This window comes from Raphanus sativus, chromosome 9 (assembly GCF_000801105.2).
Source record: "Raphanus sativus cultivar WK10039 chromosome 9, ASM80110v3, whole genome shotgun sequence".
NCBI lineage: Eukaryota > Viridiplantae > Streptophyta > Magnoliopsida > Brassicales > Brassicaceae > Raphanus > Raphanus sativus.
The window spans coordinates 14616432-14669423 of record NC_079519.1 but is presented as its reverse complement, the minus strand read 5'-3'; the positions used below and the strand labels follow the sequence as shown (position 1 = coordinate 14669423).

At 45.1% G+C, this 52992-nt stretch overlaps 2 protein-coding genes across 2 annotated transcripts; one reads left to right on the top strand and one right to left on the bottom strand.

Moving 5' to 3' along the window:
- The first annotated feature begins 12733 nt into the window (after nucleotides 1–12733).
- Nucleotides 12734–15345, top strand: LOC108824827 (uncharacterized). Its single transcript, XM_056994792.1, has 4 exons — nucleotides 12734–12773; nucleotides 12876–13010; nucleotides 13120–14054; nucleotides 14143–15345. The coding sequence occupies exons 1-4, from the start codon at nucleotides 12734–12736 to the stop codon at nucleotides 15343–15345; spliced, it is 2313 nt and encodes a 770-aa protein (XP_056850772.1).
- A 3387-nt stretch (nucleotides 15346–18732) lies between these two features.
- On the bottom strand, nucleotides 18733–20022 carry LOC108824829 (uncharacterized). Its single transcript, XM_018598207.1, has one exon. The coding sequence runs from the start codon at nucleotides 20020–20022 to the stop codon at nucleotides 18733–18735; it is 1290 nt and encodes a 429-aa protein (XP_018453709.1).
- Nucleotides 20023–52992: the final 32970 nt, after the last annotated feature.

Genomic DNA, 52992 nt, shown 5'->3' with positions numbered 1-52992 from the left:
TTATTTTTTTTTTTTTTTTTTTTTTTTTTTTGTTCGAGAACTTACCTGGAACAATCGGCGAACAACCGCTGGAGTGCTCCCCTGGAGTGATCTCGAATTTTCTTGATTTTTCAACCTGCAAGTTAGTTCTAGAAAATAAAGACAAAAAGAAAACAATATTTACACTCACCAGTGGGTTTGCCTCCCACCAAGCGCTTGTTTTCTGTCACTAGCTTGACTTCAATGAGCCGATTAGGCTTGAGGGGGATCGCTTAAGGGTATCTCTACACCTTCAGCGATTGTTTGTCAGCAAGATATGGCTTGAGACGCTGACCATTGACAACAAATTCTCCTCCTCTTGTGTCCAGCAACACAACAGCTCCATAAGGGCGAACCTCCTGATGATGGTGAAAGGTCCAGACCATCTAGATTTAAGCTTTCCAGGGAACAGCTTAATCCGTGAATTGAAGAGTAAGACATGATCGTTCGGAGCAAAGCTTCTGCTGATGATCCGCTTGTCGTGGAACGCCTTGGTCTTTTCCTTGTAGATCTTAGAACTCTCTCTAGGCCAGATGCCTGATCTCCTCCAACTCGTGGATCTGAATGGTTCGCCTCTCCTTGGCGGGTTTGATGTCGAAGTTGAGTAGTTTGACAGCCCAAGCAGCCTTGTACTCTAGCTCAACAGTAGGTGGCACGCCTTGCCATAGACCAAATGATAGGGAGTGGTCCCTAGAGGGGTCTTGTAGGCTGTTCTGTACGCCCAGAGAGCATCGTCAAGCTTAAGGACCAATCCTTGCGGGTGGTGTTGACAGTTTTCTGCAGGATTTCTTGATCTCTCTGTTGGAAACTTCCACTTGACCACTTGTTTGAGGATGATAGGCGGTTGCAACCTTGTGTTTGACACCATTCTTGCTCAGCAACCCTTGGAACAACTTGTTGATAAAGTGAGTTCCACCATCGCTTATAACCACTCTAGGCACTCCAAATCTCGGAAAGATAATGGAGGTGAACATCTTGATTACAACTCGCGCATCATTGGTTGGCTAGCAATCGCTTCTACCCACTTGGAGACATAGTCCACAGCAACTAGGATGTACTCGTTCTTGTGAGAGACTGGGAATGGTCCCATGAAATCGATCCCCCAGCAATCGAACACTTCAACTTCCAAGATGTAGTTCTGGGGCATCTCATTTCGCTTGCTTATACTCCCCATCCTTTGGCATGAATTGCATCGAGATATGAAGCGTGAGCATCTCTGAACATAGTGGGCCACCAGAAACGGCTTGGAGGATCTTGGAAACAGTCTTGAAGGTGGCAAAGTGACCAGCATAAGAAAACCATGGCAGTGGTGAAGGATCCCTGGAATATCAGCCTCTGGAACACATCTCCTGAAGATCCCATCCTTGCCTTGCCGATAGAGATACGGCTCATCCCAGAAGTAGTGCCTCGCCTCCCTTAGAAATTTCCTCTTCTCATTCCCAGTGAACCTCAAAGGCTCTTTCTCAGCTGCCAAGAAGTTGGCAATCTCAGCAAACCATGGAAGGTTCGGGTACTCCTTCTGGATCACTGCAACGAATGCTCCTTCTACGCGGAACAGTCCTTGATGGAGGTGACGACTGCTCCATGTTGCGCAGACCAATCGCATTGACGTACTCCATCGGTTGTTCCACATCTAGAACTGTCTCATCTGACACTTTCATCCTGGAGAGATGATCTGCTACTCCATTATCAACCCCTTCTTGTCTCTTATCTCCAGATCAAACTCCTGGAGCAAAGAATCCATCTTAAGAGCCGCGGTTTAGCATCCTTCTTGTGAGTAGGTACTTGAGAGCCGCGTGGTCTGTGTGCACAATCACTTTTGATCCAACCAGATAGGATCTGAACTTCTCAAAAGCGAACACGATGGCAAGGAGCTCCTTCTCTGTGGTTGCGTATCGGCACTGAGCTTCATCTAAGGTTCTGCTTGCATAGTAGATCACGTGAAGCTTCTTGTCTTACGCTGTCCAAGGACTGCTCCCTTGCAAAATCACTTGCATCTGTCATGATCTCAAAAGGAAGATCCCAGTCTGGAGGTTGGACAACTGGTGCACTGACTAGGCTCCCTTGATCGTGTGGAATGCGGCTAAGCAGTCACTGTCAAAGGCAAACTGAGCTTCCTTGCAGAGCAGCCGAGTGAGTGGTCTCGCGATCTTAGAGAAGTCCTGGATGAACCTCCTATAGAAACCAGCGTGTGTCCCAAGAAACTCGTGATTCCTTCACTGAAGTTGGTGGTTGCAGGACTCATCATGACCTCGATCTTGGCTTTGTCCACCTCAATGCCTTTCTCTGATATCTTGTCCCAGAACAATCCCATCTCTTGACCATGAAGTGGCATTTTCCCAGTTCAGCACCAGAATGCTTCTCTCGCATCGCTTCAGCACCCTGCACAAATTTGACAAACAGACATGAAAGGAGCTTCCATAGACGCTGAAATCGTCCATGAAAACCTCCATTATGTCTTCGATCAGATCAGTAAAAATCGACATCATGCATCGCTGGAAAGTCGCTGGAGCATTGCACAAGCCGAAGGCATCCTCCTGTATGCATATGTTCCATAAGGGCATGTGAACGTCGTCTTCTCCTGATCATCTGTGTGATGGGAATCTGAAAGAAGCCTGAATAACCATCTAAAAAGCAGTAGTAAGGATGGTTAGCCAATCTCTCAAGCATTTGATCAATAAAAGGAAGTGGGAAGTGATCCTTACGAGTCGCAGCATTCAACTTACGAAAATCAATGCACATACGATGACCAGTAACTGTTCTAGTGGGGATCAATTCATTCTTTTCATTGGTTATCACCGTGATCCCACTTTCTTAGGTACTACATGCATAGGTATAACCCACTTACTATCAGAGATCGCATAGATCACACCTGCTTCTAGTAGTTTCATATATCTTTCTTAACAAATCTTTAGATTTGGGTTTAACCTCCTCTGATGTTCTACAGAAGTCATCGATTCATCTTCCAGGTGTATTCTATGCATGCACAGATCAGGTGAAATGCCAGGTATGTCAGCTAGAGAATAACCTAAAGCCTTACGATATTTTCTCAGCTCACACAAAAGCAGAGCAGTCTCTGCATTGTTCAGGTCAGCATTCACAACAACAGGATATGTGGAACTGGGTCCAGAATGCATACCTGAGCCCTTGGGAAGGGATTTGAGCTCTACTTTGGAGCTTTCAGCTCGCTCCATGAGTCATCGGTCTGAGTTGCCGAACAGTCAGGTTCTGAGGCGTGGTTGTTCCAGTCGTCGCTGTGCTGGTCTCGCTGTTCTCCCCCAGACTTAGATTCGCCACCATTCTCTCAATACTCCTAGCTGAATCCAGGAATTTGGCATAGGCATCAGCATCAACACTCTCTAGACTCTGCTCGGATTCAGCTCTGACTAAGGCAAGTTCAAGCGGATCCTCGGTAAGAATCTCCTCGATCATTCCCTCATGCGGCTCTAATGGATCACCTTCTTCTTGAACAGTGAAAGTCTGTCCATCCAGCATCGGTTTCTTGAGCATCTGATCCATCTCAAATTTCATCACAATATCTCCAAGGTGGAGATCAATCTTCCCTTGTCGGACATCAATGATAGCTCCAACAGTGCAGAGGAATGGTCTGCCTAGGATCAGGGGATCATTGGAGTCTTCTTCAACTTCCAGAACAACGAAATCGGCAGGAACAATGGTGTTTCCAACCAGGACTTGAAGATCTTCTAGGATCCCAACTGGAGACTTAACAGATCGATCAGCAAACACTAGGGACATCCTGGTAGGCTTGAAGTCCGAGTATCCAAGGCGCTTAGCTACAGTGTATGGCATGAGGTTTATGCTCAACCCTAGATCGACCAATGAGCATGAGAAAAGTGTTCTCCCAATCTGAACCGAGAGAACAAACTTTCCTGGATCACCCATCTTCTTGATCCTTCTGTTCTGGAGCACCGCGCTGCACTCCTTAGAGACAATCATGAACTCACTGTCATCAGATATCTTCCCAGAGATCAGTCCTTTGACAAAGCTACGCATGGATGGTATCATCTGGATCGCACTCATCAGGGGGAGCTTGACAGTTAGGTCTTCTAGCATCTTCCTGCACTTCATCTCTTCCTTATCCTTGCGTGTAGCCTTAGCTGGAACAGGGTAAGGAACTTTCGGTACATACTGACGAGCAGGAGAAGGTGCTGCAGTCGGTGGAACAACCCCAGCGGGTCGCTCTGCTTCAGTCGGAGCAGTCTCAGTAGGTTGTTCTGCATCATCCTCATCTGTGGGTACAGCTTTAGATGGCTGATCCAACTCCTTCTGCTTCCCTTTCTCAGCCTATGTGAATCTCCTGGGGTCTAGATCAGGCAGTTGCTTTCCACTCCTCAACCCTACTGCATTGCACTCCTTGGGGTTCTTGTCTGTTTTTCCAGGGAGAGTTCCTTGCTGTCTCTTCACATTCTCAGCAGTCTGAGCAATATGAATATCCATTTGTCTCATATAGCTTGAGACATTGTCATACTTCGCACTCAGGTCATTGAACATATGATTCATCCTGGTGTTGATGTCGTTTGTGACCTGGTTCAGTGCTTTCCCTGGATCTGCTGTCCTTGGAGCAGTTGGCTCATCATATTGGCGAGGCTCTTCATGTCATCATGCGGAGCAGTCTGAGTCGGTTGTGCAGCTTGCTGATTAACCGGCTGTTTCTAGCTGTGGAATGGGAATTCTGAGCTGGGTTGAGGACAAAGGTTCTTCCCTGATTGCCATAGGGCCTTTGGTATCCACTGTTCTGACCCTGGGTTCCTTGAGCTTTATCGTCTGGTTTAGGGGCGTTGAACAGGTGGGGATTGTTCCTCACGTTTGGGTTCGGGTGATAGTTCTTGAACTGCCATCCTTGCCCATTCACATAGCTCACTTCATGCTGATCCTCAACCGACTGACCTGCCTCTGATGTGCCTTCTGCGGTAGCTTTATCCTGAGGGGATTCTTCCATGATGAAGACCTGGTTCTGGTTACTCTTGATCAGCTGATCGACCTTAGCAGAGAGCTCATCAATCTTGCTGTTCTCGATGCTCTTCACCTTATGAGTGCGATCAGTCTCGCGGTTATTGTCAGCTGAGCTTGAGGCCATGTTCTCAATCAACTCGAATGCACCCTGAGTGGACTGAGTCATGAAATCTCCCTTACTGGCTGAATTCAAAGCGTTTCTGTACTCCCAGCCTACTCCATCGTAGAACACTCCCAGCAGATAGTCTTCCTCAAAACCGTGATGTGGGCACTCTCTGCGGTAGACATTGAATCGCTCCCAAGCATCGCAGAACGGCTCGTCCACCAACTGTTTGAAGGTCACGATTTTCTGTCTCAGAGCTGCCGTCTTTCGATTTCGTATAGAAGTGGCTTAAGAAGGCCTCTCGGACTTGTTCCCAAGTGGTAAGTGATCCTGTGGGTAGTGAATCAAGCCAGCGAGCAGCTTTCCCATCAAGAGAGAAAGGGAACAGAGTACACTTGATGTAATCGGGTGGTACTCCATTCGCTTTAGTGAAACCACACATCTTCTCAAAGTGCTCGATGTGGTCCATCGGTATCTCAGCAGGAAGTCCATTGAAGATCTTCCTTTGCACTAGACTTATCAAGGCTGGCTTGATCTCGAAGTCTTGCCTAGTGCACGGTGGAGGGGTTATGGCAGATCGCGTAGCAGGCAGATTACGCAGCAAGTTTCTCTGCCCGATCTGGACCACTTCCTCCTGTTGGTTCTGCTGGTTCGCAGCATTCAGAGCAGCTTGCTCGGCAGCAGCTTGCTGCGTTTGGATCGTTTGCTGCATCTGCTGCATTTGCTGTTGCATGAGTGCAATTGCAGCGGTGAGATCATCTGCATGATCACCCATGTTGGTGTTCGTTGATCTCGGTTGTTGACGGTTCTGTCGTTCCAATCTCGCTAGTTCTTCGTTAGTAAGCTGATGCAATGGTCCTTGTGCGTTGCTCCGAGTATGTCTACTGGTCATGCACCTGGATCATCAGCTGAAACAAGAAAATAAGACGAGTTAGATATCTTAGACTAGATATGAAACCGAAAATTAGAGGTAAAAAATCTGGTCCCCGTCGCAACGGCGCCAAAACTTGATACACTAAAAATGAATCCTTGCTACTGCCAAGTTAACAGTTGCAATTGTAGTATTTGAGATTCAATCCAGAGGACCAGTCTACACTCTAGTTCTATGAGTTCCGAAATCAAGCTAAGAAGAAGATAAATATTTGGGTTAAAGAAGTGACGTAGAGAACAAGTAAAAAGCACAGGTGATGAATTCAAATTAAAAGGAGTTAATCTAGGATGAATGCGAGAGATCTCAATCACGACCGAGCAGCTATTCAGGTTCGATGCAGTTCTATCTAGAACTCGGAGAACAGGCTAGAACAACACACTGTCGTGTAGTTGATCCTTTCACCGATCAGACCCAGCTCCTAAGATGTCGCTTGGTCTGAGATCTGATGGTGAACCTTAATGAATAACTCCGATCTGTTCACAATGCACCTTAACATCTACTTTCGTGTGGCTAAGGATGCAGTGCTCATTCATACAGGATCTAACAACCTATTACACTTTTGATGAACAGATTAACTTGGGATCAAACGCTAGATGATCAGTTTAACGCAGGCATGAAACAATGAATGAATGAAGATTTACTAATTGATAACCTATCTATGCTCAGTCGCGAATGCACTCTATCACCCTAGATCAACAGTCGACTACTCAATCATGATGCAGAGAAGAACAACAGATGAAACTGAAATACTCATGATCAGAATAAGAAGAAATAAACTAGGGTTCAGGTTGTTCTCTCGAGTGAGATGAGAGCCTTCTCCCTTACAAAAGCTTGAATCCAAAGTATGAAACTTGTCTCTTGCAAAAACTAGCGTAAGTCATAGAAAATAGAGAGATGGCGTTTTTATATGGAGGCGCCAATCAGAAGAAAAGAGATTAGGGCATCAGGGCTTTAATTCCCGAAATAGGAGTTTCCATATTCGTCTGGAACAATCTCCGGATCACTCCGTCTGCTTGTTCCACTTGCGATAGAACAGTCTCGGGACTGTTCTCTTGAGTGTTCTCCGCAGGAATGCTCCAAAAGAACTTCTTTTCCTCAGGCACCTTCTCTTCTTCCTTCTACCAACTCCAGACCTGTAAAAGGTCAAAAAGGACTAGACTGACACGAATCAGTGACTTGAAACAAATGAAAACATATATACAATGATGTTAAAAACACCATATATCACTCTGTTTAGTCTTTGTTAACCGTTTTAAGTTTCGAGTGATTTTATGGAAATCACCCCATTTTTTCGAAACTGGTTGAGAAGGATGGGGAGCTGGTCGGGACAGAGTCGAGACAAACCACATTCACAACGGGAGTTGCTCGGAAGAGTTGTTTGGAAGAAGTACGGTAATGGTATCGGTCTTCCGAATGAATTTCTATTCCACGTATAGTTAAGATGATTGGTGGTTTAGAATAACCGTAATCATTTTATACGATGAATTGCAATCCATTCGTTATCCAGAACTTCCGTGTTTTTTTCGTAAATGTCCCGATCGTTCTCATCGAATGAAATGGGGGTTTTAGATTCACGGTTTTAAGAATTTGCACTATGTGGCTTCGAGCGAGGATGCAGAGTACGTGATTGGACTAGTGTCGGGATGGTTTCACGAGGAATCAGCCGCACTCGTTGATCGACACGCAGCCGGGCGCCTAGGACCGTGACGTCGGTCTGGCCGTCCGGCGCCAGCGAGTGACAGCAAGCCGAGACGAGTCCCACTTGTTTTCGTCATAAAATCTCAACGGAAACTCTGATTGAGACGAAACGAAAAGCGTTTTGAAGAGGAATCAAAGAAGAGTACAAAGGAGGACTCCTTTGAGGCCAGACAGGTCGCTATAGCGAGTAAGGATGTGTCTCAGTCGCTATAGCGAGTGGAAGGGAGCCAAGACGAGTCCAACTTGTTTTCGTCGTAGAATCTCAACGGAAACTCTGATTGAGACGAAACGAAAAGCGTTTCGAAGAGGAATCAAAGGAGAACACAAAGGAGGACTCCTTTGAGGCCTGACAGGTCGCTATAGCGAGTGAGCATGTGTCTCGGTCGCAATAGCGAGTGGAAGGGAGCCAAGACAAGTCCAACTTGTTTTCGTCGTAAAATCTCAACGGAAACTCCGATTGAGACGAAACGAAAAGTGTTTCGAAGAGGATTCAAAGGAGAACACAGAGAGAACTCCTCTTGGGGCTGGGTCGCTATAGCGACCAAGCTTGGCTCGCTATAGCGACCGAACTTGTCTCGGTGCTCGGTCGCTAGCGACCGAGCTTGTTTTTGAGTTTAACTTTCTGCGAGTAACCTAGGGTTTTCCGCAATTATTGGGGGAGCGAGTTTTACTTTTCCGAAATGTTTTCGGAGAAATCGTCTTGGTCGAATCCTTATGCGCTGAGATTTCTCCAACTCGGTAATAAGAAGAATTTCACGGGGTTGGAAAGATTTTATCGTTGCCCTTTGTGTTTGGAGGGAAAATCACGAGCTCGATTTAGTGCTCTTCCTATGACGGAAGGTCATAACTAAGTTCGATTTTATTGAACACTACGGGGTTTCCGTAGTGCGGAGGGTTTTCTGAGTTGTCTTTCTCGACAGGGGATGTTTCGCAAGGGTTTTGTCTGGAAGGACGTTCCTGCGAAGTTCCAGGCCTATCGTGTGGGGTCGCGAACTCGAGTCTCCTGCCGCGGAGTTTTGTGGCTCCGCGAGGGAGGACTGCGCGGGACCTGACCGTTAGGGTTTGAACCTGTTTGGTAAGGGTTTCCACGAGTTTATCCTGCTCTTCCGACCTCTTTTCGTAGGCGGAAAGCAGCTTCTTGAACTCGTCGAGCGACATGGCGTTAGCAGGTGCGTTAGCCGCGGAAACATCCGCTGCTGGAGTGGTCAAGATGTCCTTGGGTGCTCCGTTTAGAGTAGTTTGCAAGTTCGCTGAATCGTCGTTAGTCATGTCTGGTTGAGCGTGAGCTGGTCGTGAGTAAGATTGATCCGTACCCCCCCCCTCCTTCTAGCGCGAAACTGTGGGAACCGAAATTCGCACCGTCAATATTTCGAATAAATAAGGAAACTAGGAAAACTCTAATTTCCCAGAGGTCCCGGATTTCTGAGAAACCACACGTCAAGCAATCAGAACACGACAATAGCGGAAAAATAAAATAAAAATCGTAAAAAAGAGCAAGAAGAATTTTATTCCGAATCTGCGTATGAGCGTAACAACAACAGGATAACGTGCTTCAGCTACGAGAGCTGTCGGCGAGATCCTAGTTCTAATACCCGAAGGTGGCTAAACCTAATTGAGTCGCAGCTCGAAAACAAAAACGGAAAGTTTCCAAAAATGCTCTAAGAGCTAGTTTGCTCTGGAAAAAGTGATGCATCTATGCCTCTCGCCTTGAAATCCTTATATACTCCCTCCAAGGTCGGTTTACGCTTCCCCCTTTTGCCCTTAAGCCGTCATAGTCGAAAAATGGAAATATTCCATTTTTTCGATCTTCATGATTATCTGCGGAAAATTTCCATTTATCCGCGGAAACTGATGCTTATCCTCCAAGCATAAACCGTCATAAGGTTTATAGGTTTTTAAGAAATCATAAGTGGGCGTCGAATCAAGTTTAGAACCCCCTTGGGCCGTGTTTTCGATTTGAGACGTTTTTACGATTTCTCCGATAAAGTTAAGTTTCCGGGATTTTATCGTAAACCGAACGGACGACTCCATTTAATCGAGAGATCAAGAAACGCATAGTCGTGAATTGCGGAGAACGGCTATACAGATAGTCGAGAATGCATAGTTTTACGTCGTATTGTTGTTTCGGAAGACTTCGGACGTTTCGGAGAATGATCGATATACGAACGCTCGATCGCTATAGCGACCGAGCGTGGTCTCGTGATCCGTTCGCTATAGCAACCGAGCTCTTGTTCATGACCCGATCGCCATTGCGATCGGGTTTGTGCCGTGGACTGAGATCCGTTGTCCAACCGTTCGAAACCATTGCGAAGCTACAATGCTCTTAGGATGTTTGTTCGCGGATGTTTGGACCTTTGATAACATTGTTCCGTTGATATAAGAAATCGTTACTTTCCTGAACCGTTGATTTCTTAATTCGTTGATTAAGAAATTGTTGATTTCTTAAGTCGTTGATTAAGAAATCTTTGATTACTTAAGTCGTTGATTAAGAAATCGTTGTTTTAAGAAATCGTTGATTTCTTAAATTGTTGATTAAGAAATCGTTGTTTTAAAGAATCGTTGTCTTAAAACAAGGTTTTAAGGAATCTGCCTTGGAACTTCAAAGAGGCCGTTCTCTCAAACCATGAGGACTCAGAAAACGATCAAGATATCAAATCGAAGCCCTCACCGAGACGTGTCTCTATAGCGACCAGTTCTCTAGCGACCGAGCTTCGTATGACCCCTTGGTTGTTCCGCGATTTCCAAGTCGTATCCTCGTGGTTTAACGATCTTTTGTTATCTCCGATGATCGTGTTTTAACGAGAACTTTTTTTTTTGTTTAGTCGCGGATACTTTTGCAAGGAGACGATTTTTAAGAAATCGTAGATTTAAGAAATCGTAGATTTAAGAAATCGTTGATTTTAAGAAATCGTTGATTTAAGAAATCGATTTAGGAAATCGTTGGTTTTCTTAAATTGTTGATTTAAGAACAAGATTTTCCCGCAAGTTTTTCGTATAAGTTTTTCGTATAAGTTTTCCTTTAAAACGTAGAAATTCTTAAGACGTATATTTTTATCGAATGTTTTGATACTAACTTCGTCGTCAACACGAACCATTGGAGCTTGTTTCGACGCTGCGGACAAATCTATTCAAGAATTTTATCGTAAAAATTAGTTTATGTAATTTTTACGGGAATTATCTTTTTCGAGGAATATTTTCGAAAGTTAATTTCGTTGTGACCTTTTTTGACCCCAACACATTGCATTTGTAACTCATACATTTTGACAAAGTGTAGCGAATAATAGGGTCACAGGTAATTTACCTATCCCTCGTTTCCACAATGTGTGATCATCCTTGAGATTTAGAATAATAGGATCGCAGGTAATTTACGTATCCCTCTGCCTCTCAAGAAATCATATCAATATTTTTTTTATAAACTTAGATCTTAAGATGCCGAAGAGAGAGAAGGAAGAGAACCAGAAACACACAGACTTTTTACCTTCCAGATTTGCAGGAGGATTCCGATCCCTTATATACCAAGCCCCAAGACAAGCAAATCAAGTCAGTATTAGGTTGGAGGTCAGCTTTGGTTCCTTCAAACAATTTCAGCAAGTGCAAACATAGTGGACAGGTTGATCCACTTTGGTATCTCTAGTATTTTCTGCAGTTAGTAAATCTAAGACTGGTCTAAAGAGTGGTTGGATGACAAGTAGTAAATCGAAATAGATCATCATCCCCTTCTTGACTCAATAAAAACTTTTTTGAAAACATTTTAGATAAGACTCATAAAGTATATAATCGTTAGTAATCCTCCCAGACTTAAATTACACTGTCCCAGTGTAAAACGGTTGGTGGTAGGGTGAAAATCATAAAGCAATAGCACAAAATTAACAAGTAAGAACGATATACCAGCTCGCTAATGTCGGTGACGATCGACACAATGAAGTGACAATTGATCGTTGTAGATGAGGCGCTGTCGAACGATATCGATATGGTCTCATCAGTCGATGGCTAGAGAAATAGTTTACCTGGATCTTCTTTTTTTTTTTTTCAAAACTCAAACACAAAATCAGTAGAACCTCCCCCAGACTTAAATAACATTATAATGGTGTTATCAAGTCGGAGATTGGTGAGAAATAAACCATAAGTACTCAATTTAACAAGTTAGAACGAAATACCTGACCGGAATAGATGTTGATCGATGTAAATGTGTTGTCATTGGTCGTGGCAGATTTAGTTATGTCGATCGATATCAACTTCTTCTCGTCGGTCGATATTATGGCAATCGTTTACTCGGGTCCTTATTCTAAATAGCTAATCTAAATTATAATATTAGTACGACCTCCCCTAGACTTAAACAATACTGTTACCAGTGTTATACATTCTAAGATTGGTGGAAGAATAAATCATAAGGACAATAATTAACAAGGAAAAACAGTATATCTAACTTTGATGTGAATATTTACCAACACAGTTAAGTGGCGATCGATACTCTTGATGCTCTATCGATCAACACAATTAAGTGGCCATCGATCGATGCTATTAATGCTCTGTCAACCAATGTTTGCAACCATCGGTCAATATTGGTATATTAATGCTTCTTCCATGAATCATCTCATGTAACCTAACATAGATAAAACATTAAAAGTCTAAAAGTTAGTAATAGATAACTAATAAAACGAATTAACTAATTTTTTTTTTATTTCAATGAACAGTGATCCTGCTACAGTAGCCTTGCTACAGTGATTCTACTACAGTAACTCTGCTACAGTGTCGATCGATTTGCTTGCTACAGTGTCGTGCGTACTGTTCATCTTTTTTTTTGAACCTGCAATAACTAAAAACAAAAATCAGTAGTATATAAAAATAAAACCAAATTTAAAACAAACATAACAGTGGGTTGCCTCCCACTCAGCGCTTATTTTTAATCATTAGCTTGACTTTTGGAGATATGATTTAGTTCGGATGAGAATGAGAACATCCAAGCAAGACGAACGATTGGCAGATATACTATTTTTACATTAGGGCGGATGAGTCGGCTTTCGAGGATCCTCCCGGTGACGACTATCGGTTCCTGTGGAACCCTGATATTGGTAGATTGCCCTGATTATCTTAGACGTGCCTTCAGGTTGCTAACCTTCTTCTTTTTCTTTGTGTTCGTTGTTTGTGCAGTTGACCATCCGACATCGGCCGCGTATCCAGAGGAATTTATTGCGAGCGCTCGTGAAGTTGCTTTGCTTCGTCAGGATAATTGGAATACGATTATTCAGGAAAGAATTCATCGGAGCGTCGACAGGATATTGAGAAGTAAATATTGCCCTCTTTCGTTCTTCTTCTTTCCTTTACCTTTTTTTTTTGTTTTCTAGGTTGTAGGGATTTGTTCCAACGAATAATCTCCCTTCATGTTTTCTCGTAGGAGATTGGGATTCTAGCATTCCCTCGGTTGGTGTCCCTGGTAAGAGGCGTCTGTCGCTTTTCACCCCGCGCGTACATAAGCTAATCAACAAAGCCAGGAAGATGAGGCCTCATCCGAATTTGAGCGAGCTGATAAGGGTTCAGCTGAATCTTCCGAGGGCCGATCCTCCGCGTCGTGTGTCGGCGCCTGTTGTTGAGAGTGCTCCGCCTGAAGTTCCGAGGGACGGATCCCCGGTTCATGTCGAAGATTCTCCGACTGAGGACCCTGCTGTAGAGGTTCAGCAAGTCGGAGCGGTCTCCGAGGATGCTCCGGTGATAACTCCGGATCCTTCAAAGAAGAAGGGAAAAAAGAGATCCCGACACGACTCTTCAGCTGAAGGGGATCAGGAGGACGGGCCTATCGATCGTCCGGAAACTGAGGGCCCTCCTAAGAAGAAAAAGAAAAAGGGGGCTAAAGCCGGCCAAGAACCGCTTCCACAGGAGAAGACCGGACCTCGGGAAGGCGAGGGAGATGATGGCGAGGAGGCGGTTGCTGAACCTTCGGAGGAGGCAGAAGAGGCGGTTGCTGAACCTACGGAGGAGGCAGAAGAGGCTTCTCCCGAGGCTCAGCTACAGCTGAATAGGAGAAAGAAGAAGACATGTCCTAGCGAGGGGAATGTCCGAAGTGAGGATCCACCGGCTCCAGCTTCTACGGTGGCTCCGGTTCAGCCATCCACTTCTAAGGCTCCAGCCGGACGAAGCTCCGTCCCGAGAAGAGGTCCTCCCGAGTTCCCGGATCAGGTGCGTTTCGAGTATGATGGGACGACCCCCCTTATCTATGCTCCGGACAAGTGCGCAGAGCTGGTGAGTCAGATAAACGGCGGCCCCCGGCCATTGCTCCTGAACGATCTCATTTTCAAGAAGGAGTATACTGATGCTGCTCAAGCCAAGCTTCGGGTAAAGGCTCATCTTTTCTTTTGGATTTAGCTGGAAGTGCAATTTTTTGTCATAGTGTTGATGGTGACTTTGATCTTTCGCTTTGCAGGGTGATGGGAGCATGAACTTCGTTGTGGAGTTGTACGATACCGAGCTCAAGGCGTCCCGTATCAAGCTGCGGCGCTCTGAGAAGCTGGTGGCGGCGAAGGATGCCTTCATCAGGAGGAAGAAATTTGAATGGACGGAGGAGACCGATAAGCTCAAAGTGAAGGCATCCCGTGCGATCTCTCGTCGGAAAGCCCAAAAGGAGAAGTTGGATGCCACTGAAGCTGCATTGGGCGCTGCTCAAGAGACCGTGGGAATCCTTGAGACTGATATTGCTCTGATGAAGGAGAGGGAAGAGGAGGCGGAGAAGGAACAGGCGAGAATCGTTGAGCAGCACGAGAAGAAGATCAAGCAGCAGGCGATGGAGATTGAGCGACTGAAGCGTTCTCGGGTCTTCGAGGTGATGCAAGAGAGGATTCGCGTTCAGACCGAGATGATCGCGAAATGCAACAGACGCTTCCGCAACATAATGGACCGGGAGAAGCGCCGCGGGCCTTTTGATGATGCGACTGCTATGTACAACCAGTCGTTTGGGACGAGATCTTGTCTCGAGGTTCTGTTGGAAGCTGGGCGCGACATTCCGCATGATACCATTGATATGTTCGCGGTTTGGGAGGAAGAGTACGATCAGAAGGCTAAGGAGCTCGACGTGGGAGAGATCCCGGAGGACGACCTCACTCTTTCTCCACTCGTATTGCCTTCTCCATATGTCGATGAGAGGGTGTTGCCTGGTCTCAACACCTTCGGTTCTAATGCAAGTCTGATCGATCCGGCTGATGGGGCTGCTCTCTCGGATTTGGTTGCTGAAGGTTCCGGAGAGCGGGGGCTCGGCGAGGGGTCTTCGCGAGCGATAGTATCAAGTGACGACCCTGCCGGTGTTCCAGCATCCGGGGGCCAGCTTGCGGAGGAAGAGCCAGTTTTGGACCCAGCCGAGAAGGGGTCTCCAATCCTTGTTGTGTCGGATACCTCCGCTGAGGACCGGACGGACGATCAAAACGAAGAGGAGGCAGCCGTTGATCAGAGGATCCCTCCCCCAATGGAACAAGGAAGTGGATTGCAGAAGTCGCCCGGCACCGATATCGAAGCTTCGACGGAGCCGAAGGGACGAGGCGAGGATGGAGAGCGTGGATCCGAAGATGGTGGAGCGGAGGCACAGAGGCTCGAGGAGCAAGAGCCCGGTGTGATCGATAATCTTGCTAAGGAGTGATCCAATCCACCTTCCTTCTCTTTTGTCTATTTATTGCCTTCGGACTATTATGTACTTTTCTTTTACGCCCGATGGGGCTTATTGTTTAAGGTTTGCAGTACTCTATTGATCCGCTTGTCGTTTCGTTTGACTTTTGGGCAAGTAATGCTTCTCTTTTAGGAACAGTTGATTAGTTCCGGCTTTTCGTTCAGAAGAATGTTTGTCATTGTTAAAATCTTTATCACTTCTTCTTTTGAGAATGTAAAGATGAGTGTAGACTCTTTTAGACTTAGAGGAAATTTCAAACATTGACGGTTCTATTGATTTCGAAGTAATTTCAAAGTTTTTGGTCGGCCATACCGTTGCTTTACAAATCACGAAATAACAGAGTCATTGTCTCGGGCACGCCGACTAACGGTAGCGACGCGACCATGTTCTCGCGAATATGTGTCTGATCAGGACGTATTCGTCGATGGGGGCGAGTATCATTATACGTTTGCGAGAGGACTGGGCCGAGCTCGCGTATAGATAACACTATGAGGAAACGGACCCTCGTGTTGTGGGATACTCTTCTCGGGGAAGGTTTGATTTTGTTTTTGGTTATAGCTGGACCAGTTAAGGCTGCCTACGTACCTCGAGTGAGTAAGAGTGACTGAATGGTGCACTTACTCGATTTCACGAGCAAGAGTGATCGAAGGATGCACTTACTCGTTTTTTTTTTTGTGAGTAAGAGCGACTGAATGGTGCACTTACTCGGGTTTTTTTTTTTTTTTTTTAGTAAGAGTAATTGAGTAGTTGCCCTATGGCTGGAAACGTCGTAGATGCAAGGAGTTCCAGGCGCGAGGTACCGCGTCTCCGTGAGAAGTCTCGAGTCGGAAGACTCCGAGCCGAATGACTTGTGTAATCTTGTAGGGGCCTTCCCAATTGGCACCTAACTTTCCGGCTTTCCCCTCTTTGTTGTTTTCGAACACTTTGCGCAGAACGAGGTCTTCGAATTCGAGAGGTCGGGATCGAACCTTCTTTTTGTAATAACTTTCGATCTGGTTCTGGTAATTCTGGATATTGAAGAGAGCTTGGTCGCGCCTCTCCTCGATGTTATCCAGAGCATCGAGTAGCATGTCTCGGTTGAGCTCGTCGTGAAGAGGTATCTTGGAACGTCGTAAGCTGGTGACGTTTACTTCGGCTGGTGCCATTGCCTCGACTCCGTATGCCAGCAAAAAGGGAGTGGCTTGCGTTGCACCTCGAGGTGTCGTATGGTGAGACCATAGAACGCCGTCCAATTCGTCTGCCCAGCATCCCTTTTTCAAGTCTAGTCGCTTTTTCATACCGTCTATGACGGTTTTGTTCGTTGACTCGGCTTGTCCGTTACATTGCGGGTACCTCGGCGTTGCAGTGATGAGACGGATTCTCCATCGCTCACAGAATTCGCGGAAGTTGTGCGAGATAAACTGGGACCCATTGCCGGTGACTATTTCCTAAGGGAGTCCATGGCGGCAGATGATGTTTTTCCAGACAAATTTTTGCACTTCTTTGTCGGTGACGTTTGCGTATGCCTCTGCTTCCACCCAATTGGTGAAATATTCAGTTAAGACAAGGATGAATCGCTTTTGCCGGGAGGTCGGCAACGGACCAATGATGTCCGTTCCCCATCGCATGAAGGGGTATGGTGCGGTTTCGGTCGGACTGTGGATTGTAGAAGCATGGCGTTGACATTTGTCGCAGTGGCGAACGTAGGACTCGCAGTCTGTGTTCATCGACGGCCAGTAGAAACCGACGTTCTTGATCTTCAGAGCGAGGGCTCGGCCTCCCGAGTGATTATCTGCCGCACCTTCGTGAGTTTCTGCCATAACGAGCCTCGTTTGCTCGCCGTGAATACACTTGAGGAGAACTTTCGTGGCGGTCCATCGGTGGAGCTCTCCTTCGGTGATGACGTAATGCACGCTGCGTCGCTTCAATCTCCTGGCTTCCCACTTGTCAGTGGGTAACGTTCCGTAAATGAGGAAGTTAATGAACTCGGCACGCCAGTCGGTCGTTTGATCGTCGTCAGTCATCATAGGGGAATCGTCGCTGACGGTCATTGCTTCGGTAGACGGAGTGACGATCCCACCCTCTTGGTGATCGAGGTCGGTGCTTGGCTTCTCGATGCGATGGATCGGAATCGTCTGCTTGACCTGATCATGAAGTTCGCTGCCGAGGGCAGCGAGGGCGTCGGCGCAGATGTTCTCCCCGCGGGGAACCTTGGTTAATTCGAAGAACTCGAAACCTTTGGCTAGATCTTGGACAATGCGAAGGTATGCATCCATCCGATCGTTGCGGACGTCGTAGTCACCGTGGTATTGACTTACGACGAGCTAGGAGTCACAATACGCGCTTAGGCGTTTAGCCTTGATGACTTGGGCGAGACGGAGTCCCGCGATGAGAGACTCGTACTCTGCCTCATTGTTGGAAGCGGTGAAACCGAAGGTGAAGGACTGTCGGATCAGTTCCCCGGTTGGCGACTGCAACTGGACGCCCGCACCTGATCCTTTGTTCGTGGAGGAGCCGTCCACGTGCAATATCCAGTTATTACTAGGTAGTATGAGGTCCTGTTCGAGCTCTGGTGTGAGCTCGATGAGGAAATCAGCAAGGACTTGTGATTTGGCTGCTGTGCGGTTCTTGTATATTATGTCGTGGGCACTTAGTTCCATCGCCCATTTGGTCAGTCGTCCTGACTGATTCGTGTTCTGCATCACCGTTCAGAGAGGCTGGTTGGAGAGAATCTCGATACTATGTGATTGGAAGTAAGGGCGAAGTTTACGGGCCGAGGTAACGATAGCGAGAGCCATTTTTTCAAGAGTCGGGTAGCGGGTTTCCGCTTCGGTCATGCGTTTGCTGATGTAGAAGATGGGTTTTTGTTCGCCTCGGTCTTCCCGAATGAGGTCACTGCTAACTGCCGAGGAGGTGACTGCAATGTAGAGGGATAGGATATCACCGACTTCCGGTTTTGCGAGGACTGGGGGCGTGGAGAGGTAATGCTTGAGCTGAGTGAATGCCTCCTCGCACTTGTCGTCCTAGACAAAGCGTCTGTTTTCTCGCAACAACTCGTAGAACGGAAGGCATTTGTCGGTTGATCGAGAGATGAATCTGTTGAGGGCCGTGATTCTGCCTGTTAAACGCTGCACCTCTCTGCTGTTCTTCGGACTGGGTAGATCGAGTATCGCTGATATCTGCTTGGGGTTGGCTTCAATGCCTCGCTGGGTCACTATGTATCCTAGGAATTCGCCCGAGGTGATGCCAAAAGTGCATTTGGCCGGGTTGAGTTTCATCCCATACTCGTTCAGTGTCTTGAAACAATCGCGTAGATGGTCAAGGTGATCGTTCGCGTGAAGTGACTTGACTAGCATGTCGTCGATGTATACCTCCATGGTGTTACCCAGTCTGTCGGCAAACATTTTGTTGACGAGGCGCTGGTAAGTCGCTCCAGCGTTTTTTCAGTCCGAAAGGCATGACCTTGTAGCAGTAGGTTCCTTGGTCGGTAATGAAAGCTGTCTTCTCTCGGTCATCGGGATGCATCATGATTTGATTATACCCCGAGAAGGCGTCCATGAAAGTAAGTAGTTCGTTGCCCGCGGTAGATTCGACTAGTCGATCGATATGGGGGAGCGGATAACTATCCTTTGGGCATGCCTTGTTGAGGTCAGTAAAATCGACGCAGACGCGCCACTTTCCGTTCTTCTTCTTGACGACAACCAGGTCTGCTAACCAATCGGGATACCGTACTTCGGTGATGGATCCAGCTGCGAGTAAACGGTCTACTTCCTCGTTGACTGCTTTCGATCGGTCGGGCCCGAGTTTCCGTCTCTTTTGCCTGATAGGTTTGAAAGTGGGATCAACGTTTAACTCATGTGAAGTTATAGTTGGGTCGATCCCCTTCATGTCTGAAGCCGACCAAGGGAACGTCGAAGCGTTGTCTCGGAGGAAGATGATGATCTGGGATTGCATTTCGTCCGAGAGGAACGCACCGATGCGTACGACCTTCGTCGGATCGTCGATGTCAAGCGGGACCTCGCGGATCTCTTCTTTCTGAGGATATACCTTATGGATAGGTTTGGATACAGAGTTAATAAGGGACGCGGACTGCTGGAGTTTCACTGTTGCAATGAGTATTTCTCTTGCGGCCTGCTGGTCTCCACGGATGGTTTGCTTGCTGCCGTCCTTTCCTGGGAACTTGACGCATTGGTGATAAGACGACGGGATGGCTTTTATTGCATGGAGCCAGGAAGTACCAAGGATCGCGTTGTACGGTGCTTTGGCTTGTATAACGGAGAACTTCACCGTCCGAACGACGTCTCCAGCGTGGACGTGGAGGCGGATAGTACCGAGCATCTGCTCTGAAGCTCCGTTAAATCCAGTGAGGGTTCGAGAGGATGGTTTCATGTTTTTTAGGTCAACGCCCATTTTATCCAACGTGTGGCGGAAGATAAGATCGACCGAGCTCCCGGTGTCGATCAAGACCTTGGTGACTTGGCACTCTCCGATCCCGATATCCACGAGGAGCGGGTCGTTGTTAGGCATATGGATGCCCCGTGTATCGGCGTTGGAAAATGTTATCTGATGGTCGTCTTCAATTGACGAGGGCCATCGTTTGGAGGTGACAGCTTGTCGCCTGTAATCTTTGACTGCTCTGACTGAATCGCCGCAGGGAGGAGACCCACCCATGATCACGCTAATCCGGGGGAAGCGACTTCAGCGCCGAGATTCGATTTGCTCCCTGAGATCAGTATTTCTGGCGTCGTCAGAGGTGGCATTGGGATGGCGCTCGTTTGCTTTTTCCAAATGGCGACGCAAGTCAGAATGTTTGGAACGGTTGAGCTTTATTCTCAGGTCGTCGGCCTTAGGGTTGAGGCTATCGCGTAGGTCGAAGACTTGGAAGGGGTGATCTGGGTCGACCCGCCGGGATTTGGATGCGCTATCGGTGGTGCTGAATTGCGGAGCTTTGGTCGATGGGAGAATCGCTGCAGCTGCGGCTTTTCATTTCAGCAAGGCCCGAAGGTCGGTCCCTTCTGCGTTGGTAGCGTTTACTCGGGGAGGAGTTTGCTCGGTCTGCTCATTGTCTGAAGAGTCGCTCATTCTGGAGAGGATGACTTCTACTCGTCGACGGTTTCTCGGCTGATCTTCTTCAGCCGATGAGTCGTCCTTGTCCTGAGCGTCATCTTCTTCTGCGTTGGCTTGAGTTTGTTTCTCTTTGGATTTTTGAGACTTCTTTTCTTTGTTTTTGCTCCAGCTCTTGCCGTTCTTGGGCTTTGGTTTGGGGGGTGGCTCGATCTCTAGCTTGTCGCTGGCCACAGACGATAAGAATTGTTTGTAGAGGACGTTGCACTCATTCGTATTGTGAGTATCGACTTTGTGATAGGCGCAGTATTTGCGGGAAGGGGGAGCTCCAGGACCTGAAGACTCGGAAGGCGTTTGGCTCTTCGGATCGTTCTCGGAAGCCAGGCGGTCATAGACGTTCCAACCCTTTTCCCGAACTACGGCGGCAGATGCGGGGTCCTCTTCCTCGGTGACGGCGTATGCGAAGTTACGCTTCTGGTTGCCGGATGAATGCTGCCTCGGCTCCTGACGGTTGTCACTCGTCTTGGCCGAGTTCTGCTTTGCTGCTGCGTCTTTCGTAGCATTATGTCGTCCGATAATCGCCTTCGTGTCCTCCTCCATTTTTATGAAGTTATGGGAACGTGCTATGGCATCCGCGAGGGATCGCGTCAGGTGTCGGTAGAGATCGGCTCGAAACGTGGACTTGAGATGAAGGGTGTTTTTCAAAGATTCGACGGCGATCTGGTCGGGGATGTCGATTTTTGAGACGACAGGCTTGAATTTTTCCATGAAGTCGCGGAGGCTTTGACCGTTGGCCTGGGTGAGGTTCCACAGATCGGAAGCAGTCGCTTCCTCGCGGGTGAACATGATATAGTTCTTTAGGAAGGCGGTGGAGAGATCGTGGAAGCTGTTGACAGAGTTTTCTTTGAGGCCGGTGAACCAAGCCAAAGCCGTTCCTTCCAGGGTTTCGACAAAGAGCTGGCAAAAGCCGGCGTCTTTCTCTTTGTCGGAGAGGTTTGCACGGCGCAAAGCGATGTTGAACGACGTGACGTGGACCGTCGGGTCAGAGAGTCCGTCGAAAGTCCGCAAACGGAGTTTGTCCATCTTCCGGAGCCTAACCCTAGTTATCTTCTCAGAAAAAGGGGTACGGAGAGACTCGGCAAGGACGCGCTCGATCTGCGGAGCAGATGTCGTCACGTGGTGGATCTGCGAGATGATGTCGAGGATGGACTGCTTGAGCGCCGCGAGCTCGTTGATGGTTTGCAAGTCGGAGACGCCGGGGGTTTGTTCCGGGGTGCGGTCGTCGGTGTTGGGAGCTTCATCTTGAGTAGGCACGGCGCCGGTCGTCCTCTCGGTGGCGAAAAGGTGTCGCCGGTATGCTGCCGTTGAAGCGTCGGCGTTTGCAGCGAGGGTGGCGATGAGAGCAGCGAGAGCGGTGAGCTGGTCGGTTACTGCTTTTTGGGCGGCGTCCTGTTGAGCTAGACGCGCCATGATGGTATCGATGGATGCTGGTGGTAGCGCCGGCAAGGGAGTCGCCGGTGTCGGGGTTGGAGTCGGCTCGCGAGCATCCTGCTCTTCGCCTTAAGTGGAACCGTCGTTAGTCGATCCCATTGTGAGGGACTAAACTCACCTCCTGATTTTAGGTCAGGTTAAGATTAAAATGAGAAGATATCGTGGGCTGAATCCCGTAAGAACTTTATAGGATGAAAGATGATTTTATTGATTCTTGATAAGAATTGTTTACAAGGAATGTTTTTGAGATTACAAAGAGATAATAGTGTTTAAGAGCTAATGTGTATGAATCGTAGAGAATGCGGATCCTTTGATTATTGTTTGATGTCTTCTTTAAATAGCCTCAGGCCCCCTTTGGTCGCTACCAACTGGTTCCCGAGATCTCCTCCGTGATTTGAGGGATTTGTAACAGCTCCCCTTTGACCGGGTCTTGCGCCTATTTATTTGTCCACGAGCTACCTCTTTGACCGGGTCCTGCGCCTATTTATTTGTCCACGAGCTACCTCTTTGACCGGGTCTTGTGCCTATTTATTTGTCCACGAGCTGCCTCTTTTCCTCGACCTCTCTAATGAACATCTTCAGCTCACAGCCTCCGGCTCAGTCTTAGCTGCTTCTGAGGATTTAATCCATGATGGGCATGTTGCGGCCCGTTATCATTTCTTGTTGTTTATTACTAGCTAGAGGGTCATATTTGGGCCCAATAGTTGCAGGTATTAACTGCTTCTCTCTCCACTTTCTCCTTATGAAGGATATGCTGGAGAATGAAATCCAGAGTGCTGAAGATGAGTATAATCGTTTGATGGCTTTGATGCCAGAGGCGACTGCTGCGTATGAAAAGGCGCAAGTATCCGACTTATCGGTTAGCAAGCTTCCCATTCCTCAATTCTCAGAGAGTTTAGGTACTTTCGAGGTTAACATGTTTAATCTATCCTTTTCCGGAGAGTATGGTTCTAACTTAGGTTTGGTGGGCCCTGATTCAGCTCCACTCGAGACGTCCCAGATGGGTGATGACAAGGAGGCAGATGAGGGAGATCCAGCCAAAGAAAGTGAACCAGTTGAGGGAGACAAGGATGTCGGGATGAGCTCCCGTGATAATGATGTCTAAGAGCTGCGGCTCTTTTTGAATTGTAATGTTGCTTTCATGACTTCTGTCCAATGGGCTTTGTTTACGTTTCAGACTTATAGCCTGAGGAGACTTTTAAACCTTGACTTGTTTTAGGGTCTTCTGAACCCTCGTTAGCCTGGGGAGGCTTTTAAACCCTTTTATTCAAATTTCGGTTTTGTTTTTCGTATTAAGTCATTTGACTTGGTTTGATCGTTTCTTGGATGAGATTGACTTTTGTCAAGTGGTAGTTTCGGTTAGGACATGTATCGTGATTATTAGATACAATGTCCAATGACTTATCAGGTCTCAAAGATTTTGAGTATATTCGATTACGAGGATCCTTAGAAGGAGTTCCTGAAACATTGAGATTAGCTCCGGGTTTTCAGGAACCTGAGCTACTCTGAAGACCTTAGGAGGGGGTTCATGGGAACCTGAATTCGTTTGTGGGATTTTAAGACCCATTGAAGTTTGCTTAGGATTTTAAGACCTTTTGAGATTTGATAAGGATTTTAAGACCTTTTGAGATTTGATAAGGATTTTAAGACCTTTTGGGATTTGATAAGGATTTTAAGACCTTTGTGGTTTCTAAGGATTTTTAAGACCTTAGATTTAGGTTTGTCGAAGTTTGATTTCGCCTGAAGGATTTTAAGACGTTCGAGGTTATTAAGGATTTTAAGACCTTAGGTCCAGGTTCGTGGAGACCTGAGTTTGTTGGAAGGATTTTAAGACCTTCGAGATTACTGAGCATTTTAAGACCTTAGGTTCAGGTTGGCGGAGACCTGAATTTGTTCGAAGGGTTTTAAGACCTTAGGTTCAGGTTCACGGAGACCTGAATTAATTCAAAGGGTTTTAAGACCTTAGGTTCAGGTTCATTGAGACCTGAATTTGTTCGAAAGTCAAGGTATCGAAGATAATTGCTTTATTGATAATAGGATACATGGTATCACAATAATCATACAATCGCTGTTTGGGCTATATGTTCTCAAACATATGCCCCCTTTTGCCATGGTGGAAAGAGTGTTAAAATGAGATTGGGGTTGCACTCATAACACAATTGCCTACGTACCCAGTCAAGGGGTCAAGCCTAACGTAATTCGAGGAATTTAAGTACCTAATGATAGTATTTCTTCAGATCTGTGGCATTCCACGATCTGATTTCAGGTACTCCGGTTTGCACCTTCAGGAGCTTATAGACGCCAGGTCGTACCACGTGGATAAAACCCGGTAAGGACCTTCCCAATTGGTTCCTAACTTCCCAGCATCTGGTTCCTTGGTTCCTTCGAAAACTTTCCTAAGTACCAGGTCACCTACAACAAATTGTCGAGGCCTGACTTTGGAATTATAATGTCGAGCCATCGCCTGCTGATAGTTTTGAATCCGAAGCAAAGCTCGGTCTCGTCGTTCCTCGATTAAATCGAGGCTGTCTGATAAGAGCTGGTCGTTAGCTTCGGGATCAGACGTACAGAGCTCTCGACGGAGGCTCCCAGTGGAGGTTTCCGCCGGAACGACAGCTTCCATTCCGTAGGCTAAAGAGAAAGGGGTTTCCTCTGTAGCCTTTCTCGGGGTGGTTCGACATGTCCAAAGTACTTCAGGTATCTTTTCAGACCAGGTTTTCTTGTTGGTCCCGAGGCGTTTCTTGAGGTTTGCTAATATTGACTTATTAGCAGCCTCCGCCTGACCGTTACCTTGAGGTCGTCAAGGTGTTGAGAAGGTAAGGCGGATATTCCACTTGTCGCAAAATGCTTTGAAGTCGCGAGAAATGAACTGTCCTCCATTGTCGGTTACGATCTCATATGGGACGCCGTGGCGGCAGACAATGTCTTTCCACACAAATCCTTCGACTTCAAATCTAGTTATCTGTTGGAAAGCTTCAGCCTCTATCCACTTCGTGAAGTAGTCTGTCAAGACCAAGAGGAAGCGTAGCTTCTGCCTTCCCCTTCCTGATGTTATGAGTGGTCCTACGATGTCGATGGACCACCTCATGAACGGGTACGGAGCGGATATTGAGGATAGTTTTTCCGCAGGCTGATTTATAATCAGTGCATGCCTTTGGCATTTATCACATGAAGAGGAGTAAACCTCGCAGTCAGCGATAATGGTGGGCCAGAAAATAGCCCTGTCTTTTGATTCAGATAGCTAGAGCTCTGCCTCCAGAATGGTTTCCACAGGAGCCGTCGTGCATTTCTTTTATAAGATTGATAGCATCGAGGCCATGGGCGCATTTTAGGTCAGGTCCGGAAATGCTTCGTTTATGGAGGGCTGACTCGATTATGCAGTATCTTGCGCTTAATGCTTTGAGTTTTCGGGCCTCCCACTTATTGGGGGGAATCTTACCCTCCAAGATGTACTGCATGATTGGTATTCTCCAATCCTCTCTCCCAATGATTTTGTCATGAAGAGATGAGGGCGGGTCTTGTTCAGGTCCCTGAGTGTCGTGACCTGATGTGTCTTGTTCAGGTCCCTGAGTGTCGTGACCTGATATCATATTGCCCCCGGAGATATTGGTCGGATTAGGCTCGAAGGAGTCTGAATTCTGAGGAATATCTCCAGTTCTGGTGTTGTTCTCCGGAGTTTGGGTCGTTTCTTCGGATGCGCTTTCAAAAGCAGAGCGACTCCTGGTCCTAGCTGCGCAGACAGGTGAATCCGAAGTCTGGATCTTGCCTCCGGAGGTATGCTTTTTAAAGCTACGAATTCTGGTTTTTGGGAACCTGTACGTTGTGAGAACTTGGGTTGCTACCGTCTGGGGGTAGCTACCTTCCGTTTGCTCTTTCGGCTTGCTATCGATCTCAGCTTTGGTAGCTATGTCGATACTTGGTTTTTCGATTCCCTCTACGGGTATGATCCGTTTTACGAGGGGGTCTGATGTTGACGCTAGAGCAGCCAGCGCGTCTGCTGAGGAGTTCTCTCCTTGTGGGATCCTCGTTAGTTCAAATCTGTTGAACTGCTCAGTGAGGTTCCGGACAACTTCGAGGTATGCCCCCATTCTTTCGTTCCTTGTTTCATACTCGTCGTGGAATTGGCTACCTACTAGCTGTTAATCACTATAAGCGTTCAGCTCTCGAATTCCGAGGCTTAGGGCGAGTTTTAATCCTGCAATTAATGTTTCGTATTCAGCCTCGTTGTTAGAAGAGCTGAATCCGAGCCTGTAGGATTGTTCGATGGTTTCTCCAGCTGAGAAGGTCAGCCTTAGGCCGATGCCGGAACCTTGTCTTGACGAGGCTCCGTCAACCTACAGACTCCACCTCGGAGCTTCCGTTTCCAAGTCTAGTTGTTCGGAAGCTAGCTCGATTATGAAATCGGCAAGGACCTGAGCTTTTGCTGCTGCTCGAGGTCTATACTCGATATCGTATTCACTGAGTTCTATTGCCATTTAGCTAATCGTCCTGATTGGCTAGGGCTGTGCAAAATTGTTCGCAATGGTTGTGAAGTCATTACGACGATTGAGTGCGATTGGAAATAAGGTCGCAATTTTCTGGCAGCTGTTACGACAGCTAGAGCTAGTTTTTCCATAGTAGGGTATCTAGTTTCGGGGTCTATCAGACTCTTGCTGGTATAATAGACAGGTCGTTGCTCGTTTTGCTCTTCTCGTACCAGCACACCACTAACTGCAGCGGTTGACACAGCGAGGTACATATATAGTGGTTCTCCCATTACTGGTTTGGCCAAGATGGGAGGTTCGGAGAGGTAAGCTTTCAATTGCTTGAAGGCTTCCTCGCACTTCTCGTCCCATAAGAACTTCTTATTATTTTTTAGAAGTTTGTAGAATGGGAGGCACTTATCGGTGGACCTGGATATGAATCGATTTAATGCTGCGATTCGTCCAGTCAACCTTTGTACCTCTCTGGTTGTCTTAGGTGACGGCATTTCCAGAAAGGTAGCTATCTGTTTCGGGTTGGCTTCGATTCCTCTTTCGGTTACGAGGTAGCCTAGGAATTCGCCTGAAGGTACTCCGAAGGTACATTTAGTGGGATTGAGCTTCATATCGTACTTGTTAATGATATCGAAGCATTCCCTTAAGTGGGAGATATGGTCTTCTCCAGCTGAGGATTTGACTAGCATATCGTCAATATAGACCTCCATGGTTTTTCCGAGTTGCCCAGCAAACATCTTGTTTACTAGCCTTTGATAGGTAGCTCCTGCGTTCTTTAACCCGAATGGCATAACCTTGTAACAATAGGTTCCTCGTTCGGTTATGAACGCTGTTTTTTCCTGATCCTCAGGATCCATCATGATTTGGTTGTATCCTGAGAAGGCATCCATGAAGGATAGGAGTCGATGGCCAGCTGTTGCTTCAACCAGGCGGTCGATGTGAGGTAACGGGAAGCTGTCTTTGGGAAAAGCTTTATTTAGGTCGGTGAAATCTACGCAGATTCTCCATTTCCCGTTCTTCTTTTTTACTACTACTGGATTAGCTAACCAGTCGGGGTAATGTACCTCTCGAATGGACCCAGCTTTCGTAAGTCGGTCGACCTCGTCGTTAACAGCTTGTGCCTTTTCTAGGCCTAGCTTGCGACGCTTTTGTTTGATCGGTTTGAAAGTGGGGTCTACCTTCAGTTTATGGGTGGTGACGTTCGGATCTATACCTTTCATGTCATTGGTAGACCATGCAAAGGTTTTAACATTGCTTTTCAGGAAGTCGATGAGCTCCTTTTTGTCTCAAGAGGTAGCTCAGATCCGATGCTCACCTGTCTTTCAGGATTTGAGTCGTCGATGCAAACTTTTTCGGTGAGGTTCTTGGGAGGACCTCGAATATTTTGTTGCATTTCGCGACCCTCCTGGATCTGTAATTGCTATTGGGGGGACTTTTTGAGGATTTCAAATCCTCCCAAGTAACAGATCCTGGATATCTTCTGGCTACCGTGTACGGTAGTTATCCCTTCAGGTGTTGGGAATTTCACGCATTGATGATAAGTCGAGGCTACTGCCTTCATTTTGTGAATCCAAGGTCTTCCCAAGATCGCATGGAACGGGGAAGGTCTGTCGATGACTACTAAGTTGGTCATTTTCATTATTCCGCCGCTATGATTGGGAGCTTGATAGTCCCCAATGAGGTAGCTGTTTCTCCAGAGAAGCCTACGAGATTAGCTTTTTGGCCAATAATTTCGTAGTCGTCTATTTCCATCCCTTTTAGGGTGCTGTAGAAGATAAGGTCAACAGAGTTTCCTGTGTCTATCATGAGTTTAGGGACCTCGTATCCTGCGATGTTCAGGGTGACAATCAGCGCATCATCGTGAGGTCTGCCAAGGTTTGAGGTCTCGCTTTCCCATAAAGAAATCTTAGTATTGGACTCGGGGTTAGGTGGCTTAGGTCCAGTGTTAGACACAGCCTTCCGTACGTGATTCTTAATGGAGTTGACGGAGTCTTGACATATATCTGATCCTCCAAGGATACAGTCCACCCTCGAGTCGGGGCTCGATTGAGGGGACGGTTTGCTCAAGAGAGCTTCGACTTGTAAACTTTTTCCTTGGGGGAATTTTCCAAGAATCATATCGACTCTTTTCTTGGGAGCTGGAGGTGGCGAATCGGTCTCCTTCTCAGGTGACCTCTCGCGCTTTGGAGAGGTGTTTCTGGGACCTCTTTTCTGATAAGGTGGTGGCTTTTTAAGGTCCACGCTCTTTATTTCTCCGGCTGCGAATTTAGCTGCCAGTTGTCGTTGGAGGTCCCAACATTCCTCAGTTGAGTGCCCTTCTCGATCGTGATAAGAGCAACGTTTGTTTTTATCAAAGCCTTTTGACCAGGGAGTTTTGTTTGCTGCGGCGACAGGTTTCTCTTCCTTGTCCTCCTCGATTGCATAGGAATGTTCTCCCTGAGTTTGATTGTTTCGGAGGTTCCCCCTTTTATGAGGTCCCTTTGCCTCAGAGGATTCACCTTTCGAGTGATTTTGAGGTTTCTTGTGGAGTTTATCCAGTGCAGCTGTCTCTTCCTCCAAAGTAATATATCTAGTGGCTTTATGAAGAGCATCATCGATAGTTGGAGGAGTATTGAGTGTTAGCTCCGACCAGAACTCCGATTTATACCATAGACCTCTTCTAAGGGCCTCGATGGCGACTTGGTCGTTGGGATTCGAGAGCTTAGTTCTCACCGCTCTGAATTTCTCGATGTAGACTCGTAGCGAGTCCCCCATTCCTTGTCTGACCTTCCAGAGGTCGGCCTCAGAGGCTTGCTTCAGGATATGGGTCGAATACTGCTTCATGAAGGCATTAGTTAACTGATCGAAGCTGTCTATTGAGGCTGGTTCGAGACCAGAGAACCACTCAAGAGCTGTTCCAACCAAGTTTTCGGCAAATGTCCTGCAGTAACCTGCTTCACATTCTTCTTGTGTAAAATGGGCTTTCACGATAGCTAATCGAAAGGCTCTCAAATAGGCCTTTGGGTCAGAAGTCCCATCATACTCGGGAATTCTAATTTTTTCGTTTATCCCTAATGTAAGAACTGGCAATTCTGTCAGTGAATGGAGTTCCACGGGTTTCTTCAATCAAGCTATCGATTTCGGGAGCTGAGCTCGTTGCCTTGTGGACTTGAGCTCCCAATTTTTGGAGAGCTGCGTGAGTTCGTTCCATATATCTGCGAATAGCCTCAGGTCCCTCTAGAGGAAGGACAGTCGGGTCATCATTAGGTACCTGTCGAACAGGCCCCTGATGGAATCATGTTCGATCATTTTCCCAAGTGCCAGGTGGTCTGATTTGCTCACTGGCCCTTGGGTTATTTTGACGAGTTAGGTTAGTGGGGCGAGTCGTAGGATCAACATCCGTCCTTTGATGTTCATCCGGATTCGTGTTTAGGTTTCTGGCATGAAACACCGAAGCTGACGTTATGCCCCCGGACGGATTGGATACTCCTTCTCCTGACCTAAGAATAGGTGGTGGAGGAGGTAAGCGAGTGCTCTGACCAGTAATCTGCTCTGGTACAGAGCTGGTTGATGCTAGGTTACTTCCCATAGCACTGGTGAGAGGCGGGCTAAACACATGAGTTGTCCTAGTGTGAGGCGTTTGGAAAGCAGGTGCCTGTTCTCCCGAACCAGTGTTATCAAGGGAAAAATCTAGACGTCCTCGAGGAAACGAGGGGTCGGTTATTTGATCTCGGGAGGTAACTCCCGAGCCCCGACGTTGCGGTGGTTGGGTTAGAGATCTAGTGATCTCTTCGAATCGTTGCTGCCGAGCGGCTAGCTGTTGCATGGTACACTCGCTTTCCTGAGCTTTGTCTACCAACTGCATCATCATGCGACGGATCTCAGAGAGCTGAGCCTCCGTCTGGTTCGGAGCAGGTTGATGCTGAGGGGTAACAAGGGCTGGGAGCCCTGGATCGATCCCACTAGAGGTTCTCGTGTTGGCTGCTCCAGCACTGTTCATCTGAGTACTGTTCATCAGGATACTGTTCATCGGGATACTGTTCATCGAGATACTGTTCATCGAGATACTGTTCATCGAGATAATGTTCATCCGAGTACTGTTCATCTAATACTGTTCATCTGAGTACTGTTCATCGGGATACTATTCAGTGGTTAGATGGATTTGTTGTCTGATCGACTGGATTCATCCTTAAGTTGGAGTAAGGGATTCCATTGTTTCTTCCCCCACAAACGGCGCCAATTGTGAGGGACTAAACTCACCTCCTGATTTTAGGTCAGGTTAAGATTGAAATGGGAAGATATCGTGGGCTGAATCCCGTAAGAATTTTATAGGATGAAAGAATGATTTTATTGATTCTTGATAAGAATTGTTTACAAGGAATGTTTTTGAGATTACAAAGAGATAATAGTGTTTAAGAGCTAATGTGTATGAATCGTAGAGAATGCGGATCCTTTGATTATTGTTTGATGTCTTCTTTAAATAGCCTCAGGCCCCCTTTGGTCGCTACCAACTGGTTCCCGAGATCTCCTCCGTGATTTGAGGGATTTGTAACAGCTCCCCTTTGACCGGGTCCTGCGCCTATTTATTTGTCCACGAGCTACCTCTTTGACCGGGTCCTGCGCCTATTTATTTGTCCACGAGCTACCTCTTTGACCGGGTCTTGTGCCTATTTATTTGTCCACGAGCTGCCTCTTTTCCTCGACCTCTCTAATGAACATCTTCAGCTCACAGCCTCGGCTCTGTCTTAGCTGCTTCTGAGGATTTAATCCATGATGGGCCTGTCGCGGCCCGTTATCATTTCTTGTTATTTATTACTAGCTAGAGGGTCATATTTGGGCCCAACACCCATCTGGTGTTGACGTTACTTCGCTATGCCCCACGGTGGGCACCAATTGTTTGATCGGAAAATGGTTTTATGCTAAAGTAGACAGATTTCGATTGTGGGTTTAGTCGAAGACGTTTTTATTCAGATGAGAAAGAGTTCAGTAGGTGTACAAAAAGGGAAACAAACGGTGAGAAAGAGAGACCGGGGCTCGGAAGCTGACGGTCGGAAAAGTACAACGGCGAGAATACAAGATGAAAACCCTAATTCTGGCCGCCAGGTGAGTATGTCTAATTGCGGATCCCCTCCTCGTTGTCCCTTTGCTCCCTTTTATAGCTGACGTCCTCTCGATCGCATGACCTAATCTTCGTGACCTAAGCTTGATGGGCTTTTGTCCGTGGGCCGGACGTCGTAGCTCCTACTTAGCGGGCCTTGGGGTGCCGCTCTGTCGAGAGCCGAGCTGCCAACTAAAAGTGCTGGCCTCTGTGCTATCGGGCCGAGCCGACGCAAAGTCATTAGTGGACCGGGCCAACTATTATTCGGGCCTTGTGGGAGGATGTAAATCATGTCCCTACACTAATGATCATTAAATACTCCATTGCAGGAATCTAGATGCACACCTCTTTCTGGTGGTATATGAGATTCAGCTTCAACCACGGTACAGGGAACCATAATCTTCACAGGGTCATTTATCCTCTTCACTCTTTTGCAAGTTCCAACAGCTTCTTCTCTGCATATGGGTCTTAGGTGTTCAGGGACAGCAAGGTATGAGGTGTCAGACTTGTGTATTCTTTCCTCAATCGGTTCCAGCTTAACTATGTATCCTGGTAGCTCATCCAACCATGTGTGTCGATCGATGCACTCGGTTGGGTGTCGATCGATGATGAATGGTGGATGTTGATCGATCTCATCAGGTTGGTATCGATCGATTCTAGCCTTTGACGAAGTCTCCATATCTTTTCCCATAGCGTTCCGCTCGTCATGAAGCTTCTGGTCCGACTCAAGCCATTCCTCCAGCTCTATGAAGTCTTCCATAGTGACTTCTATACTCGAATCCAAGTTTCCAAGTTGTTCTCCACACTCTAACTCCAAGAATTTTTCTAGTTCCAAGAAATCTTCCATGGTGATCTCTTTTTCTACATCTGAGTCAGGATAACAACTTGATACAACAGTGTACTCCAGTGTCGAGTCTGTAGTGTCCTGAGGACAACTCGATCTTTTAGGGATTTCGGGTGGTGTCGATCTGTGACAAACGTCTCTGTCGATCGATTTGGTGTTGCTGGTGGCGATCGATTCTGAGGTGTTAGTGTCGATCGATGTCGAAGTCGCGGGATCGATCGATGCTGAACTTGTGTCAATCATATCGGCTTCTTCTACTCTACTAAGCTCTTCAGATTCATTATGTTCATCACCCTCTACTGTAATATGGTTGACCAGTTGCCTTGTGGACTTGAGCTCCCAATTTTTGGAGAGCTGCGTGAGTTCGTTCCATATATCTGCGAATAGCCTCAGGTCCCTCTAGAGGAAGGACAGTCGGGTCATCATTAGGTACATGTCGAACAGGCCCCTGATGGAATCATGTTCGATCATTTTCCCAAGTGCCAGGTGGTCTGATTTCCTCACTGGCCCTTGGGTTATTTTGACGAGTTAGGTTAGTGGGGCGAGTCGTAGGATCAACATCCGTCCTTTGATGTTCATCCGGATTCGTGTTTAGGTTTCTGGCCTGAAACACCGAAGCTGACGTTCTGCCCCCGGACGGATTGGATACTCCTTCAAGCAGTGGCATGTCCATTTAAGGGTAATTTGATTGACTCCCCGAGAAAGCACGACTTTCCTCACACGCCTTATGACTGCAACAGTCACATCTCTTGAATTTGGAACTTTGTATAATTTTAATTTATTAAGATTTATTACTATGTATAAGTAAGTGAAACTAAGTGATTTAGATTGTCTAAAATTTTGAAACTAAGAAAAACGTAACAATTTAGATGGTATAAATATTTGAAACTTTGTAAAACTTAAAGAAATTTAGATATCATATTGTTATATTTAGAAATTTCCATAGTTGGATTCAACATCAATTTTCATAGTTGCCTTAAGAAGTAGAAATTCTTCTTTTAACACACTAACTTTATTGTTTGTGTTTATGTTACTTGGTTTGTTAAACTTCGTAAAATTTAGTATTACTTTTTTCATGTTTGTGTAATTAGGTAAAAAAATTCAAAATTTTTCATTTTCGTACGTCAAACTTTGTATAACTTAATATTTTTTCTGTTTGTACATTTCGGTAAACTTTGTCAGAATTTTCATTTTTCATTTGTCAAATTATAAAAACTTAAAAAACTCATCATTGAACTAATTTGACAGAAGTTATGATTAATTGTACAACCAAAATCTCAGAAATACCATGACAGTAACAATAAGACAACTTACAACTATCAATATTTGTCTTCCATTATTAGGTCCTTAATCCACATGGTCATTTGAAAAACCACAAGGAGACATCAATAGTATTGAAAATAAGGGTTTGAATCAGATTTGGAGAACTTTTGGATGATACACTCGCCGCTGTAGCTTCAAAGTTTTGTCTCTTGATTAATCACTATTTTCTGGAAAAAAAATCTAAAAATTGCAGATTATGTGAAGAAAGATGAAAAAGAAGAAATGAGATGAGAGAAAATGAGGTGAGAGGATTGAAAAGATGATAGAAATGAGAAAATCCTAAAAATTAAAACAATTATAGTTGCCAACTTCGTTTTTGGGGTGTGGAAAAAAAGAAATTTTTGGGAGGAAAATTCTGAAATTTGGGCGGGAAAATTTATACAGCATTTTTGAGTCGAAGTTTTACCATGTTTGTAGTTTTACAAAAAGCTTCAAAGTTTTACTTTTCTATTTTTTGCATTTTTTTAGTTTTACTGTACTCAAAAGATTTATATTATAGTTAAACCACGTTTATTTAGTTTCTTACAATCATTTTCCATCAAATCATGTTGTGACATAATTAATTTTGTTGCATATATAAAATTTTTAATGTCACAAGACCAACACTAAGATAAAAAGCATAAAAGAACAAGGTATTTCCTCTTTTATTTAGTACACAGCTATGTGATAAAAAAATTAACTATAATTATTGTAAATTTAAATCAGAAATACTAACAAATAATAAGCATAATACTTATAAGCAACCAAACAAATTAAAATTATGTATCTTCAAATTTTTATATTTTATCAGTTTTACTAAGTTTATTTAGTTTTTCTATCGTATTGAACAATCATTTTGAATAATAGATACAACTAATCGTGGTGTGCATTTTCTTCTGGGTTCCCGAATTTAAATATTTACGAGAACAAGTATCCAATTTTTTAATCGAAACAAATTAGAGTTCTTAATATTCGGAGCACACAGTTCAAAATAGTAATTTCAAAACAATTATTATGTGATGCTCAATCAACTAAATCTTTTACATGCTCTCCACGTTATCCAAATCAATACCTATATTGTCTCTATCTCGAATAACAACATCTTCCACTGGCTCAGTCACCTTAAGATGTTGTTATGTTTTTTTCATTGGTATCAAAAATTTACCATATAACTCAAATTTTACCTATTTGTATATGGATTTATGGTCATTTTTCTGCATATCTTGTCCACTAGCATAGAAAGTACCTTTACCTTTGGATTTCATTCATGACCATCTCCGGCTTTATAATAGTACTTTTAATAATCAAAGTGTATGTTTGTGAAAAAACTCGTCGTCTCATGTAAAAATCAAAATGATTAACAACAAGTTAGATGAACTTGCACGGTTTAACCATAAAATGTTACCAAGTTATATAGTTTTACCCATTATAGTTATATTAAGTTATACAATTTAGTTAGTACCACTTTACCTAGTTACACAATTTTACTTTGTTGTACATTATGATTTTACCAAGTTGTACAATTATAGTTATACCAAGTTTTACTACATTTTCTAATTTTTTATCAAAATAATAATTTGATACATTTTTTTAAATTTTTTTTTCATAAAAAAACAGACTCGTATTTATAATTATATCAGTATTTTTGAATATCCAAATAGATCGAGACTCATTGTTCTTAATCAGTTAATTATGAATATGAATTTGAAATTAAACATTTTCAAGAATGAATTAATGGAGAAGATGAATGCCAAATTGAATAGAGTTTGAATGAAATAATTAAATCTGGGTTTGAGATTTACAGTGGAGAGAGAAAGGAAGAAGATAAAGTAAGAGAGAGAATGATTTTGATTGGTTTAGATACAAAGGATAATTTAGACATTGACCATCGAAGTGAAGAGTATCAAAACAGATAAGAGTATGACAGATCACGTAAGAGTATGTTAGATCACATTTTACCTCATTAAGAGTATCTCAGCCTTTTACTCGGAAAGATGATGGCAGAAGATGACGATGGGAGGAAGGCAGTGCGGTAGATTAGGTTTAGTTTTGGTTGGTTTGTTAGGTTTGGTTTAGATAGGGTTGGTTTAATAAACTGGGATTGTGTGTAAACCAATGTTAATAAATAAATTAGTATTAATTTTTTTTATTTGTATTTGTAAACTGATTATAATTAATAAAATAAATTTTAAAGTTTAATTTCTAATTTGATTTTGATTATAATTTCAATAATTTATATTAAATTAATTAGTTTTTAATCGATTAATTAATTTTAAATAAATTAATTTATTTAATTTTAACTATAATGTTATATTATTATAAAATATTAATAATTGCGAAAAAATGCTATTGTTGTACGTTTTGTTATAGGCCAGGTTCTAAAACGCGGCCGCACCGGTCGATTAAGCGGCGGAGAAGCGCTAGGCGGAGGGTAAGCGAGGCGATTTCGTCTTATTCGGCCATTAACTCGGGCTCGTCAAAAAAGTTCACGTTTTTGAGGTTTTAAGCTCAAAATCGAGTTCTAAATGATAAATCTATGTGTATTAAGCATAAACATCTAGAAAAACGTAAAAGAAATGGATGTAATCGGTGAAATAAAAGTTATGGCGGCTCTGCAATTTTTTTGCGAAACCCTACAAATATTTGGGGAAGAAGATGAAATAATTACAAGTATGCCATTAATGAGAAAAACAGAAAAAAAAAACAAAAATATACGCGAAACGTAGACCCCTTGCGTCGAACCCGCGAACTGTTGCTTGGGCTTCAGCTTCAGAAACCATTTTGCCGTTGTAAATATCATTGCATTCTATGGAATTCATTCATACATATTTATAATTTATCAGAAAATTAAATAACCATTAAAAATTAATCCCCTCTTAATCGGCGACTAATCCCCGATTTTTGTAAAACTCGCTAGGCCCATACCGACCGCCCGACTCACGTCTAGCGCGATTCCGAACATGGGTACTTATAGCACAACCGAAAACCACTATAAAAAGGGTCGGACATATTATAACGGGCGATGTCAGAGCGTCCAAGAATACGCTGTTAAATCGAAATCATAGCGGTTTCCGTCCGCTATTACTACCCACATTTCCTATAGTGAGGAATACAAAATTTCAGGTAATCCAAAAGGGATACTGTGAAATTCGCCCAACACCTGAATGGCCATTAAGGTACGCCACGTTGCTGGCATAAGCTGCGAAGGAGAGAACCAGAAGTAAGACGCTACCTCCGCGATCAGGAAAGGAATGTCCCCTCTGAAGCCTGCTTCCAGATAAGCCTCAAAGATAGCTATCTCACCAGTCCCGCCATCAGGGGGCTCGTTCGAATTCATCCGCACACCGTAGTTCCACCGAGTCAGGAAGAGAATACCTTCTGCGGATTCCGATCAGATCTTCTGACCTGATGTCTGATCTCGAACCATCCTCGTCCTCTTCGCTAAAAGAGCAAAAGCGACGCTGCCGCAAGGGAGCCATAAGAGCATCTTCGCTACCCACCCTCAAAGTCGCTCCTGGAGTCAGAATAGGCGAGGCAAAGGGATCACCAAAAAGGTATCGAGGCCTAGCATGACCACCGACACGGGAAGCTGGGAGCGCTCCAAAGGGGGCCTGATCATTCGACATCTATCTCAAGCAAGGATGGCGATTCTGACTCGGGTCTATATCATTCAAGGACGACAGAGCATTTGTATATATATATCCGAAGGGATTTTCCATTTAACCACCGAAGGGGAAAAGGAGTTCGGCAAAAAATGTTCATCAAGAGAAAAAGGAAGGAAGAGAGAATCGGAAAATCTCCTATAATCTTTTTCGGGAAATTTCCAAAACCACTCTAAGAAGATCTCGCCATCAAAAGCTTTCTGCGTGACAACTAGGGTTTCTCCTTATTTCCTTTTTACGATAGGAAGCCCGTTCGACAGCTTGGATAGTACCCTGCTAGATCGACTCGATTAATCGACAACGGTCTCGGCCTAACTCGATGCAAGAAGGCAAGGTACTCAAGGAAGACTCCATCCTGAGAGAAAACTACCAAGGCTCAATAATACATGTTATCCCTTGATTTCCATGAGCAAATCAAGGAATAAGGGGCAAACTGTTGGGGAAAAATATCCAGACATAAGTTTTCTCTAACTTTCGGATATGTCCTCGACTTCTGGACCCTTGCTCCAGAAGAAACCAGGGACCAACCGCTGACATAGGTCCGACCCCCTTGATTGGATCGACCTTTGAAGCAAAATAGAAGTTTTCCGCCTAAGGAGAAACTTCCATTTTTCATATTATGGAAGAGTTCCATTACTTGAAGTCGACGTCTACACCTATAAAAGGGGAGCCCAAACCCTAGAACAAGGGATCGATTTTCTAGACTAAGAGATTAGGGTTTATGTGGCTAGAACAAAGGTTTATACACCAAATCGTTGTAGTCTCCATACGAATACTCAATAAACATATCTTCTAGTCTAAATATCTTGCTTTCATACAAACTCTTCTAGTGTTCCGTAGTACTAAAATGACCCTACACAAAAATGTCATAACAAGCGGTCCTTCACAAGCCGGAAGTGTCTGGATGACTAGCGAAATGGGCCATAGAGCTGGGAGAGTACGATGTGATCTTCCGACCTGCAATGGCCATCAAGTCACAAGTCCTGGCAGATTTCATAGCGTTTCAATCGTCCGATGTCACATGTTTCTTATCGGTCGATTCTTCACTCGTGAGAATACTCCAAAAATGCCTCAAAAGTATTGCTTTCTCCAAGTAGGTACCTGTACCTGAAAATACTCTGAAATACTTTGAAAACGTAGTAAATATAATTAAAACTCTTATATACCATGGCTAAAAGCGGGTGAAATTCATGGTATATCAACTCCCCCAGACTTACTATTTTACTTGTCCTCAAGCAAAGCAAACGGTAATCTCTCCGAAGGAGGTTTGAAAACAACATGACTCTTGTTATTGAAAACTTAAAACCGTCACTTCTATGTCATTTAAATCTAAACGGTCTCAACTACAAACGCATGTTTATACCTTTTCCTAGTTTAGCAACCAAATTCATCTATCCAAAAACTTAACAAATCTTGTCTAATATTCCCCTCCACTAACCTCATTTCTTGATAAAAAAAAAGTGAATGCTTTACCTTGGGAGTATCGATCAAATGACACATGGATTCAACTAAAACAAGTTTCTGAACACACAGGCAGTCTTTTCTGGTCTCTTTCTTCCCTCTTCTCTCTTCTCTGAATCTCTTATTAGTTTCAATTTCAATAGGTTTTGATGCCACAAAGGTCATCTAGTCTATCTCATTGACATTTGCACTTGTAACTCATACATTTTGACAAAGTGTAGCGAATAATGGGGTCGCAGGTAATTTACCTATCTCTCGTTTCCACAATGTATGATCATTCCTGAGATTTAGAATAATGGGATCGCAGGAGACACTCCTACTCCTCTGCCTCTCAAGAAATCATTTCAATATTTTTATAACATAAACTTAGATCTTTGAGATGCCGAAGAGAGAGAAGGAAGTAAAACCAGAAATGCACAGACTTTTACCTTTCAGTCTTATAGGAGGATTCCGATCCGATGTATACCAATCCCCAAGACAAGCTGATATAGTCAGTATTAGGTTGGAGGTTAGCTTTGGTTCCTTTAAACAATCTGGGCAATTGTGGCTAGTTGACAGGTTGATCCACTTTGGTATCTCTAGTGCAATCTGTGGTTAATAAGTCTAGAGTAATGCCAAAGAGTGGTTAGAAAATCATTCATAAAATTTTCACTTCCTTTTTGACTCGATAAAACAATTTAATTTTTGAAAAATAGATGATAAATGATAAATAATAATGTTAGTAACATCCTCCCCCAGACGTAAATTACACCGTCTCGGTGTAATAATAAGTAGGAGAAGTATAAATAAATAAGTAAGGAAATGTTAGAAGTGTGGATGTCAAAGCAAGTTGTCGTACCTTTCTGTCTTAGCTATTGATCGATGTACCATAGGTGGTATCGATCGACAGGTTAAGACAGAATATGTGATAGTGTGTTTGAACGGAACTCACTCACTCGTCTAGCCTGGCTCTCAAGTTAGCTCTGTTGTCAGTCCAAACACAAAGAAAATTAAACATACAAAATAGTTCAACAGCATAAAACATAAATAAGTCTGAAACATAAATCCTGCAAGTCCGAAACATAAAAATAAAAATAAAAAGTCTGAAAGATAGAGAAAAGAGATAAGAAGGCTAGTCGGTGGCCTCCTCGTCATCCTCCTGCTGGTACTGGTGAGATGGTCCTGGCTCTGATGGTGAACGAGCTCTGACACTCTTCCTGCTCGCACACGGTGGTCGCGTGAGTCTAGCCCAGATGGCGCGAAGAGCACTCACGACCGTCTTCTGGAAGTCCACATCAGGCATCGGGATGTCTGGTATGTCTGGGAAGTCGGGAAGGGAAGCCTCGGGTGCTGCCTATGAGCCTCCAACACCGCCCTCCATCGGTACTCGGCGTGACTCGGTGGTAAGGTCCTGTAGAAACTCGTCGACGGGCCTGAACTGGATCCTCTCGACCTGCTGGTCGAAATCAGTGAGTGACGGGTGCGGGAGCCGAAGCATACGGTAACGGCCGTCCATCCTGAGGAACCAGAGAAGACTCTCCTTGAGCCAGCCAGCGTTCATCAAGGGCTGCTCGTCCATGAAGAGATGGCGGCGGTCGGCGGTCCTCCGGTCAAGACGAACACCACAGAACTCGAAGATCGGTGTGAGCATACTTCCCACACACTCCCTCTTCCTAGCCGAACCCGAGAAGGGTTTCTTCTTCAGTGAGATCAGATGCTCGGCGAAGAGAGCTCCAAGGTTGGGGATTACCATCCCCGCAGTGTCGAGGTGAGAGAGATCAACCAAAACGTTCACTGCTGGAAAGAGCATTGTGAGATCATGTAGGTGCACCTTATTGGGCTCCATTTTGCACAACAGAGTGTTGGCAATAGCCATAGCAGGTAGCGGAGTGTCGGGTGGCGGACGTCTGTCTGAGTCGCTGAACCGCTCCAGTGTCTTGTGCCTATGATCTCCTAGAACCCGTTCGCACCTGGAAAAGGCGAGAACTTGCTAGATGTCGCATCCCCCTCGAAACCGAAGATGCCGCAGAGCTCGGGAATGGTGAGAGAGTATCTCTTCCCCCTTGCGAAGAAAGAGAGAACACCGTCTCCTGCAGCCTTTGTCCTCTCGTTGTGGTAGGTGAGACGGACAGAGGCCATGAACTGGCGGACCAACGGGACATGGAGGTCGTAGGCGTGAGTGGCTATGGTGCCCAAGCCGAGCTGAGCAATCATCGCAAACAGATCATCCTTGATCCGCATCTTGTGTATGACCTCCGGGTCAATGAAGCGTGTGGGCTCGATGTCGACATCTAGCCAGGTGTTGTAGTGCAAGCTGTCGTAGTCGTCCCACCGATCGGTGAGCTCTCTGTCAAGACACTCGCTGCTGGAGATGACCTTCTTCGGCTCTGAGAAGTCATGACCCTCCACGTAATCGATGGGGGTCTTGTCATCAAGTGGCCATGGAGGCCTCTCGTCGTCCCTTGGGACTCGTTGCTGCCGGCGGTGTGAAGGGCCAGCAGGATCACTTCGCCTCTTTGTCCTCCGCTCTCTCTCGATATCTGAATCCGTGCTCATCTGAAAAGAAAAAATAAAACTTGAAGTTATCATTGGTCGCAAGAAAGAGCCATATCGACCGATGTACACACGAGTGTGTCGATCGATAGATCAAATCAGTGTTCATCTGAAAGTCGTAAATCGATCGACATGACATGGTCTTTGTCGATCGATTACGACTCGCGAAACCTGCAAATCAACAGTTCATACGAAAAACGAATCGAAAGAGGGGAATTAGGCAAAACAAACTATCCTAACACTTAGATAAACAGTAAAAACATCTAAAACAACCTAGAATCGCACCAAATCAACCCGATTTAACTTATTTCAAAACCCAAACCCTAAAGGTTCAATCCAAAGAGAATTTCGGATCAATACCTTGGAGAATGAGAGAAATGCTAATGGAAACAGAGGGAGAACTTGAAATCGAGTGGATTGGGGCGAACAAACGATTGAAATCGTCGAGAAACGAGCGAGAAAAGGGAGTTTTAAGAATCGGCTAGGGTTTGCGAAAATAGGGAAGAAGAGGCGGATGTCGAGTTAAATGAGGTTTGCCTCGACATCTCTGTGTCGATCGATACGACTTAGCTGATATCGATCGATTTTAATGCAATTTTGAAAGTAAATGACTAGAAAATAATCCAAACATTGCTAAATAATAAATTTAAATCCTAACTAAAATTATTATGAATAATAAACTAAAAATAAAATGAAAAATAAAGATAAAAAGAAAAATTAAAATTAAAATTAAAAGAAAATTAAAGATTAAAAATAAAAGATAAACATAAAGTAAAAATAAAAATAAAAATGAAAATGCAATTGAAAATATAATGAAAAATAAAATAAAAAGGAAAATGGGTTGCCTCCGATTCAGCGCTTAGTTTAAAGTCTTTAGCACGACTTAGGTGATATACCATGGATTTTACCCATTTTTAACCATGGTATACTAGTATTTTACTATATATTTAATCCGTTTTCTAGCCTGTTAGGTATGTTTTCAGGTTCAGGAGCATTTTGTGAGAAAGTGATGTTTTTGGAGTATTTTGGAGTACAAGAGATGATACATCCGAGTTGACCATTCAAGACTAAGTCGGAAGTCAACATTGCGATTATAATTGATCGATATTCATCCTGAGTTGTCGATCGATGTAGCCGAGAAGATTCGAGTACTAGAAGATTATAATCGATCGATACACATTCAGTGTTGTTGATCGATATCGAGGACGAAATGGTTTAGCCGACTACTTCACCAAGACTTCACCAAATTACGAGATTGCCCCTGACGAGTTTTTAACCTAATGGAAATACTTAAATACTCCTGCTAAGTATTTTTTACGGCAAGTTTTGAAACCCTTTGAAGCTTGAAGCTTTTTACAACCAAGCAGAGAGTGTGAGAGAGAGACTAGAGTTTTATTTGTTTGAGAGAGATTGGAGAGATTTATCATCTCCTTTTGTATTTCTACTTTATTCTATCTATGCAATTCTTTCATCTATCTATTGTTATGAATTGTCTAGCTATGTCTGAGTAGTCTACTTGTTAGATCTAGGGTTTAAATAGGTTTGTGGGATTAGCCCCAAACTATAATTGCTAAGTTGTGATACTCATCAAATGGATTGTACCATATGCTTGTTTTAGATTAGCTAACTAGAACATAGATCACTAGGATCTTAGATTATCTTGAATTATCCATTTGAGCGATGCCTGTTTCCCGTTGAGAAGAACGACAGTTCCTCCTGGAGACCTTGTGGTCATATTCTGTTCGCGCCTAGGCAGATCTAGAAGCCGTCGATCGATAACCCGACTGGTAAATCGATCGGCGCCGCGATAGGTGTATCGCTCGATATCTCAAAAGGATATCGACCGACTCTTTTTCTGTGTAATCATGCGAAAGGTGTGGCCAGAGATCTAGATATTTTAACCAGTGATTCATTCACATATGTTAAGCGGCTGAGATCTATAGTATCATGCAAGCAACTTGTTAAAGCATTTATAGAGATTATAATCTCCATTCCTGAATAGAAACCCTATGTCTAGCACTCTTTATCCCATTTAAACAACCTTCATATTGTTAGTTAGAGCAACTGCCTTGCTCATTTTAGGAATTGTTACTTTCATTTCTATCATATAAACCAACCTTGCCTAGGATTGATTAGTAGATTTTATTTAATTGGTTCCCTAGCTCCTCGTGATTCGATCCCTAAGTACTACGGATGTACCTCTTATTTGAGAGAGTAAGCTCTACTGGGTAATTTGAGCACTATCAATTTGGCGCCGTTGCCGGGGAGCTTTGATCGCCTTTAGATTTAATCTTATTAATCTTAGGTTTTTCTTTTACCAGGCTTATTTAAAATTTTCTTGTCTTTTCAGGTACATGCCCAGCAGTACCAGAAACAACAGGGGAAATCAATTATTATTCTCAGAGGATCCTGCATACTTGGAACGCTCAATCCGCAAAGACCTACGCACTGCATCGATCGACAGAACCGCATTACCGTCGACTGACACTCACGTTCAACAGTCGACCGACACCCAGACAGCACCGTCGACCGATACCGTTCGCCGATCCGCATCGTTCGATACTTCTAACCGTATATCGATCGACACTACTCCGCGAAGCATGGCGCGATTGTCATTCTCACGCAGGGCGAGAATGGAAACCTGTATGACCAAGATGGTCATCTGTGTAATGCAACAGGTCAGAAACTAGATGCACAGGAAAACATAATCCCTGAACCTGAAGTTGAGGCTACAGGAGAAGCTCAAACACGATTGTTGGCAGACTATAACCGTCCAGACGAGTACTACACCAACAGATCAGCTATTCGACTTCCAGTGATTCAGAAGCCGAACTTCGAGCTCAAGCCTCAGTACTACTCTCTCGTGTCTCAGATACCTTATTCTGGGCAATTACACGAGCATCCTATGGACCATCTGGGGAGGTTCGAGGATCGTATCGCTGCTATTCGTATGGATGGAGTCCCCGAGGACTACCTACTCTGCAAGCTCTTCAAATACTCATTGATTGGAGAAGCTTCACACTGGCTCAAGCAGCTACCTACAGGATCACTGACATCCTGGGCCGACATCAAAAACGCCTTCCTGCGTAATTTCTTTGATGAGGCACGCGCTGAAGACTTAAGAAGCAAAATCGCCATTTTTCGCGCAGAAGCCTAGTGAGACTTTTAAAGACGCGTGGATCAGATTCAAGTTCTTCCAGCGAGACTGTCCACACCATGGATTCAATGAAGTGCAGCTGTTAAGCACTTTCTACAGAGGTATCGCCTTAAGGTATCAGATGGCTCTCGATACTGCTAGTGAGGGGAACTTCAACACTAGGAATCCAATAGAGGCTGTGAGACTTATTGAGAACCTAGCCAACAACAGCAGCACCAAAAACACTGACTCTAACAAGAAGAAATCGGTTGCAGCCATCGGTGAAGACCAGATGAATGAAGTCAGAGCCAAGATAGATGCTTTACATGCATTTCTGGGGCAGCCAGTTTGCTCAGCTGAAGAAGGAGAGGCTAGAGAGGATGATACATAGGAAGATGTGAACTACATTGGAGGTACTGGATTTCAGAGATATGGAAACCAGAGTGGAAAAATAAACTTTTTTGGCAGTGGTCAGAAGAGTAACTACAACCAGAGTTCACAGTATCAGAAACCCTTCACCAAACACAAGGAACTACGGCAACTCAGCTTACCAAAACCCACCGCTACCCACCAGGAGAGTAAGTTTGATGCCATGATTGATAGAGTTCTGGAAGGTCAGCAGAAGCTTACAGTACACTTCAATGGGAAGATTGATTATGTCTTCAACAATCTGACCAGGAGAATAGACACCATCTGCACTCAAGTTAAGAAACTTGAGACACAGATTGTCCAGACTGAAGACTCTATCAGGAGGATTGGAACTTCTAAGGAAGTAGGGGAAGGAAATAGGAAACACCACGTCAATGCTATCATAGATGATGATTTTTGGCAAGTGGTGAAACAGGAGAAGCTACAAGAAGGAGACTTTGAAGTGGAAAGTTCACTAAGTCTCGGTGGATCGCAATGGTGTCGATCGATACCAACTACTCACATTGATCGACATCGACGATGTCTTTTCCGGATACGCTTGCAGACTGCAACGCGGTTAGGATATTGACACATGCTAATTCACGGCTTCTCATCCATACCCACCCACCCACACCTACGAAGATATCGACCGACGAGACGAGCCACTCATTGATCGACACAACGAAGAGAAACCGTATCGATCGACCCTATTCTCTACCTATCGATCGACACGCACCTCTCACATACCGAGTGCAACTACTGTTGGGCCCGAATATGGCCCGGGAGCTGATTATTCGATAATAAAAGATGATGATGGGCCGCGATAAGCCCATCGCGAGTTTGAAGTCTAAAGAGAGCTAAGCTAGAGCCGAAGGCTGAAAGCTAAGGATCCTAACTAAGGAGGTCACGACGAAGAGGAAGCTCACGTCACAACAAGAAGAAGCGCAGGACCCGGTCAAGGGGAAGCTGTTGCGGATTCCATCTCAAGTGGAGAAAATCCCGGAGGTCAGTTGGAGACAACTTAGAGAAGTCCAAGGCTATAAAAGGAGAGAGTCGAAGACTAAGAAGAGAATCCGATCCAACTCATATTTTTACTCAACATTCACAAAATATTCTTATCATAATACTCTTGTAATCTTTATATTCATCGAGAGATACATCTTCTTGTAACCATTCTTTTATCACATTATCAATACAAATCCAATTCATTCTATAAGTTCTTACGGGATTCAGCCCACGTTATCTTTCCCTAACCTTTCCTAAACATAAAACCTGATCTAAAATCTAGGTGTGAGTTTTACCCCTCACAATTGGCGCCGTCTGTGGGGAAGAAACAATCGAATCCCTTACTCTAACTTAAAGATGAACCCTACCGATCAGACAACAAACCCGTCTGACCTTAACCTCCCGATTCAGAGCGATGGCTCACTGAACGACGGAGGCTCTAGTTTCGTAATCACAGAGCCTCAACGTAGCGACCACCGATCTGGGCAACAGCTTACGGCTGGCGCTCAAACGAGCCAAACTACAACCGGAGGAACTAACCCAAGATCATCGGGTGGAAACACTCCCGAGCTCCCGATCACCGAGAATCCTCAGCAGCAGGCCATCCCGAATCAAACGGAGGCTCAGCTCTCTGAGATCCGCCAGATGATGATACAATTAGTAGACAGAGCTCAGGAAAGTGAGCGCACGATGCATCAGCTGACTATACGTCAGCAACGATTCGAAGAGATAACTAGATCCAAACGCAACAACCCAACCACCGCAACGTCAAGCTCCGGGGGTCATTTTTCATGATCGATTAACCGATCCCTCATTTCCCCGAGCACGTTTAAACTTTTCCCCTGATAGCACTGCCCCGGAAGGACGCGGATCTGCTTTCCAGACACCTCATACTGGAACAGCTCCCGTGTTTAATCCACCTAACGCCAGTGCTATGGGAAGTAACATAGCGACAACTAGTTCCACACCCGGCCAGGTTACTGACAGGAGTACTCGTTTACCTCCTCCGCCGCCTGATCCTAGGTCCGGAGCAGGAATATCCTTCCCATCTGGGGGCAGAGCGTCAGCTTCGGTTTATCAAACCAGAAGCTCAATCCCGAATGGGGACGGTTATCAAAGGATAGATTCCGATAACCCAAGAAATGGCGAGCGACTTAGCCCACCAACCGCATGGGAGGATGAGCCAACTCGATTCCGTCAGGAACCTGCCCGTCGGGAACCTGCGAACGATCCAAACGTCCTTCCGTTTGAAGGACCTGAAGCTATCCGTAGATATATGGAGCGAACTCACGCGGCTCTCCAGAAATTGGGAGCTCAAGTCCATAAAGCTACGAGCTCAGCTCCCGAAATCGATAGCTTGATCGAGGAAACCCGTGGAACTCCATTCACGGACAGAATCGCCAGCTCTCACATAAGAGATACCCGAAAAATCAGAATTCCTGAGTATGATGGGACTTCCGACCCGAAAGCCTATTTGAGAGCTTTCCGATTGGCAATCGTTAAAGCCCATTTCACACAAGAAGAATGTGAAGCAGGTTACTGTAGGACATTCGCCGAAAATTTGGTCGGAACAGCCCTTGAGTGGTTCTCCGGTCTCGAGCCAGCCTCGATAGACAATTTCGATCAATTAACTAACGCCTTCATGAAGCAATACTCAACCCATATCCTGAAGCAAGCCTCTGAGGCCGACCTTTGGAAGGTCAGTCAAGGAATGGGAGACTCATTACGAGTCTACATTGAGAAATTCAGGGCAATAAGAACTAAGCTCTCGAATCCTAACAACCTAGTCGCCATCGAGGCCCTTAGGAGAGGTCTGTTCTATAGATCGAAATTCTGGTCAGAACTAACACTCAATACTCCTCCAACTATCGATGACGCTCTTCATAGAGCCACCAAATATTACTTTGGAGAGGAGACAGCTGCACTGGATAAACTCCACAAGAAACCTCAGAATCATTCGAAAGGTGAATCCTCTGAGACTAAGGGACCTCATAAAAAGGGTAACCCTCGAAATAATCATACTCAGGGAGAACTTTCCTACGCAATCGAGGAAGACAAGGAAGAGAAACCTGTTGCAGCAGCAAACAAAACTCCCTGGTCAAAAGGCTTTGATAAAGGCAAACGTTGCTCTTATCACGATCGCGAAGGACACTCAACCGAGGAATGTTGGGACCTCCAACGCCAGCTGGCAGCTAAATTCGCAGCTGGAGAAATAAAGGGCGTGGACCTTAAAAAGCCATCACCTTATAAGAAAAAGAGGCTCCAGGGACACTTCCCCGAAACGCGAAAGGTCACCTGAGAAGGAGACCGATTCGCCACCTCCAGCTCCCAAGAAAAGAGTCGACATGATTCTTGGGAAATTCTTCCCAAGGAAAAAGTTTACAAGTCGTAGCTCTCTTAAGCAAACCCTCCCTCAATCAAGCCCCGACTCGAGGGTGGACTGTATCCTTGGAGGATCAGACATATGTCAAGACTCCGTCAATTCCATTAAGAATCACGTGCGGAAGGCTGTGTCTAACACTGGACCTAAGCCTCCTAACCCTGAGTCCAATACTAAGATTTCTTTCTGGGAAAGCGAGACCTCGAATCTTGACAGACCTCACGATGATGCGTTGATTGTCACCCTGAACATCGCAGGATACGAGGTTCCTAAGCTCATGATAGACACAGGAAGCTCTGTCGACCTCATTTTCTATAACACCCTAAACGGGATGGAAATAGACGACTACGAAATTATTGGCCAAAAAGCTAACCTCGTAGGCTTCTCCGGAGAAACAGCTACCTCATTGGGAACTATCAAGCTCCCAGTCATAGCTTGCGGAATAATGAAAATGACCAACTTAGTAGTCATCGATAGACCTTCCCCGTTCCACGCGATTTTGGGAAGACCCTGGATTCACAAAATGAAGGCAGTAGCCTCAACGTACCATCAGTGCGTAAAATTCCCAACACCTGAAGGGATAGCTACCATACATGGTAGCCAGAAGAATATCTAGGATCTGCTATTTGGGAGGATTCGAAATCCTCAAAAAGTCCCCCCAATAGCAATTACAGATCCAGGAGGGTCGCGAAATGCAACAAAATATTCGAGGTCCCCCCAGGAACCTAACCGAAAAAGTCTGCATCGACGACTCTGATCCTGAAAAACAGGTGAGCATCGGGTCCGAGCTACCTCCTGAGACAAAAAAGGAGCTCATTGATTTTTGAAAAGGAATGTCAAAACCTTTGCATGGTCCACCAGCGACATGAAAGGAATAGATCCGAACGTCACCACCCATAAACTAAAAGTAGACCCTATTTTCAAACCGATCAAACAGAAGCGTCGTAAGCTAGGCCTCGAAAAGGCTCAAGCTGTTAACGACGAAGTTGACCGACTTACGAAAGCGGGGTCCATTCGAGAGGTACATTACCCCGACTGGTTAGCTAACCCGTAGTGGTAAAGAAGAAAAACGGGAAATGGAGAATCTGTGTAGACTTCACAGACCTAAACAAAGCTTGTCCTAAAGACAGCTTCCCGTTACCTCACATCGACCGCCTGGTTGAAGCAACAGCTGGCCATCGACTCCTATCCTTTATGGATGCCTTCTCAGGGTACAACCAAATCATGATGGATCCTGAGGACCAGGAGAAAACTGCGTTCATAACCGAACGAGGAACCTATTGTTACAAGGTTATGCCATTCGGATTAAAGAACGCATGAGCTATCTATCAGAGGCTAGTAAATAAGATGTTCGCTGGACAACTTGGAAAAACCATGGAGGTCTATATCGACGACATGCTAGTCAAATCCTCAGCTGGAGAAGATCATATCTCCCACTAAGGGAATGCTTCGACATCCTTAACAAGTACGATATGAAGCTCAATCCCACTAAATGTACTTTCGGGGTACCCTCAGGCGAGTTCCTAGGCTATCTCGTAACCGAAAGAGGCATTGAAGCCAACCCGCAGCAGATAGCAACCTTCCTAGAAATGCCGTCACCTAAGACGACCAGAGAGGTACAGAGATTGACTGGACGAATCGCGGTATGAATCGATTCATATCCAAATCCACCGATAAATGTCTCCCGTTCTACAAGCTTCTAAGAAATAATAAGAAGTTCTTATGGGACGAAAAATGCGAGGAAGCCTTCAAGCAATTGAAAGCATATCTCTCCGAACCTCCGATCCTATCTAAACCAGTAGTAGGAGAGCCATTGTACCTATACCTCGCTGTATCAACTGCTGCAGTCAGCGGCGTTCTGGTACGAGAGGAACAAAACGAACAAAGACCTGTCTATTACACCAGTAAGAGTTTAATAGACGCCGAAACAAGGTATCCCGCAATGGAAAAACTAGCTCTAGCAGTCGTAACAGCTGCCAGAAAATTGCGACCTTACTTCCAATCGCACTCGATCATTCGTAATGACCCTCACAACCATTACGAATGATATTGCACAGCCCTAGCCAGTCAGGGCGATTGGCTAAATGGGCCATAGAGCTCAGCGAATATGATACGAGTATAGACCTCGAGCATCAGGAAAGCTCAGGTCCTTGCTGATTTTTATCATTGAACTGACATCCGAGCAGTTAGACTCCGAAATGAAATCCCGAAGTGGAGCCTATACGTCGACGGAGCCTCATCAACAGGGCTCCGGTATCGGTCTAAGGCTAACTTCCTCAGCAGGAGAAACCATTGAGCAGTCATATAGGCTCGGATTCAGCGCCTCAAACAACGAAGCTGAATATGAAGCACTAATCGCAGGGTTGAAGCTCGCCCTAAGCCTCGGAATCCGAGAGCTAAATGCTTACAGTGACTCACAGCTAGTAGCTAGCCAGTTTCACGGAGAATATGAAACGAGGGACGAAAGAATGGAGGCATATCTCGAAGTCGTCCAGAACCTCACTAGGCAGTTCGACAAATTCGAGCTAACGAGAATCCCACGAGGGAGAAATCCTCAGCTGATGCGTTGGCTGCTTTAGCTTCCACGTCAGACCCCCTTGTAAAACGGATCATACCCGTAGAAGGAATCGAGAAACCAAGCATCGACATAGCTACTAAAGCTGAGAAAGAGAGCAAACTAACAGCGCAACTCAAAGGTACCTGCCCTGAAACGGTAGCTACCCAGGTTTTCACAACATTTTGGTTTCCAAAAACCAGAATATGCAGCTCTAAAAAACATACCTCCGGGAACACAATCCAAATCATGGAAGATATTCCTCGAAATTCAGACTCCCTAGAGCCTGATCTCAAGAATACCCCCGGGGGCACCAACTCAGACCCAATTATCTGCAGAGTTAAACCAGAAAGCCGTACAGCTCTCAAAAAATTCATCTGGAGGTATTCCTCGGAATTCAGACTCCCTGGAGCCTAATCCTACCAATACCTCCGGGGGCACCACGACACCAGGTCCCGAACAGGAACCTCCCTCGTTCTCTTCATAACCAAAGTTGTAGGAAGAGAGGATTGGAGAATTCCAATCATGCAATACATCCTGGAGGGAAAGACTCCACCCAATAAATGGGAGGCTCGAAAGCTCAAAGCATTAAGCGCGAGATATTGCGTAACTGAATCCGTCCTCCTCAAACGAAGCATTTCCGGACCTTACCTAAATGCGTCCATGGTCTCGTTGCTAATGAGACTCATGAAAAGAAATGCACGACGGTTCTTGCGGGAACCACTCTGGAGGAAGAGCTCTAGCCATCAGAATCAAAAAGACAAGGATATTTCTGGCCCACCATTATTGCAGATTGTGAGGCCTATTCCTCTTCATGCGACAAATGCCAGAGGCATGCACCGATTATACACCAACCTGCGGAAAAGCTGTCTAACATATCCGCCCTTATCCATTTATGAGATGGTCCATGGATATCGTGGGACCACTAGTACCATCAGGAAAGTGGAAAGAAGAAGTTACGCTTTCCTCTTAGTCCTAACAGACTACTTCACGAAATGGATAGAAGCTGAAGCTTTCCAACAGATAACCAGAGTCGAGGTCGAGCAATTCGTATGGAAAGAAATCGTGTGTAGACACGGCGTCCCATACGAAATCGTAAACTGACAATGGAGGACAATTCATATCCCACGATTTCAAAATATTTTGTGACAAGTGGAATATTCGCCTGACCTTCTCATCACCTCGCCGACCTCAAGGTAACGGACAGGCGGAGGCTGCTAATAATCAGTATTAGCAAACCTCAAGAAACGCCTTGGAACCCAGAAGGAACTATGATCAGAGAAGTTACTTGAAGTACTTTGGGCATGTCGGACCACCCCACGAAAAGCTACAGAAGAAACTCCTTTCTCCTTAGCATATGGGAATGGAAGCTGTCGTTCAGCTGAAACCATTGCTGGTAGCCTCCGCCGGGAACTCTGTACGTCAATCCGCAGCTAATGATCAGCTCCTAACCGACAGCCTCGATCTAATCGAGGAAAGACGGGACCGAGCGTTGATTCGCATTCAGAACTATCAGCAAGCAATGGCACGACAGTACAATTCTAAAGTCAGGCTCCGGCAGTTCGCTGTAGGTGACCTAGTACTTAGGAAAGTTTCGAAGGAACCAAAGAACAGATGCTGGGAAGTTAGGAACAACTGGGAAGGTCCCTACCAGATCATCCACGTGGTACGACCTGGCGTTTACAAGCTCCGAAAAGGTGCGAACCGGGTACTGAAATCAGATCGTGGAATGCCACGAATCTTAAGAGATATTATCATTAGGTACCTCTAAATTCCTGAACTTACGTTAGGCTTGATCCCTTGACTGGGTACGTAGGCAACTCCGTTATGAGTGCAGCCCCAACCTCATTCAATACTTCGTTCACTATAATCAAAGGGGGCATATGTCTGATAAAATCACATAGCCCACACAGCAAGTGATGATCGTATAATACAGCAATTGTATGATACTATGATACCATGTATCCAATATCATAAGAAATTATTCCTAGAATCTCAATTCTTTAACAAAACAGGTCCCTGCAAACATGGACCTAAGGTCTTAAAATCCTTCAAGCAATATCAGGTCTCGACGAACCTGGACCTAAGGTCTTAAAATCCTTACCAAATCTCTAAGGTCTTAAAATCCTTACCAAATCTCTAAGGTCTTAAAATCCTTACCAAATCTCCAAGGTCTTAAAATCCTTACCAAATCTCCAAGGTCTTAAAATCCTTATCAAATCTTCGAGGTCTTAAAATCCTCATCAAACC

Excerpts from the sequence above, each read along its gene's own strand:
- LOC108824827 (XM_056994792.1), top strand. The coding sequence starts at position 12,734 with ATGAGTCGGCTTTCGAGGATCCTCCCGGTGACGACTATCG. Across the intron at positions 13,011-13,119 it reads CGTCGACAGGATATTGAGAA|GAGATTGGGATTCTAGCATT; the intron begins GTAAATATTGCC and ends GTTTTCTCGTAG. Across the intron at positions 14,055-14,142 it reads CTGCTCAAGCCAAGCTTCGG|GGTGATGGGAGCATGAACTT; the intron begins GTAAAGGCTCAT and ends TTCGCTTTGCAG.
- LOC108824829 (XM_018598207.1), bottom strand. The coding sequence starts at position 20,022 with ATGGGTGGGTCTCCTCCCTGCGGCGATTCAGTCAGAGCAGTCAAAGAT.